The 68,356-nt window shown below is 41.5% G+C and overlaps 4 protein-coding genes across 11 annotated transcripts; 2 read left to right on the top strand and 2 right to left on the bottom strand.

The window, feature by feature from the left end:
* Positions 1-8,981: 8,981 nt before the first annotated feature.
* LOC119884499 lies at positions 8,982-16,049 on the top strand. The gene is made up of 11 exons (XM_038694899.1): positions 8,982-9,071; positions 9,534-9,632; positions 9,825-10,057; positions 10,175-10,353; positions 10,471-10,539; positions 10,829-10,954; positions 11,076-11,188; positions 11,493-11,555; positions 11,898-11,915; positions 12,564-12,715; positions 12,978-16,049. Exons 3-11 carry the CDS (start codon positions 9,980-9,982, stop codon positions 12,990-12,992), a joined length of 813 nt encoding a protein of 270 aa, XP_038550827.1. The 5' UTR covers positions 8,982-9,071; positions 9,534-9,632; positions 9,825-9,979; the 3' UTR covers positions 12,993-16,049.
* A 4,761-nt stretch (positions 16,050-20,810) lies between these two features.
* Positions 20,811-49,934, top strand: LOC119884497. Its single transcript, XM_038694897.1, has 5 exons — positions 20,811-21,004; positions 35,660-36,001; positions 36,083-36,193; positions 42,783-43,109; positions 49,823-49,934. Exons 1-5 carry the CDS (start codon positions 20,968-20,970, stop codon positions 49,921-49,923), a joined length of 918 nt encoding a protein of 305 aa, XP_038550825.1. The 5' UTR covers positions 20,811-20,967; the 3' UTR covers positions 49,924-49,934.
* LOC119884498 (cilia- and flagella-associated protein 251-like) lies at positions 25,247-27,768 on the bottom strand. Its single transcript, XM_038694898.1, has 2 exons — positions 27,295-27,768; positions 25,247-27,153 (listed from the first exon to the last, which is right to left on the bottom strand). The coding sequence occupies exon 2, from the start codon at positions 27,074-27,076 to the stop codon at positions 26,312-26,314; it is 765 nt and encodes a 254-aa protein (XP_038550826.1). The 5' UTR covers positions 27,077-27,153; positions 27,295-27,768; the 3' UTR covers positions 25,247-26,311.
* A 5,283-nt stretch (positions 49,935-55,217) lies between the features above and the next one.
* On the bottom strand, positions 55,218-60,709 carry LOC119884505 (E3 ubiquitin-protein ligase RNF115-like). Of its 8 annotated transcripts, XR_005441031.1 has the most exons (8): positions 59,580-60,709; positions 58,271-58,546; positions 57,504-57,572; positions 57,337-57,412; positions 57,095-57,243; positions 56,686-56,762; positions 56,215-56,330; positions 55,218-55,452 (listed from the first exon to the last, which is right to left on the bottom strand). XR_005441031.1 is itself a non-coding variant. In XM_038694901.1 (5 exons), the coding sequence occupies exons 2-5, from the start codon at positions 58,527-58,529 to the stop codon at positions 55,432-55,434; spliced, it is 465 nt and encodes a 154-aa protein (XP_038550829.1). In that variant the 5' UTR covers positions 58,530-58,546; positions 59,580-60,709; the 3' UTR covers positions 55,218-55,431. The 8 variants fall into 8 exon arrangements, 3 of the variants coding, with proteins under 3 accessions (XP_038550829.1, XP_038550828.1, XP_038550830.1); XR_005441028.1 differs by lacking the exon at positions 56,686-56,762; XR_005441029.1 differs by lacking the exon at positions 56,686-56,762 and having other exon boundaries at positions 57,095-57,248.
* Positions 60,710-68,356: the final 7,647 nt, after the last annotated feature.

Consider the following 68,356-nt stretch of genomic DNA (forward strand, 5'->3'; position numbering starts at 1 on the left):
ATGTTGATCTCTGGCAGACATCAGCAAGACTTGTTTGCTTTTTGACTGTTGACTATTTGACTGATTTATTGGTGGCCAGTTCAAGAAAAACACCCGACATTCTCAAGTTTAAGCCAGTAGCCTGTACTTGCCCATTCAGAAATTCGCTGCAAGGCAATATTGCTTATGTTATTTTTAAGTTACTAAGTTCAATGTTTTGCTGTAAACCTTTGTTGTATTGTTATTGTCTTTATCATGAATCTTGACATCTGTAAGTTGAAAAATTTGAGCATTAAACACTTAATTTTCTGCATTCTGGTGAATTTCTTTGCACCAATTTCTGGTGAAAATGTTTTTATTTATGCAAATGGAAACACAAAATTCAGATGGCAGGTGACGACTCCAAATTTTAAGCCCAACAGAATTTGAAGGCATCATGTTGCTTTATGTTAACTTTCTGTGTCCTGTAAGGTAAGCAGTGTTAATAGCGGTCTGAATGATCATAAATATCAGCACTAAACCTCATCCACTTAAATTGTGCATTGATACTGTTTATTTACAATCTAAACTACTTTGCGCCATGAGTTTGAACAAATACTACGTGTGTTTTATGGCAACATCTACATGTGTACTTAATGTTTATGTAACCCACAGCATCTGAGTCAATATAGGCTGTCATGGCCTCCTCCAAGGGTCACCAACAGTAAGAAAAGCATGTCGAGTTAAGTGTATGCTGGCAGCATTTACCAAGTCTCACAAACGGCATAAACACACGTAGTATTTGTTCAAACTCGTGGCGCAAAGTAGTTTAGATTGTAAATAAACAGTATCAATGCACAATTTAAGTGGATGAGGTTTAGTGCTGATATTTATGATCATTCAGACCGCTATTAACACTGCTTACCTTACAGGACACAGAAAGTTAACATAAAGCAACATGATGGCCCTGCCCAAATGTACATTAAAACTACTGTGTCCTGCAATGTACAAACTGCTGGATGTACTGAGGAATTGACGGCGCAACAGGGACACCGAGGGACTTATACAGGCAGCTGCCTTACATCCACCCCTTCTTTGATTGATGGCAACACAGCCATCAGAAAAAATTAAATTCAACTAAAGCTACCCAACACCCATAAGTCCAGGACAAACAAAAGAAAAGGCAAATGAAAAAGATTTCTACTGAATGTTAGAGGTTTTGGAAGAACGGTTCTAAAAATGTTCTGGCTTTCTAAGGGTCCCTGAGTTTTTATATCATCAGTTAAGTCTTTGAAGGTTTCTCTAAAAACAGTTTTGAGGTTTTAGTTATTGACAGACTGAGTTCTGCAGGAACGGTGGAACCATGTTCTCTCTAAAGCCCCATTTTCACCACATGGTACTACTTTCTACTTGCCTTTTTTCCCATTGGGGAAAATGGGACCTGGTGCCTTTTTTGGAATCCCCTCCGTCGAAGTTCCAAGCGAGCTGATGCGATACCGAAAAATGAGCTGCTTGTTTTTGGTTTAGGATTCCTTCGGTGTTGAGTCCAGAAGGTTTTACCTGGTGCAGAATTACCACCTCGGCTGTCTCCTCTCCAAACAAACAGATCCGGTCATTAAAAACACTGAATAAAGCAGTTTCATTCTCTTCAGTGGACACCAGGTGTCAGCGAGCCGACCTCCTGACAGGGTACGAGCTGTCGACTGGAAATCAGTCAGAGCTTATGCAAAGCAGGTAGAACGCCACAGGTTTTTTTTTTTATCTTTTATTTAACGGGCCATGCTGTTGGACTGCCCCTGACTGCTGTTTTTGTTCTTTTCTCTGTGCTGGAGTTCTTTTAGGAAGCTGGGCCCCGTTTCAGAAAGCAGGATTAGTGAAACCTTTCAGTATGTTGAGCCTGAGGTGAGGGAAACTCTGGGTTTCAGAGACAAGATCACATGAACTCTAGATCAGTAACCATGATCGTGAACATGACCGCCTTTGTGATAAATCTGTCGTATGGACAGAGAGTTATCTTTGGACGTTGTGGACAGAATGAAATTTAAGCTACACTGTCCTTTATAACACCCTGTGGACATTAAGACAACAGTTGCATTGAAACACTAACCGTGGGCTACATTACTGCAGTAAGCACTGTTAAAATCAAACTAATCTGTAGTCACACCGATGGAACGTTTCTATTATTGGCTAGTTATTATGTTGAAGATGATGTGAATATTTCTGTGTGAGGATGATTGTGATGCAGCTGAAAGAAATCAATGCATAGTCCTGAAGTTTGTTGACAGCATTTCAATAAAAGATTAGAAAATTAGCAAGATTTCTTTATTTAAAGTAGATGTCCTCAACTTTACAGTCAACATAGACCAACTTTCCACTGCAAAAAAAAAAGATTAATAATAGACTACGGGTCGGGCTGTGACTTTACAACCAGGTCCATGAGTAAATTCTGTCTTATCTGTTTGTCCCGTCAGGTTACAGCTGTATCCTGTAAATATAGCCTACAGACAGAGAGTCAGACAGGCTACTGAGCTTGATTGCCAGCTGCCAGTATAGATAGTGAGCACCCTTGAACATATCACACCTGTGAGATTCTAAAGATAATTCAAAGTAATTCATTTATTGATTAAACATGCAAAGTAAAAATGTCAACATCTTGCTCATTAATGATATCAAACCTTTTTTGTTCAAATGTTTTTATTAAAAGCGTGTATGTTGAAGGTCATGAAGTTATTGTTTTGTTTATGCTTTTGTTTATATATTGGTATGACAATTGTGGATTTTTACTGGTATCAGTATAGAATACTACATTTCTGGTGTTGAGAAGTCCCTACTGGCCACATTTCATTTTGTAGGGGTTTAACGTTAATGTGCTGAAGTCTCTTTGATTTATCACATTTATGAAGCCAAACTTGTTTGACTCCATCCAGAAACATTTTCCAGATAAAAGGACTAATGCAAAGGCGTCGCTAGACACTTTTTACTGGGGCATGTGCTCCAGTATCCATGTTCTGTGCATCAGTGAAATTGTCAAGACCGATCGGCGTCGTTTTTTGCCATGTATGGCTCTGCAAACCAAGTTAGCAATAACTGGCAACATCTGCAACGTCCAGTCAAGTTAGCAATAACTGGCAACATCTGCAACGTCCAGTCAAGTTAGCAATAAAAAACTAGTGATTGATGTGAAAAAGCATGTTGTTACGATTTGAAACGTTGCAAAAAGCGAGTCAATGTTGAAAGCGAGTGTTTATAACGGTGATAAGAGGACCAAGAGGGACTATCCTTCCGTGCACAAGAAGAGAAAATAACTCCATAAGAGTGACTGTGGGGAACAGCACTCTGGTAAACTTGTGTTCTCTCCTCTGACAGTCTGATGTGAGCAGAGCTCATGTGTAGCTGCAGTGAATCTCTGGGTCTGTCTTGCTAACCCAGCTGAGCAGCGCAACTAGGTGTGTTTTGGTCTTGGTTTCTTGCCAGACTGTCTGAACAATATCAGAGGGAAATACAACTATTTATTACATTTGATAAACACTGACATGCAACGATGTTAATAAACTGCAGCACTGAAAAGAAAACCACGCTGCGCATGAACATGACTCATACACGTGTGCATGAAATAAAACGCGCATCCGTGAAGGTTTAGTTACAACTCTGGACTAATGCACGATGGAAAGCAGTGGATTCACATTGACTAAAAGATTAAAATGTTGATTAGCAGGGCTGACTGGGCAATATGGATGTACATCTTTCAGTAAATTATAAACATAACATACTCAGTCATGTCATTGTATAAATAGAATTTTTGTTTTGAAAATGTAATGAAGGAAACCCGGTGAGCCAGTTTGAATGGGCCTGAAGCGGCTGGTAAAATTAATATCTTCCAAGTATTGATATTATTTTATTATTAATCGGAAGGTCGGCGGTTCGATCACTGGCTCCCCCTGGTTGCGTGTCGAAGTGTCCTTGGGCAAGATACTGAACCCGATTTGCCCCTGGCGGCTGTTCCTCCAGTGTATGAGTGAGTGTGAATGTTAGTTTCCGTTTGAGCACTTAGGCTCAGTGTATGAATGTGTGTGACTGGTGAATGCAGATGTAGTGTAAAAAGCGCTTTGAGTGTTCGAAAAGACTAGAAAGGCGCTATACAAGTACGGAGCATTTACATTACATATTTATAATTTACAGGGGCTAGGCTGAAGTAATGCTGGATCATAAGCCAGTAGAAGCACAACTGATCCAAATCCAGTACTATCAAAGACCCAGTCCAGATGTCACACAGACCCAGGTGAAGGCAGCCCCAGCCAGTACGAGCACAGCCAGAGGTCTGCAGGCAGCATCAGATACAAGCAGCTAGACTTAGACTGAGTTAGTGCACAGAGGTCCATTCAAATCAGCAGATCTGTACCACATTTTACACGTTTAATAAGTGAGCCCCGCTCTGAACACATGTACATCGTGTGTAAATCATCCATTTTTGGATGATTTACACACTCCGTACTTTAATGAACTCCTCCTAGGGTTTTTGTCCGATCGACTTCAAATTTTCGCTGTTCACTCTGAAACCATTGACGTTTTAAAGTTGTACAAACAGTGAGTTTTCATGCAACTGTGTGCCCGTGGCGTCCAAAATCGATAATTCGTCATAAAACAGCAAGTTGTTGTAACTTCAGTCTACATGCTCAAATCTGCACCAAATTTGGAATTTACTATAAGAGTCCCGCCCTGAACACACCCACATGCCAATATTCACTTAAAGTCACAGCGCCACCTGCTGGCAACAGGAAATGACACGTTTTGTGCTGTAATGTACTACTTCTAGCAGGTCATGGACATATCAACTTCAAAACTGTCACAGAAAACCCATAACGCATTGATGAAGCCATGTTTTAAAACTTGCTTTGCCCTGACACAGGAAGTTGTTGTAACTTGACTGTACATGTTCAGATCTGTACCAAATTTTACATGTTTAATAAGACTCCTGCCCTGAACACATGTACATGCCGACATTCACCCACAGTCATAGTGCCACCTGCTGGGAACAGGAAGTGACCTTCAACAAAGCAGCCCCCGCGGACAAGTCTAACTACCCGCCCTGCTGCAGGCATCCTCACTACTGTCTTCAGGCTGAGTAACAGCAGCACAAAAGAAAAGTCTGCATGTCTGGCCTTAAAAGTGATCAGAAGGATTTTAAAGTGCGTCCTAAAAGAAACAGGAAGCAGGACGCTCACACTGGGCTGATGTTCTCACATTTTCTGCAGCGAGCGGCAGCATTTTGGACCAACTGTAGGTGATGAACTGATTTCTGACTCAGACAGGTATATAGGGAGGATATCGGTCTGCGGCTGAAATGAAAGACTTCACCTCGGCCGGATTTCTCAAATGATAAAAACAGAACAAGCTTACATGAGGTTCAAAACACAAGTCCTAGTTTCTGGCCGAGCTTCTTGTTCGCTTGGGTTTGTCCTGATTTCAGAAAGGAACGAACATCACAGAGGAAGACGCAGAGATGTTGATCCTCACAGGTACGTGAATCTAAACTATAACGTGGTTCATGCTGAACTTGAGCGCTCACTCTTTCTACACATCCTGGCAGAGAACGCTGGTGAGCTCCCAGCATCCTCTCCTGTACCTACTGAACGTGAGCGTTAAAGCGACGACCGCCAAGAAATGTCCCCTTTACACAGCGCCTGGATTCACTTTCTTCTCGTCTCTGTTCATTCAGGATAAAGGAGGATTTTTTATTGAAGCTGAAACATTAAAACTTGAGCTGACATGTCTTCACCTCAGCTGGAGCCAATGTGACAGATGGAAATAATGTGTTTTACCAGTAAGTCACAGCAAGCATTTGAGTAAGCAAAATAGAAAAACAGTTAACGGGTTCATATTTAGTCATTTTAAAGCCATCCTCATATTTTAATGGTTTATCATATGTTATGGTTAAAGTTGTTATTGTAAGTTGCAGCAGTCACAGAACAATATTTTACTGTTATTTCTTATTTTTCATGTGTAAAATGTCATTCTACCCAGGTAACAAAATTGCTGTGGCCCGGATCCGGCCCACACCTGTCACTTTAATCCGGCCCACACCTGTCACTTTAATCCGGCCCACACCTGTCACTTTAATCCGGCCCACACCTGTCACTTTAATCCAGCCCACACCTGTCACTTTAATCCGGCCCACACCTGTCACTTTAATCCGGCCCACACCTGTCACTTTAATCCGGCCCACACCTGTCACTTTAATCCAGCCCACACCTGTCACTTTAATCCAGCCCACACCTGTCACTTTAATCCGGCCCACACCTGTCACTTTAATCCGGCCCACACCTGTCACTTTAATCCAGCCCACACCTGTCACTTTAATCCGGCCCACACCTGTCACTTTAATCCGGCCCACATACCGCATGGAATGATGGCACTTGGGCGGTCCACTCCTGATGCCAGATCTGTGCCACAAGTGGGCCGTAACCTGGGCACCTTCCTGGAAAATATGCCCAAAAATTTACATTTACAACTTTGATTAAATTACACACACACACACACACACACACACACACACACACACACACACACACACCTCACTACATCTCAGAACATTGTGCAAACTCCTCATAGAAGACCACAGTTGAATCCAATTTATATGAGACTACAGTATCACTTAATCATGACTGGACCAAAAAAGTAACTAGACACACAGCTGGAAGACATTAAAATTTAAATAGTTCCCCACATATTTAGGCTACTTGAGCCGCCCGGGAATATTTTTCACCGCAAAACACATTTTACTGCCCTCCAGCTCTCTGTAGCTCAGACAATCCCTGCTACCTGCTGTGCTAATCCATCCTTTTACCCATTTTTTGAATTTGCATCTGGGGTGAATGTAAACTGCAGCAACCAGATGATAATATGAAAGTTTCATCTTCACAATAAACAGAGTCCACCTCCTCTCATCTTGCCGGAGTCTTGCGCTCGCAACTCGGAACATGGACCACCTGCTGAGTGCTTGAACCGGGATGTTGATGGGGCAGGTCTCTGTAACGATGTGGCCACAACAGTCTCTGGTTTCCGTTGCTTGGTCAACAATGAGTTGGTAACGTTGGTATGAGTTACCCAGACCAGATCTCTAGGAGCAGAATTAAGTCCAAGCTGGGCCAGAATGGCTCCTCTCCTGGCTCATTCCTCTCCTCTGAGCGATCACAACTATCAACTTTTTGATGATATTCTAATTATATAACCAGCACCTGTAATTAATGCATAATTAAATAAAGAGATGACCCACCACTAACTTATAGATAGAATATCCTGTAACACCATGGTGCCATACTTCTGTAAGACTTTGCCATTTTAGAAGACACTGAAATCATCATGAGATAAGAGGGTTATTGTTACTTTAGTTATTTGTGACATTGGGAAGAGACAGCAGTGGATATAAGAAGCACTTTACGCAGTAGGACAGAAGAAGACCACTGTTTTCCATTATTTGTAGGCCTAAATAAAATTAGATTTGTGTAGGTACTTGTTTGTGTCAAGTGAATGTGGCACAAATCTGATATTTGTACAGTAAGGATTGATTTGTATTGTATGTTGTGTTTGTGATTGATCAATATTTAATTAATAATTACAATTACTCTGTCCTAACAATTAAGAAATGCTCATTTACTACAAAGGCTATTCTAATAATCTTTGGCTTTTTCCTGTTTTACAGCTTTATTGCAACACTTCGACTTCACCAACACACACATATACACACACACAAATCAAAACAACGGCACTTTTAAGAGCCTCTCTCTCTCTCTCTCTCTCTCTCTCTCTCTCTCTCTCTCTCTCTCTCTTTAGATCACTCTATTTCTTTTCATTTTGTGTATTGTTTTTATATTGCGTCTGTATTGTTTGTATTTGTATGTGATGTCCCTCAATTCTGACGTGAGGGTCTTTGATGATCCCAATGACGCCAGGATCCACATGGCAGCATTAATTAGTGATGCTCATCTCCATGATGCCAGGGTAAGGCTTGTCATGATAAGCAAATACCTAAGTACTAATTGCTATTGCTGTTTATAGATGTGATGTAAAGGGTTAGTTAGACCCTTTTATGCAACTACTGAATAATGCTCAATTATAAGTGCTGCTGATATAAGTGCTCTGCAAGCAGGCTGCCAAAAAACGAGGAAGAGCAGGAAGAGATCCCTCACTAATCCACTGGTCACAGGCAGATGTGAGAAACGCCGGGAAACACACTGCCCTGGATCAGGTTTGTTCTTTACTATAACATTATTGTATCTAAGATAATTTATTAAACAGTGTTTTGGTGCTTACACGTATTATAAGATGAGAGTCAGATACCACTTTGAATGTTCTAACTAATATATATACAAATATAATTTAAGAGCATGCGACTGATAATCATTACTTGTGTTGTGTTTTAATCATTTTTGCTTAGTTTCCCTGCCTCCAGTCCTTATGGAATATTTTCAATTTGAAATGAATTGGTTTCATGTTATATTGATCAAAGGGTTAAGCAAAAATGATTGTCTCTGCAGCTGCTTCTCAATCCAGAAGAAGGGATCCTGTGCATGAGGAAGGCCTTCAGATAGAAGATCAAGAGTTGGCAAGTCCTGGTGAGAATACTGAGCGTTACAGTAGTAACACTACACTACAGTTTTTCCAATTTCCACCATTTATTTACTCATTTAATTAATCATAATCAAGCATTATGTTTTGTGAGTTCCACTACAGACTCAGAGTATCACTGATATATACTTGTGTGTGATCATCATGAGTTCAGACCTTTTAAGGACAAGTGAATGTATATTTTTGTTTTTTAGAAACAAGACTCCAAGAGTAAAGGGACACCATAACTGCAGTCCAGGTTCCGGAGGGAACAGACAGAATGGTTTCTGCTTGGGAACAACAGATGCCGTGCTGTAGGAGCTGTGATTAGGTGCCTGGACTGTGTACCGCTGGACATGGAGTTCCTCTGTGCTGCCTGTGACATGGAGGCCCACAAGAGAAACGTCTTCCATGACAGAGAGGCTGTGTTCCATGGATTCCTGGAGCCCATCCCCCTACAAGTGCTGTGGTGGTGAATGAAAATGGCCCGGCTCAGTTTTGTGAACAAAGTATGTTAAAATTAGCATTATATCAAATCGTCTTGCACTGATAGTGTAATTCCTCAAATGTTGTTGTAGAGAGCGCATGTGTTTATATTTAACAGTGTTTCTAAATGGCTTAGATGTTTTTTCTAAAATGCTAATCTCATTCTAAGCTTATTCTCTAACCTCTAATGTGCAATTGTGAAATTTAATAGCTGAATAACAAAAGTCTGATTGGTTTTGACAGTTCTGACCAGCATAACTTTGACCAGTTAAGGCAATTGCGTCTTAATATTTTTCAAAATGTGCTTCAGCATTTACATGTTGTTTCAACATAGTGACAGTTACAGTTGGAATAGTGCTGTGGCCAGTTTGGATTAATTGTTGGGTTTTAAAGCTCTATTTTGAATACGAGGTTTTGGGAAATGCATCTAAGGGACCGAAGAGAAGCTGCAGATACACCCTTCATAACTTCTTTCTGTTTTGCAGTATGTCAGCTGCCTGTTCCTGCACCAAGGTCAATTAGTGAATGCACTCGTGACCTCACAATCACTCCAGGGAAGCATATTTCTGTGGTCACCATCAATGGTATGTTGTTCTGAAAGCCCTCCTTTTTGTGCAAGTACTATTGTACAATAGAACTTTCCCACTGTGTGCAACGCAAAGCTTTTTATCACCTGTCATTTTCAGGCAAATAGCTAATATATCATATATTTGAATCTCTGTTTAGAAGGCAGTCTGTTGCAATTTGATTACTACAGTATATTCACTTGTTCACAGGACGATACGATCTCTGCTTGCCTCGGAAATCTTGTCCCTCCCGCTCTGCAGAACGGACCCCCGAGGTGAAGGACCTGCTTGTTTATCGGTACTGGCCAGCTAGCAGCAGCTGCCAGACCCTGTACAAGTTTGATGTCTTCACCTCATTCGAACATATGAAGGTGACGGCACCGGCCATGTCCAGGCAGGCCTTCCTGAAAATGTTGGAGCACAGATCTGTTCAAGCTGGAAGGGTAAGTCTGCCTGAATACCACTGAAACATATAAACAAAATCATATTACTGTATACCTAATATTTAACTGTGGGCATTGCTTCAAAAAAAACCTACCCAAACATCTCTTAATATGCAGGCAGGCAGTATCTGTGCTGATACATTTCAGCAAAGCTTTTTTGAGTTTACCTTCTGTCAGTACAAAGGAGAGGAAACGTGCCAGGTCCATCATTTTGAGTGTCCAGCATGTTCTCCAGACATGTTGGCTGTCTGCTCTGATGGAAACCCAAAACATTACCGCTTCAGCAAGTCAAAAGGGTAGGTATAGGTATTTTTCAGAAGTTTATTTTAGACTTGTCTTTCAGTGATCATAACATACATTTTAACAAATAGTAAATGTAGTACTACTGACGCATGTTATCTTATCATGGACAGGACTGAGGAGCCACCCATATATGAGGACGGTACTGCCAAGTTCACCGCTGGCAGAGAGATATCCAAAAGGTCTGGTGCTCAGATAGACGAGGAGGGCGTTCAAGTGTGTGTGTGTGTGTGTGTGATTCTTGAGGTTGATATTTGAGTTTTAATGCCCGTCCAAGTCTTATTCTGAGTAAAAATTTAAAGCATTTCACACGTTTGCTTGCAGAGTGGTATTTATCCATCCTTAGTAGTAGTGGCCAAGTATTTATCATATATTTTGTTATAGGCACTCAGGTGACAGAGATGTGTGCTTAAGCCAGGCCTTACTGGGTTAATTGATTCTTAACCACTAGATTTTCTTCTGATTTATCAGACATGGGTTTCTCTTACGAGGACTAAACCATTACCGTGGAGAAATATTTGCTTACCCAATGTTTCTTCTCAGAGAGATGTCAAAGAAGGCAAATGTTACCTTCTTCTGTGTAGATGTTACATGCAGGTAATCCTTATTGTCCACTCAACTCCATGATTAAAATGTCTTGTTTCTCAGCTTTACAGTGATGTTAGTTAGAGAAAAAGGATCTTTGTTACGCTCACACGATGCCGCTCCTGCTTTTTAGGTACTGGCCCTACCTCAACAACGTAGCAGAGGGGTTACCAGAGCTTCTGCCATTGACAGAAATGAGGCCATTCCTGAGCGTCATGCAAGCCAAAGCCCATACAGCAAAATGCAGTAACGTTAAGTCTGGTGTGGCTGTAGCTATAGGGAAATAATGGGTCGGATAATAGAACGTGCTGTGTGTTATCTTTCACCAACTGCTTTTCAGCTGCTTGTTCAAATTTGTAGGACAGGGATAAAAAGCTTGTGTCATGAGATGTTTTAGAGATAATTGTTTGTGCTAATGTAGATATGACATTCAAGCAATCTTCAATGCAAAGGATTATCTTTACATTTGTGCATGTTATGCCTGATTAGATGATGTTATATCAATACTTCTGAAGTACTGCTACATAGCACTTCTCACTCTGTGTGGCAGGTGAGATGGGGCGGCAGAAGCCAGGATGGAGCAGGAAACACAGTGGGACAGGAAGTGGAGCAGGTATGTAACTGTAACTGTGGCTACAAAGAGCCTTAATAGAAACCATAACACCAAAAAGTTTTTGTCATCTTAGTAACACGCCTGGTGTGACGGATAAAGTACATCCTTTATGTATGAGTTCAAATAAAGAATAGGCAGTTCAGTTGTTTTCAGCTATTCTAAATGCACGCGTGCGTAAGGGTTCCCAAATTCCTAGGATAATACAGTACACATGTTTTCTCTTAAACTACAAGTTTAACGTCTATGATGACTGTACCTTTATACAAATAATAGAAGGTGGCTATATTTTGAAAATGCCACTAATTGTGTCTCTTGTCCAATTGTTTTGTTTAATCTATTTAGAGAGAGTCTACACTCCAGGTTGTACTGAGTTAAAGAAGAAGCTTCGCGAAAAGGTCTCGCAATACAACACGTAGTGGAAGCAGATCCGATTGACGAGGAGTTGGCTTGCAGTCTGACAGAGGGATACATCCTACCATGGCAGAGACATGAAGATGCTATGATATGGATGAATTGCTAGTTTAGCTTGTTCTTTTAGTTGATTTCCATAGTATAAGCCTATGGCATCACTCTACATTGGCTTTACAAATTTTAATCCCTTTTCGATCCTCACATGTAGCAATGGTTCCAAGCACATCTCCATATTTACCACTGTCCTTTTTGTTACTTCTCATGCAACAACACAGGAATGGGATGATGCATTGAAATAAAAAATATCATGAATACCAAAATATGGAAATATTTATCATGGAGCATAAACATTGAATAGTGAGATCAACACCATGTTATTCTGCTGTAGTAATCACAAATAAAATGCTTGACCATCACAATTTCACAAGATGTCCATCCAAATGATATTATTGTGACTTGTATTCATATTTAGAAATTGTTTGTATTCTACAGAACCAATGCTGTCGCTAAAAAGATGTCTCAGAAATAACATCATTCTGTTATAATATAATAAAAAACATTCCTTGTCCACTATTCCGTTCCTTTCCACAACCAAAGGCAACACCTTCAGGTTGGAGAGATCTATCTTCGACCAGGTAATGCTGCTGAAACGCTTGGAGGAGGAGCAGAGCATCCTGGTAAAGGAGATGTCTCAGCACATCAAGTGGAGTCACTCAGAGGACAGACTTTGGAGCGCATCAAAACCAGCAGTATGTACAAGATCTGTTAATTTTAGTATTTATTTATAATATATATATATATATATATATATATATATATATATATATAAATCTCCAGTTGTGATCAGGCACTGTGCCGACCAGCTATTTAGCACCAGTGTGCACAATGTATAAGTTGTAAATACACTAAATATAATAATGACTAAAAGGTTATGTGGAAGTTGCAAACTCAGCATAACAAATTAGAAATGTCATGTTTCTCTTTCTATTTTTTTCCACAATTCCTCTACAGGTTTCGGTGACCTGACAGAGGACGCGACACATGGACTCAACAGTGTCCTCAATCGGAGGGGTCAGTCACTTAGAAGTCAACACAAACAGGCGGTTAATGCAAACAGCAGTACAGCCACTATGGAATGTGATTTTCTTTCCATACAGGAGGACATTGAGCAGTGGGATGACAATAGCTTCACCAGCCCCGAGTCTGAGGAAGAAGACACCTAAAGACCACTACCAAACAACACAGAGGAACTGATTTGTACAGAAAAACTTGCCTTGCCTCTGTTTTAATTAGCTGTACCAAAGTATCAACAGGAAAGTTTTGCTAGAATGTCAAGATTCTGTAGGTGTTTTATTTTATTTAAAAAAATAGAAGAGATAAATAAATCAATGTTTTTCTAACAGTTGAACTTGCTGGTTGCAGACCAAAACTGCTTATTGCTGCTTTAAATTATTAATTGTCGTCATCGAATTGTCGTGAAAATCTAATGAAGATTCAATGGTAATTTAGATTATATAGTATAATTCTAATGTACTTTGGTATTTCCATAATATATGTGGATTTATATTTGTATGCAATATGCATATACTACCCATATTATTTTGTAGTTATTAGTAGTGAAAGCATACTGAATACCGTCAAATAGCACTGAAACCCTAAATGTTTTTCTTTTATGTTTTCCACATGACATCATCTAAATGTACATACATACATACAGACAGACAAATCCAATCATTTTTCACTTACATCCTGTAAAACTGTATAAAGAAATGTCTTTGTTGTGATGCTGAAACAAGCAGTGTGAAGTAAAATCCTGCTTTTACATCAACACATGAGGAATAATAATATCATGATAATAGAACGATTTTCTTTCTGCTTTGAATACTTTTACTATCAATACTTTACATTTTCCTGATTATACTTTCATAATTTTACTTAAGTAACATTATCAATGCGTTATTTTACTTTTACTTGTAACAGAGTATTTGTCCAGTAAATTATTAGTACTTTTACTTAAGTAAATGATCTGAAAACATCATCCACCACTGACATCATTTGAAAGTACTATTTGGACACCTAATTGCATCTTTTATACTAATGCTGATGCTCATAAGTTCATGACTCTGGCCAAAACACTCAAATAGTCTGTTTGTTGCTTGGCTGCGGTATATACATGTGTGCAGTATTGTTATAATATTATATTTCTAAAACAATCTATACAAGTTGAGGTCGCAGTCTCAAAGTTCTCAATGAAACTAGCCAAGGCTGTGTCTGTGAAGTGTTAAAATTGAAACTTTGTCGTAGGACTAAACCAAATATATTGTTGGAAAGGGCTCGACCTGGAGAGGAACATATGTCAGTCTGAAGGTTGTAAATGGCTCCTGCTTTGAAACATTGACCTCTGAACCTTCACCTTGGTGCATGTTGGAAAGCTTGTCATTCAGGAACAGAAGGGGCCACAGACATGAAACCAACTGTTATAAATAGCTCTTGACTTCAGCTATATGGCTGTACCCATATGGATAGAGTCACCAAGAGGGGGTGCTGTCAAAAATGGTTCAAACTTGACTTCACCTATTTAACAGTAAGGTATTTATTATGTGATTCCCAACCCCTTAAACCCATCAATGTATTCTTACTTCATTACTTACAAATTCCAATTCCAGTATCTTGAGTCATATTTTTTTAAACTACAATTCCCTCTAGCCGCGCCTCTTGATACTAATTAGTATCATATTTGTAGTTTTTCCGGTTTGCAAAGTAAGGCTGTGAATAGGGTCGTAAAAAGATGTATGCACTGAATATATTAAATATCTAGTACAGCCGAACTAGTACTTACACTGTATTTAGGTGTTGTATGGTATGCAAAAGTAAAGTATTTTGATTTATTTTAGATATTTTCAGAGCTTAAAAACAAAACAAATCAGCAGTAAGTAGTTCTTCCGGTTTGCAAAATAGGGTTTTCATAGAAACACATAACAGGAGAATATCTAAATGTTTAACTGCAGACGAAGCATATATTACACTGAATTTATGTGGTTTATTTGAAAAAACAGGTGGTGATTTATTAAGGCGATTTTAGCAAGTAGGCCTATATACACGCGTTTCGGGTTGTGTTCAATCTCGGCCGGAGTTGCGTAACGTAGCTCCTAATGAAGGCGCTACGTTAAGTGTAATTAAGGAGCTTTAGGCATTTGTATATTCTTTTATTAGAATTAGTTTGTTTGGCCGCCATGAAAATAAAAAATAAAATTTCTCCTGAGTGCTTAGTAATGTTAGCATTTGCAGTTATCAGTACCTACGCAATACTGCATTTTGTTAGTAAGGATTAAGGTGCTATGTAAGTTAGGTGGTCAGTGATATGAACAGTGTATGGTATTGTTTGGTCAATGATATATGAAAAACACCCATAGTAAATTAAAACATTTACAGTGCGTAGTCACGTTGTTTGTAAAAGGCTAAACTTACTAATATAAGGCTACAAATTACTCCTAAACATCCCCTAAATAAAAACCATCCATAAAAAACTAGTTATGTCACAGATTGCCAAACTTCATAATAAATCAAATCTGAAAATGTCACATAGTACACTTCATTTATTTTGTTAGGTATAGTTAAATTGTCATAGCTTAAACTAAATTTTGTTATGAATAACAAAAATGGAAAATGAACAAATGTAGTACCAAAAACAACACTGTATTTAAGATTATCTAAGTGTGTGCGTGTGGTTGCATGTAGTCCCATTTGTAAAATGCACATTTTTATTCCCATCAAATATTTTACATTGTCAACACACAATCAGCTTCAAGATGAGTAACTGCTACATAAGGTTAGTCCAAATAGTATGCTATGCAAATTAGGATATGGCATGATTTCATAGTTAATCATGGTACTGTAATTTAGCACAAGAGGTAGAAAGATTACTAATACAAATGAAGGCATTTCGCAGCCTGTGAATAAAATGGGAAGTTGCTCATTTAGTTTAAATTTATTTTAATAAGAAATCATAAATGATTCTTCAATATTGAGCTATGTCCCCTAATAAAGCACTCCAACTTCAAATTAAAGAAATGTTAAGTCTGTTGACTGTTGCACTTTATTGAATCCATACAGATAAAAGAGGCTGCAACAAGCTTGAAGAAAAACCATGAAGAATATAAAGTTCAAATTACATTAGAAACTGCTTAGCTGATGTAACATGACAATGTTATGGAACAATACAAGAAATATGTAAAGAAAATACACTTAACAAGAACAAGGGAAATGCATGTTTGCAATGTATGTTGCATATCTGCAGGCTGGCTGCCAGGATGGAGGCCAGGTCTTTGCACTGAAAAAAACATATAAACAAATAAAGAGAGGGAAGGTGAAGGAGAATTAGTAAGTAACACATTGAATTGATTGTCATGATTGTAAAATTTACTGTTTTATAATACTTGGCAGAGTAGTGCAGTGAGGCTGTTGCATCAAGAATCTGATGACGAGGTGATAAAATGATGTAACTGTTAACCTGGTCTTGCTTCCCAAATTCAGATGGGTAATTTTGTGTAGCCTGACCTAAGCCAAAAGACAACAGCCCATGTACGTTGGCCTGAAAAATGCTTGGAATGAAGTCTAGCTATATGCTGAATTATTGGAAAAATGTTGTGTAAATAATGCATTCCTACTTTGTGGCCTTTCCATAATTACATTGAAATAGCGAATTTCACTTTTGGTTTCATATGGCTGTGGATGCACAGTACAACATTTCAGTATCCTCACAATTGCTAACGGCATCCAAAAACCATTTTTCTTTAATAATCTCTTCTCAAGACAATGGCTTGTCAACAATCCCCACAAATGAAAACAGTACATTACATTCCATTTATTCATTTAGCTGAGGCTTTTATCCAAACCGACAGAAAGCAGACCTGCCCCAGACGACCTGAGAGGTCTGGATGGTTCGTAACGAAGCAGAAGATCAGAAATGTATTTTGGCCCTAAACCATTCAGTGCTTTATAAACTAACAGCAGGATTTTGAAATCAATTCTTTGATATACAGGGAGCCAATGTAAAGACCTCAGAACTGGAGTGATGTGATCCACCTTTTTGGTCTTAGTGAGGACTCGAGCAGCAGTGTTCTGAATCAGCTGCAGCTGTCTGATGGATTTCTTAAGGAGCCCTGTAAGGACACTGTTACAGTAGTCAAGTCGACTGAAGATAAATGCATGGATAAGCCTTTCCAGGTCCTGCTGAGACACAAGTCCTTTAATCCTTGATATATTCTTCAGGTGATAGTAGGCTGACTTTGTAATTGTCTTAATATGGCTCCTCAAATTCAGTCCATGACTACACCAAGATTTCTGGCTTGATTTGTGGTTCTTAACATTACAGACTGAAGTCGAGCACTGACTTTCAATCATTCCTCCCTGGCTCCAAAAACAATAACTTCAGTTTTATCCTTGTTTAATTGAAGAAAATTCTGGGACAGTGGCAGAATTTCAGTCTTAGTATTATTGGATCTCAGTGCTGCATTCGACACGGTCGACCACAACATATTACTGGACAGACTTGAAAACTGGGTTGGACTTTCTGGCACAGTACTAAACTGCTTTGAATCCTACTTAAAGGACAGGGACTACTTTGTGGCTATAGGTAATCACAAATCTGAGCTGACCAAAATGAGTGTTTAAATGGATGTCATTGAAGACCTTAACAAGAGCCGTCTCAGTGCTGTGGTGTGGTCGAAAACCTGACTGGAAGACATCAAAACAGTTATTTAGTGCCAAGAAAGCACTAAGCTGTTGAGAAACAGCTTTTTCAATGATTTTACTTAAAAATGGGAGTTTTAATATGGGCCTATAATTAATCATTATTGAACTGTCCAGATTGCTCTTTTTTAAGAGTGGCTTAATGACTGCAGTTTTCAGGGCCTGTGGGAAAAAACCTGAGAGGAGAGACATGTTGACAATTTGTAGTAGATCTGAGGCCATGCATTTAGACACATTTAAAAAAAAAAAAACTGTTGGCAGAATATCAAGGCAGCATGAGGAGGATTTCAGATGTTGTATTATGTCCTCCAGGTTTTTATGGTTAATAGAATCAAATTGTCTCATGCTATATGAATTGTTTTCAAGTGGACACAGGGACAAGACATATCCTGTTACTGACATGGAGGCACTGACTGCTTGTCTAATTGTTTGAATTTTGTCTGTGAAGAAGGAGGTAAATTCATTGCAGGCCCTGGTGGATAGAAGGTCAGAGGCTACAGACACAGGAGGGTTGGTTATCCTGTCGACAGTAGAAAACAGGGCACGTGCATTATTAGTGTTTTTGGTGATGATGTCAGAGAAGAAGGACCGCCTTGCATTTCTCAGTTCTAAATTATAAATGTGAAGTCTCTCTTTATAGATGTCATAATGAACCTGGAGATTTGTTTTCCGCCACCTGCGTTCAGCTTTTCAACACTCTCTTTTTTGAGTTCTAACCAGCGTGGCATTTCTCCATGGAGATCTTACCAGAGACCACCTTCACCTTGGCTGGTGCAATGGCATCAAGAACATTTGTAATTTTAGAACTGAAATTATCTACAAGCTCATTGACTGAGACCCGTGAGAGGGCGGGTGTTGAGGAGAAAGCCTCAATAAATTTTTCACTAGTGTTTTCAGTGATATGCCGTTTTGTGATCACCTCTGTTTGTACATTTGTGTGCACGCAGATAGCACTCTCAAAGAAAACACAGGAATGATCAGAGAGCAACATGAGTCACCACAACCTTGGAAATGTCCAGACCCTTGGAGATGACCAAGTCCAAAGTGTGCCCCTTATTGTGCGTGGGCCTCGTCACATGTTGAGTCAGTCCATAATTATCAACACAACACAGTTCTTTGGTCCCTCTGTCCTGGGGGTTGTCAACATGTTAAAATCACCAACAATAACAGCACAGTCAAAGTCAATACAGATTATAGACAGCAGTTCACCAAAGTCATCAAAAAAGGTGGCACAGTATTTAGGGGGCCTGTAGATATTTAGAAAAATAGCTCGAGAAGAGGAATTCAGCTGAAGAGCCACATATTCAAAAGAAGCAAAATTCCCATAAGACATCTTTTTGCATTGGAGGGAGTCGGCAACTCCACCTCCTCTCTTATGCACTCTAGCTTCACTCAAAGTGAAGTTGGGAGGGGTAGACTCGATAAGGACAGCTGCACTGTTATCTTGGTCCAACCAGGTTTCAGTTAAAAACATTATCTGGCCCACTTTTTTCGACAGGCTGTGGCTGACGAGGAATTAATACTAAATTTGCAGGATAGGTTGTGTGCTTCCTGCAGGCTTATACAAATAATGTAAAACACAAACATGAGAACATGGAAAACCTGAGACAACACATTGGTTTCTGATCAGAGTGACTGCTGACTGAACAGATAAGGGACCAGGAGTAACTAAGCCTGGCTGTTAGCCTGGTCTGGAGCAGGCTAGCTGCACAGAATAAATCTCCACAGTAACTTACGTGCTACTGCCTCAGTGACCCCGAGTCAGGGCTAAATTCAGCCAGGATATCTGGAAAATCCCGGTTTAATCCGCTATCTTGGTTTTGTGAAACAGCCCTCTGGAGACTTACTCTAATCTCACAGCTCTAACACATTAAACAAACACAAAGGGCTTGGTTTGCTGCTGTCAGACTGCTGGAAACCCAATATTTTAAAAGACAGGATGTTTGAATGGACCAATCAGCAGCAGGCACTCCCCAGGCTGAACCTCCAAATCCAGCCAATCAGAAAAAGACATAAAAAGATCCTCACAGGCGCAAAGCACCCACTCTAACACAAAATATATATAATTTTGTTATGTTTAGAGTTTTGCAAGAAGAACAGGAAAATATTCTTGCACGAGGTCCATTGTCTGTCAGGGTTTATGTGTGGTGAGCAAGTTGGAAGCAGGGTGGTGGACGCAAACGCAGGACACAGAGAGGAGCAGGTATAGTTCAAAGGTTTAATGAAACAAACCGAGGGCAAGCACACTTACAAACAGAGTGGCTGAGCAGAGGGAATCCAAAATAACAGTCCAAGAAAACAAAGCTGATCCAACAGAAAAATCCAGAAACGGGTGCATGGTCCAAAATCCAAAGAACTGATGGGGAACAGGCAGGAAACAAGCAAGACAAGACAGAGCAGGCTACAACCATACAACGAGGGACAGAGCGCAGACACGCGACAATGACCGGACAGGGAATGAACAGAAACACCGGACATTTCCACACAGGGACTAACGAGCAGGGCGGGAGCAACACAGGTGACTGGGATCAGGGTAACGAGGCAGAGAGACAGCAGGGGGGAACAGAGAGACGCAGATGCAAAACACCATTCATGAACAACAAGGAACACAGACTGAAGCAATGATAAAACAGAACTCACATAAGTACACAGAAGTACACATAAACTAAGGTACGGGACTAAGAACTAAGATACGAGACAAGACAGATACTAAGGAACTTAAAGATGTGGATAACCACAAAACCAGACACACAGACAGACCAACCAGCACAAACACACAGAGTAAACTAGACACCAGACATGACTGAAACCCAAAACACAGACAGACTACATAACAGATCAAAAACACAACACTGAAGTACAAGGACAAGGAGTAAATACTACGACATAAATACCAGACATGGAACCGAAACACAGACTAAATAGCTGCTACAAACCCAAACCTGAAAACACAGCACTCAGGAAAGGATCGTGACATTGTCTATTTCTCATGAACTGAAATGAAACAACATTTCTATCTGGTTGCTGTTGCTTGTCACATGACCTGACTTACTCCTTCCCCTAACTGCACCCCACAGTCCTTCTGTAAGTGTTACGGCACATTTTTCAAATCGAAAGTAAAGTTTTCAGCAGATTATCAGGAGGAGGAAAGGGACAGCTGGCTGTGAACTGATGTCCTCACTGTGTTTCTGAAGACTTCCTTTAGTGAGAAGCAGATTAACTTTGTGCTTGTTGGAGTTTCTACAGGAAGATGAAGATGTTTGTGGTGTTTGTGATCCTCGTGCACGGTAAGATAACCTTCCTCCCTCTGATCTGATCATCACCTCAGTCCAACGTCACCTCTTTAATCTGGGTTTCTTTCATCCTAACATCCTTAGTCTGTTTCAGCTCCCTCTACTTTCCTTTAGTTCACTTTGCTGTAGTACACTTAGTACACTAATACCTGTGTATTGCATGAATTTGCAGGGTCTCAGATCAAACATGGCTGTTGCGCTCTTACTGAAAATGCATATTGCACCATTTGATCACTTCTTATTCTTCTTTATGATGGAAAATTACAACCGTTAGTGGAACCAAATGATTGCAGACATATCCATGGTGAGCAAGCACTGATAAAGAAGTATCTTCTTTGCATTTTTGGTGGGTTGCAGTCTCAAATGATATTTGATCTACACTCTTAGAACAGATCCGTTAAAAACAACATTAACATTTTAACACATGTGCTGCAGCAGCTCAGGGACAACAGGTGTTGCATCAGATTTGACACAACTCATGTGTCCGTTTCTTTAATGAGCCGACAATTTAGGTGTCAACACTTTTGAAAAATCATTCATTTTATATTCTTCTGTCATGTATATAAGAAAAAGAGGTAATACACCATATACTAAATTGATTGGTCCAGCTCATCAAAGGTGCACTATTGATTAGATGTTTTATTTGTGATGTGCTATACTTGGTGCAACGTAGTTACAAATACTCAGGAACCTCAAAAAGTATATTTTAAAATATTTGTTGTTGTTGTTATTCATGTAATTAAATCTGATTCTGTAATCTGTAATACATTACATTTAAACCAATTAACTAATTACTAAATTCATATGTCAAGACAACTGTAGAGGTGCTCCGATCAGGATTATCTGGGCTGATCTGGGTCTACTTGAAGCCTTTTATTGAACATCTTATAGCTTAACAAATATAGAGTTTCTGTGGAATAAACTACAAAAACAGAACAAACAGCATCTTTATGAATTTATGAGAGAGGGGTAGAGAGAGAGAGGAGGAGAGAGAGAAGGAGAGAGAGGAGGAGAGAGAGGAGAGAGAGAGAGAGAGGAGAGAGAGAGAGAGGAGAGAGAGAAGGAGAGAGAGAGAGAGAGAGAGAGAGAGAGAGAGAGAGAGAGAGAGAGAGGAGAGAGAGAGAGAGAGAGAGAGAGAGAGAGAGAGAGGAGAGAGAAGGAGAGAGAGAGGAGAGAGAGGAGAAAGAGAGGAGTAGAGAGAGAGAGAGAGAGAGAGAGAGAGACTTTGACTTTTTAAAAACCACTTTAATAAAACATCACTGATTCACAAACATAGCAACACTCAATAAGTCAGAGAATCAAAACCGGTTGACATTTAGAAAAAAGAAAAACCTTCCACACGAATAAAAACATCAAATTAGCTGAAAACACGACTAAAACTTACTTCTTCATCCACCACAGAACAGATGACATCATCATAACACCACTGACGTACAAACACATCCAAGCTGTTCATCAGCTGATGGAACTTAAAATCCACTAACACTCTGGCTTTGACCAGAGAGGTGAACACAGGGACTACGTCCCACACAGCCGTCCTTCTACCTGCTTCTTCCTACTCAAGTATATGGACAGTTTGGCTTCTCCTAAAATAAAATTTAACAGTTGCCACTTTGTTGCATTGGTCTTCCTGTAACCTGCTCCAAAAACAAAAGCAGTGTTAGACCACACTTCATTAAAAGAAGAAAACAAGCACCCCAACACATTGAACAGTTCCCCCAGTCTGCTGCACTCTAAAAAACAATGAAAACAGTTTCCAGCAGCCCACAGAAAGGACAGCCGTCAGAGACAGAGGGATTAATCACAGAGATAAAAGAATTCACCGCAACAGCCCCATGTAATATTCTCCACTGTAAGTCACCTGTACGCTTCTTTAAAGGAAGTTTGTAAACGACTCTCCAGGTGGGCTTCACAGCGTTACTAACCCCCAGTTTCTCCCTCCACACTGTGTCACTTCTACCATTTAACTTGTTTTTACACAACACCTTCACACAACACCTGTAAATCATTTTACCCGTCACCGTGTGCAGATCTGGGACCTTCTGATGCCTGACATCCAACAATAGACTGGAACAACAGTCAAGATTGGGTACCAGTCCCAACTCTGGAAAAGGGTCCTCTTCGTCCGGAGCTTCCTCACCTTTCCAGTACATCCTCAACAGCTCATTATCCGCTGCTGTTAGTTTGTTAGTCCAACCATTCAGAATGTTCCTCACGTGACGCACAGATTTTAGTCCAATTAGTGCAGCCACAGCCTCAGTGTTCATAAAACCAGGTCCAGCTACATCCACTATCCGTCTGAGAGTTGTAACGCCAGCCGAACGGAGTGTGTGATGGAGGCCTGGTGTACCACTGTCCTGTATGTCCATTGTGGATCCACCGATCAGAGGCTCGTTCAGTAACCAGTACAGGGAGACTGACGGCTCCAACCGTCTCTTCTTAAAAAGGTGCCAGGCCTTAAAAACTCCCTTATAAAAATCAGGCAATACAGACAAATTTAAATAACCAACATCCATTAAAAACAAAGCAGTGTCAAGTCCTAACCTGTCTGCTCTCCTTAAAATGCTGCTTGCAAACTCTTTCCACACTGGGTATTTAAAACCAGTCAGATATCTCTGTGCAAATTGAAATCGAAAAGTTGCCACTCTGCTTGCTAGGTGTACCAGGCCTTGCCCCCCTTCTTCTTTTGGTAAAAAAAGCACACTCTGAGGTACCCAGTGTAACCTGTCCCAAAAAAAGTCCACTAAAACTGCTTGTAGTTTTGAGAGTAAGCCAGCAGGTGGCTCCATACAAGCTAAACGATGCCACAGTGCTGAAGCTACAAGGTTGTTGATTACTAGAGTTCTTCCTCTAAAGGACATCTGAGCAAGCAGCCATTTCCACTTTTTCAACCTTCCTTTCATCGTCTCTATCATGCCCTCCCAGTTTCTTTTCACCATTTCTTCTTTGCCAAGATAAACACCTAGATACTTTATACCATCATTTCTCCATCCCAACCCCCCGGCAGGACCGGAAGACCACCAAACCAGTTTCCAACTGCTAGAGCTTCACTTTTTGTCCAATTCACTTTTGCAGCAGAGATAAGACCAAACTCAGACACAATATTCCAACAATATTAATTTCAGCTTGATTTCTGACCAGGAGCATGACATCATCAGCATAAGCAGATAAAACGTGTGGTGTGTTAAAACCTGGTAAAACCAAACCATGAATACAGGACCGGATTCTGTGTAACAAGGGCTCAATGGACAATGTATACAGCATCCCAGACAGAGGACAGCCCTGTCTGACCCCCTGCCTACTGTGAAGGGAGCACTCAGACCCCCGTTAACCTTCAGCACACTCTGAATGTCTCTGTACAAAACTTTTATCATAGCAATGAGACGTGGGCTGAGACCAAAACGCTCCAGAACTTTCCAAAGATAAAGGTGCTCAACCCTGTCAAACGCTTTTTCTTGGTCTAACGAAATGAGACCAAGGTCAGTGCCCAAAGAACTAGAGACATCCAAAACATCCCTGATTAATGACACGTTGTCTGTGATGGACCTACCAGGCACACAGTACGACTGATCCAGGTGAATGATTTCCTCCATCACCTGCTTCAACCGGTTAGCCAGAGCCTTGGACAAGATCTTGTAGTCCGAACAGAGGAGGGAGACTGGGCGCCAGTTTCTGACGTCCTGGAGGTCTCCTTTCTTCGGCAGCAGAGTTATTACAGCTCTCCTGCAGCTCAGAGGCAGGGTCTGATTTTCAAAACTTTCATTGAACACATCTAACAAGTCCTGACCAAGCTCTTTCCAGAAGGTCTTGTAGAACTCGACAGGAAGACCGTCAATACCTGGGGCCTTCCCTCCATCCATCCCCTGCAGGGCAGCATGCAGCTCTTCCAAAACCAGAGGCTCCTCCAGCTCAGGATGGTCATCTCCAGAGATTCTGGGCAGGCCTTCACTGAAACACTCAAACAGTTGTTCATGCTCCACATGCTGCGCTTTATACAGCTCAGAGTAAAACTGCACCACCCGTCTCCGGATCTCATGAGGCTCCGTGAGTTCTTCCCCATCAGCTGACTGTAGTGTGTGGATGTACCTGCTCTGCCCATTTGTCTTTTCTAAGCCAAAGAAAAACTTGGACGGAGCGTCCATCTGGTTGATGCTCTGGAAACGTGAACGAACCAGTGCTCCCTGGGCTTTGGTGCCCAGCAGGTCTGCTAACAAAGCTTTTTTAGATTGAGGGCTTCAAAATGCTCTCGATTTCCTGTGGACTCAATCAAGCCTAAAAGTTCCACTATCTCAGTCTCTAGAGTCGTCATTGATCTAGTAATGTCCCTCATGACATTCAGAGTGTACTGTAGACAGAGCTGTTTGATTTTAACCTTCCCACAGTCCCACCATTGTCTTAAAGAAACAAAACTGTTCCTTTCAGCCCTATGCACCTTCCAGAAATAAACCACAACATCTTTGAAATTAGCATCACTGAGTAAATTGGTGTTAAAATGCCAGTATGCACTCCGTTTTTCAGTTTTTGCAATAAAAGCACTGCAGACCACTAAAAAATGATCACTAAAATGTACAGGTAAAATGCTACATGCCTTAAAAACACTAAAATGATGTTTAAAACAATAAAACCTGTCCAGTCGAGCCAAAGAAATAAAATTTTCTCTTGTATGCACCCAGGTGTACTGTCGGTCTTCAGTGTGCAACCTCCTCCAAACGTCCACCAAATCATGTGTTTTTATTACTTCATTAATTGCCTTTTTCGAAGCAGCATGAGGTTCAACATGATTCCTGTCCAAAGAATCATTCTGAGTACAATTAAAATCTCCCCCTAAAAACAAAAATCATCTGAACCAAAACTAGTCAGAGTGTCACTGAGAGTATTAATAAAACGGACTCTGTCTGAGCCGACATTTGGAGCATAAACATTAATGAATGTGAGAGTGAAACACTCAAACTTGGCTCTGACCATCATCAGCCTTCCTTCTATCACTTCTTTAAGTTCATAAGAAATCGGCAGAAACTTTTTAGAGAAAAGGATGGCTACCCCCCCGCTCACTGAGGTCAAGGAGCTTAACACGACCTCGCCGTCCCATTCTGATCTCCAGTCAGTTTCACTGGACCTGTCGCTGTGTGTTTCCTGGACAAACATCACATCAACACTTTTCAGCTTCATCAGCTCATATAGCTGCATCCTTTTCCTGATGTCCGCAGCGCCATTTAAATTCAATGAGCAACTTTAAAATCACTCATTGAAAAAATAAAAAAACAACCAGACAGCACACACAGACTGAGAAAAAGAAAACCTTTAGTTTGATTCCTCTCCATCTTCTTCATTAAGTTCATGTCTGATCTTCACCACTATTTTCCTCAACCTGTAAACCTCCTGCTCAGTTAAACCCTCTCTTCCTTTGGCCCTCAGCTGTGACTTGACTGAGTTAAGAAAAGCCTCTTTGTCTGGAAAGAAACTTTCAACTTTTACCCCTTTTACGTTCTTTGTTTTCTGTAGAAACAGTTTGATTTTCTCAACCCCATAAATCTGTTCATTCAGCTCTCCTGGTGTTATTTTGTTCAGTGAGACATCACTCTCACTGTCTGCATCAAAACGGCCTTCCACACTGGAGTCATACTCCGCCATCGACTCCTTCACACTCTGCTTCTGTTTGTCTTTGCTGACTGTAACCTTCTTTGCTTTTGAGCCTTTACTGTCGATTTCAGATTTTCTTTTCTGCCGAGTGATTGTCAGGCTGCTCTCCTCACCAACCATGTCTATATCTGCACTTCCTGCCAAAATCTCCTCTGGCCCAGCTGTCTTACTATTTTGCGTCTCATCCTCCTCCTCCTCCTCCTCCTCATCTTCATCCTCCCCATTTTCCTCCTCCTCATTATTTTCAATATCAGCACCCACAGTCTCACAGCTCTGTTGAGACTCACCTGCCTTGTTTCCCTCATCACTGATGCTTTGACAGTTTGATGTGTCCTTTTCTCTGCAGCTAACAGTTTGATTTCCTCCCTCCATCTGTTCACCATCACCACTGTTGTCTCCACCTGTTTCCTCCTCCCTGTTCTTCATTTCAGCTCTGCCTCTTTGCTCCTTGTCACTTATTCCTCCCTTTTTTCCAGCTTCCTTCTGCCCTGATGTTCCCTCTCCAGCAGTCTGACCAGATTCAGTACCAGCAGGTTTTTCTGGACACACTCGGATCACATGACCCTCCTTTCCACAGCCGAAACACTTCATAACGTCTGACGTGGCAAACAGAACATAATCAAACCCATCAATTTTCAGCCGAAAAGACAAGTTCAACTCTTCCTTGCTGTTATTCAGGATCATGAATAACTGTCTCCTGTGAGACACCACATGCTGGAGCAAAGGAGACTTACACCCAGACAGGGCTTTTTTAATAGGGGACACTATTTTCCCATGCCTGGAGAGTTCTCTCTCCAGCACTTCATCTCTGATGAACGGGGGGACGTTAGACAAAATCACCCTTCTGGCCGGTGAGGCCAGAGGCAGCACTGGTACGAACGTTTCATTCACCACAATACCGCTTGTGATGGCGGCGTTAGCTTTTTTACTTCGTCCACAAAGATCACCACCGCCCCGTTCATCCTGGCCGCAGATCTCACGCTGCCGGCCCCGACAACCTCCGCCACCGCTAACGCACACTCCTCTACGGAGCAGCGGAAACCCGGACAGATCTTAAGTCCGTGTTTCCTCGTCAGCCTGGAGAACTCCATGCTGCCGAGCAGCGAAACGCTGCCCGACACAAAAACACGACAACAAACAAACACACACACCTGACAACAACAACTAACCTTAGAACTACACACAGTAACACATTAAACCGACATGAAACAAGAAAAAGTTTAGAAAAACACTCACTCGCTCCGCGAACTCACACTCACTCCACACTCACGCATCCACTCAGAGAGAGAGAGAGAGAGAGAGAGAGAGAGAGAGAGAGAGGGAGAGAGAAGGAGAGAGAGAAGGAGAGAGAGGAGAAAGAGAGGAGTAGAGAGAGAGAGAGAGGAGAGAGAGAGAAGGAGAGAGAGAGGAGAGAGAGAAGGAGAGAGAGAGGAGTAGAGAGAGAGAGGAGGAGAGAGAGAGAGGAGGAGAGAGAAGGAGAGAGAGAGAGAGAGAGGAGAAAGAGAGGAGTAGAGAGAGAGAGAGAGGAGAGAGAGGAGTAGAGAGAGAGAGAGGAGGAGAGAGAGAAGGAGAGAGAGAGAGAGAGAGAGGAGGAGAGAGAGGAGTAGAGAGAGAGAGGAGGAGGAGAGAGAAGGAGAGAGAGAGAGAGGAGAAAGAGAGGAGTAGAGAGAGAGAGAGGAGTAGAGAGAGAGAGGAGAAAGAGAGAGAGAGAGAGAGAGAGGAGGAGAGAGAGGAGTAGAGAGAGAGAGGAGGAGAGAGAGAGAGGAGTAGAGAGAGAGAGAGGAGTAGAGAGAGAGAGGAGAAAGAGAGGAGTAGAGAGAGAGAGGAGAAAGAGAGGAGTAGAGAGAAGGAGAGAGAGAAGGAGAGAGAGAAGGAGAGAGAGAGAGAGGAGGAGAGAGAGAGAGAGAGAGGAGAAAGAGAGGAGTAGAGAGAGAGAGGAGGAGAGAGAAGGAGAGAGAGAAGGAGAGAGAGAGAGAGGAGGAGAGAGAGAGGAGAGAGAGAGGAGAGAGAGAGGAGAAAGAGAGGAGTAGAGAGAGAGAGAGAGGAGGAGAGAGAGGAGTAGAGAGAGAGGAGAAAGCCGCCTTTGTGTGGCTGTAAAGAGTAACATAGCTAGCTAGCTAGCTGGCAGTATCAAAGTAAACAACTGGAAATGCAGTTCCGGTCCTAGGATTGCAGTCCTGAAACTGCAGCCTCCGGTACTGCAGCTATGCTACTCCTTTTTTCTGGGATGCTTTTTTTTTGTAAATGAAGTGAGTGACAAATTTGACAAGTCACTGCAGGTGAATGGGATAAAGAAAATAAGCATATCACCACAAAACTTCCCCAGTTAATGACTTACATCAAGAATATTTCCCTCTGAAATGTGCTTTGTAATTTAGTTAGAAGAAATCTATAGATGCAAATAAGCAGAGGTTAGTAGGCTTAAAACCAACAGTTTATTCTTAAAGTTTTATTTCCATTAGAGTAAAAGAAGACATGAAGCAAAATAGACCAAAGTCTGAAAAGTGACCACTATGAAAAAGTGCCTTAAAGAGTAACTTCATAGTTTTGATGGTCGGCTCCTCATCTAATAACTCTCCATTCTATTAGTTTGTTGTATGCTGATAGATCTTGATACAGACAGCCATAGGCGTCGCCAGACCCTTTTTACTGGGGCACGTGTCCCTGTATCCATGAGCTGTGCCCCAGTAAGATTGTCAAGACCCCTTGGCGTCGTGTCTGGACGTTAAGGGCTCCGCGGTCAAGTTAGCAACAATTGGCTGCATCTGCAGCGTCCGGTGAAGTTAGCAATAGTATAGGTCTACATACAACGTTCGGTTACATTTTCAAAATAAAACTACTGGTTAATGTGAAAAGGCACGTAGTTAATGATATGAAATATCACAAAAAACAAGTCAATGTTGAAAGCAAGTGTTGATAAACACAGAGGGGCTTTCCTTCTGGGCACAAGAAGAGAAAATAACTCACTCACAGTGACTTTCGAGAACAGCAGTCAGGTAAACTCGTTTTCTCTCCTTTGAAAGTCCAATGTGAGCCTAGCTGCAGTGAGTCAGCCTCTGCGCTGCTAACCCAGCTATCGTGATAACATTTTTGTCCATATGGCCCAGCCCCTGTATAAACAGCATTTGAAAATGTTAAAGGAAACCTGGGAGCCAGTTTGTATGGGCCTGATGCAGCTGATAACATTAGTATCTAGCAAGTATCTATTATTTAAAGGGGCTATGCTTATATTTGTCAGTAGAGTAGATGCTGGATCATAAGCCAGTACGAGCACAGTTGATCCAAATCCAGTACCAGCACAGACCCAGTCCAGACGTCTTTAGCAGGTCACACAGACCCAGGTGAAATACAGGCAGCCTCAGCCAGTACGAGCACAGCCAGAGATGTCCAGCCAGCAGCAGTCTTAACAGACTTTATGAGTATTTTTATAGAAGAGGTTCCATTCATGCTTATTACAGAGACAGACCGTTTTAAAGGAGAGGTAGTAGTGAGAGCAATGCATGTCAGCTGTGACTGTGCAGCAATGGCAAATTGTTTGCATGGCTCACAGGTAACATACATAAAATAGGTGTGTGTGCTTATACTCCGGTCAAATCCCTTTCTGACATGACCAGTATTAATGCCGGTGAGATACATACTAATAGGTTTCATACACTTCAATCTAAAATAAATCAATCCATTACATGAGGCATGTGGGGCCTGTGCCCTCATGTAATTGATGTAATTGATTGATTTCATATTTTTGCCACTTGTTGGCAGAGTAGCAAGCTGAAAACATCTTTCATTAGGTACGTTTCACTTCATGCGGCGCTGCGCAGAGCCGACTTAACATGATGCGTGCTGGAATGCATGGTAGTTAAAATGCTCTGCTTTGTTGCTCGGTTTCTGGCCTACCCATCCACCGCAACCACCTTCTTACTTGGACTTTTCTGTTAAATACCCTGTTCCCACCTTCACCGTTCAGCAATGATGCAACAGGGCTTCCTCAGTGCATTACAAATTGACACCAAGAGGTTTTGACCATCTATGCCACTAACTTTTCAACATCTTTGCACCACCTGTTAAAGCTTTGTTTTCAAAGCATGACCTCTTTTTTTCTCACTGAGTCAGCAGTTTTCCTGTCATCTGCCCAGTTAATTTGGGTCTTGGTGGTGAACACCTTTGCCGACCCTGTACATCTACGGGATAGTGGCGACTCTAAACATCAATTAAATATGGTTAGGTGGCTGTTTGGCAAGTACAGAGGTCAGAGTCTTGCAATAAATTGGAGGTTACTGAGTTCCCAGCACCATTGTGCATTGCCTAATCTTCCTGCAGCCCTGACACTCTGTTCTGAAACACAGTTTACACACAAATCTGATCTAACCTAGCTAGGTTTAGGAGCAGTGAAGCTACAGCGGTCAGCAATCAGGTCATCCAGCCTGCTCATTATCTACCTAGAATTAGCTCGTTTGGATAACTGGGAAAATTCTTCCATTAAGAAGTACGGAGTCAAAGATGTAATCAATGAATTCTTTATATACGTGGCCACGGAGAGAAAGATGTCAGTTCTCTGGTTGGATGGTTGAGGCTCCCTTTGGAGGTCTCCCTCTCCTTAAATACACTCAAGTACAAAGACAACAGCAAACGGTACACTGAGAAACATCAGGAGTAGTAGCATACACTCAATGGCTCTCCTGGGCTGACAAAAGAAAATGAATATAGCACAAAGATGTCCCCCTACCCCCATCGTCTGTGTTGAAATGTCATCTACACGCTTGACATTTATTGTAGACCAGCAGCCTCTTGCACCAGCGATACGTAAGTTCTACCTTAAGTTAGGGTGCAAAGTCCACACTAAACAATACGTTGAAACTAGTTAGTTTGAGACTGAAGCTGTGTTGATGTTTGTTTGATTGCACCACAGAGATACAAGGTGCATCTTAGCTAATCTGGCATAAAGTCCATACTCATCAAAACAGTGTCGCAGAAAATGACGTTGACACATCCCATGGCCAATCAGTGAACAGCACTATTCTTAACAGAGTTTATTACGGTTTTGTCATCTGCTGGTCTCTCTCTCTTTAAACGTTTGCAATACTGAAGAGGCTAACGGCTAAAAACAAAACAAAACACCAACAAAAAGGTGCGTAGACAAGGACAAAGAATTATGATTAGGTGACAACTATGAAACCTTAACCTACAGCTAGTCTCACAGTGACATCGAGTGGTAAAACCGTTAACTACAACATAGACGTAATGTAACGGTGCCCGTAACGAACCTCAAAGTATAACGGGCAGATGAAATTGTAACATTATAACTTGTAGGAGCCATTATCCCCCTCATATTTCAAAATCTATGTTTTGTCCCCCCCCCCCACTTTTCTCCAGCGATTTCGGAGTTGACTAGGCAAGAAGGTTTACTATGAGTGGCTAGTCCATCAATCACTCCACATCAGACATAATTAAACGGTTTGGCCTAGAAAACATCCGACACAACGCAAAGGAGATGCTGAAAAGTTAAGGGAGAAAAAATACGAGTTTGCTGGGGGCAGGTTCAGTGCCTCAATATTACAGTACTTCCCAGCAAGCAATAGTCGTCATTTCACCGTCTAGGTTTACTATAGACCTGATTTAGTCCAGCTATGAGTAACCCACTACTAGCCGCAATAACTTTAAATGTGGTTACATGACATTTTTGCCAAAATAACTTGCAATGTGAATGATATTCCATCATTTAAACACGGTCTACAGTGATTACAAGGTTTTTTGTTTCATTTCTTACACATGATTTACGTGCAGCCTGTGCGTAGACACGATTTAGCTCGTAGACAGACCGGCTATTTGTAGCCCACTTTTAGTCAAAAAAGTCAAAAATGATTAAAAGTGGGGTTTTGCCCTGGCAGCACGTGAGATGGTTGATATCCCATTATTTTTGCAATGTCAGTAATATCTACAAGATATTAAGTGTCATTAAATTGACATGGTCTATCTGTAGCCACGATTTAGCTCTTATTTGGACAGGCTACGTGTAGTCTGCTTTTAGCCCACCCGGCGAAATAGAGGCAATCAGTGGTCTTATAGCAACGGCTTGGTTGTAGCCCTGTTTCAGACCAAATAGGTTACATGTAGTTTTCACCCATGCAGCTGCGTGATATCATATAATCAAATGCAAGTAAACATTTAAATTATCTTTATTTTCGCTGTAACGTTCACTACATTGACTTTCATTTTAATTTAAAACAAGATGCAATTACTATTTTCAACCGCTAGATGGCAGCTGTAGCCCTACTACACATGACTACTGGCAACGCGAGACTTGAAATTTAGACATCAGGGACGGCCCTGGTAGACATCAGAGTTGCCACATCTCGCAATAAAGACATCTGCCATTTTTAAACGAGGGAGACGTTACGACCTCGGCCTTTCAGCGAGCAACGGGCAAGAGTTTACTGCAAACACTGGAAGCAAAAAGACATTTACTTTGGTCTTGTAAGTATCTGTGTCTTTTTTGACATGTCTTCATTTTTTATCTACATTATATGTTAACGTGTAGGAACCGGGACAACAGTGTAGAGTAAGGCATGTTGTGGTTAGCTTAACATGCTGCATGCAAGTGTAACTTAACGTTACTCCATGATACCCACGGGTTTCCTCGTGCCCTTACAAACTCTTACATTATCTGAATTCAGAAGGGGTGAACATGAAACATGTGCAACCTTACCTATTATAATTTGTAATGAAAGCCACGCATATTTTACTCACTAGATCATTTTGATATGAAAATATGAGTTTTTGACTTTTGACACTAAATATTTATTGCAAATTCTCCAGCATACAGTCAGCAAAGTACAATAAATATCAGTACACATTACATTCACCGCACATTGCTCTCTCAAAAGAAAAGCAACTTTTCTATTTTGTTGTTCTAATGCAACATGGCTAAAACATGTGTCCTGTTCAAGTATCTTTATATTTTCCATAGATATAAATGGGTCAGTAATAAATACTTTTAAATTAAAAAGAAAAAAACGTTATAAATGATTTTTTTTTAACCTTCATGTTTTCATTTAAAATCATTTGATGATAGTAGTCATGTCTTATGGGAAAACAGTCAACATAGTCAAATTATAATGGTTACTTATATTCATATTCTTACATATTCAACAGTTATGGATCCCATTTACCCGAGAGACTGGCGCCAACCGAGAGACCCATCTGATGCTCTTCCTGTATCAAGTAGCAGCGTAGATGAAGATCTAGATTTGGATGTAGCCAAACAATTTATTTTATCATTATTTATGTTTTTATTGCCGCATGTTGTTAAAATTGTTTGTATTTTCATATATATGAGAGGTTTTGTATTTATAATATTTTAGCAATAATTCCTTTATATTTTCATCACGTTGTATTATCTTAAGTTGTCTACGTTGTAATCCTTTTTCTTAATAAAATCTTTATATTTAATTTGTTTGGACGGATTACCATTTGTGAGAACCTGTTTTGTTTGAGTAAAAACAATCCGTAAGCCACTATTCTGTTGTCTATTAGAGGTAGATATGTAGTCATTTAAAAGCTGTATATTTGGTCTATACTTGGGCTGTGGTTAAACGTCTATTAACTCTTCACTGACAGCCCAAATTCAACCTTGTTTTAGCCCAGACCCATTTTCAACATCTAATACACGTCTATGTGTCGCCGTTCAATGGTGGTCTAATTGATGACTAGACTATTCTTGGGCTATGGTTAGACGTCTACCAAACTTTCACTGACAGCCCAAATTCAGCCCTGTTTTAGCCTAGACGTCTGGGCTCTGTTTTTAAGCGTGAAATTGCTTGCTGGGTTTTCTTCTGTGCTGCTCTTATTACAGCCTACCTGAAGACAGCAGTGAGGGTGCCTGCAGCAGGGTGGGCAGTAACTTGTTACAAGACACGCAAATTTGCAAAATAAATAAATAAAAATAAGTCATTGCCTTTTCACGATCCTTTATTATTAATATCTTAATCTTTAATCCAATATTTTCTTTGGGCTAGTAATCTACTCTTAATTTCGTTACATTTTCAAATCATACCTTCATAACTTAACCAGTCTGTGATCTGCATTTTGCTTCATTAACCAAAATGAGATCATCCAGGCTGTGTGCGCTGGGTTATACAGAAGAGTCTGCATAATTTGCTCCTCCTGATCCCAGTCACCCCACCTTTCAAAATGATGCGCCATGACAACCACTTGACTATTTTATGGAGGACTGTACACCTTTGAAGGACTAGGTGTAAGATTAAAGTTGTAACTTATGTCTACGTTGGACGTATTTCAGCTGGTGCAACCTTTAAAACGTTGGTAGCACGTAAACTCCTACTTAAGTTAGAAATTACATTCAAGCTAGGCTAAGTTTGAACTTACACATAGTTGGTTAAATCCAGTGCAGGTGTGACCATAATTTACTAAATGAACATCATGCTGTGTTGAAGAAGACTTGAAACTAGCGACTGAGACCATAAACTCATCAGGAAAGTGTTTACTGAGGGAATAAATCAGCTGAGAATATAATAAAAGTATAGAGGGAAAATGAATTACGTTGAACATTTGACTTTGACTGTAACTGGTGTTGTGACGTACTAAAGCTCATATATAAGTAAGTGAGACTCTGAGTTGTTTAAAATGCATTGTGAGTCTATATGAATGCAGAAGGGCTGTTGACAGTATTACTATATTTATTTTACACTGAAACTGTAACAGAGCTGCAGCATTGTCACGGATACTTGTATTGCAGGAAGTTAATGTTCAGTATATCGGTGAATTATAATGTTTTGGTCTCTGACAAACTTTAAACTCATTGCACAGCGAACACCACAACAACAGACAGGAACTTTACTGGCAAACAAGTCTCAGGCATTCACTGTGAGACACACGTGTGTATATATATATATATATATAAACACAAATGTATCAAAATCGATTTAGCTCTATAGGGTAAATGATGAAATAAGGCTGCTGTGATTGAACCTCTCTGTCTGTGTGACCTCACAGTTTCCCAGCATGCCTCAGCTGTGGAGCTGTATGAGGGGGAGGAGTCTGTCCTGCTGCCCTGTGAGTTTCAAACATTTGACATAGACGACCCCACAGTGGTGTGGAGCCGCTATGATCTCGATCCTCCAACCGTCCACCAGCGTCAGCAGGAAGGTGATGAACTTAGAGACCAAAACCAGCTTTACAGCGGCCGAACATCCATGATGACTGATGCTCTGGAAACTGGAGACCTCAGCCTCAAGCTGACAAAACTCCAGCTCTCTGACAGCGGCAGCTACACCTGCACCGTCAGAGCGTTAGGAGGACAACAGAGAGTGGCAGAGATACAGCTGCAGGTCAAAGGTCAGCAACAAACCCTAACAGCTGCTGTAGATACAGGTCAGAGGTCAGAGGTCATGTTCTTTATGTTTCTGGTTCCCACAGAACGATTTCCACCCTGGGTCAAAGTTCTCCTGGTTCTCCTGGTTCTCCTGGTTGCTGGTCTTGTTGCTGCTGGGGTTCTTCTGGTACATTTCCGGCAGTATTTCATGTCAGGTATGTCACTACTGCTACACTTCCAGCATATGAAGGTGTTATTGAAGCAGAACAGCTGAACACCTGTGACAGTGGAACCTGTAGATGTAGAAAATAGTCCCACATGTGTTTTCAGTGATTTTGAAGTCACAAAGAAAAATGCTTCACGAGTACTAGAAGTTTTTCTCTGCCACAAACACATGTTCAGAGAATATTAATTCAGAAATCTCTCGTTTCGCGGGGCACCACTCGAGATTCCGTTCAGCCTGGGTCTCGGGATTCCCTAGGTAGGGTTAATAATTATACAATTATTCACTAGTGATCAGTTAGTTAATAATCGCTAAATTATCTTAAATCAATCAGTCAGTCTTATGTTGAAGGGGTAAATTCTCCTGGCAGGGACTTGGAGACAGGCAATACACACACACAATTCCTTTGATTACGGTGAAATTTATTAACTAACTAAGGTGACATAAAAAATGTGGTAAATATACATCAAAGGAATAAACAATGGCTAAACAACATGGGGCAAACAAAGAATGTTGAGTTCCATTGTGGGGAGAATTTGACTTATACGGGCAGCTAATGAAAGCAATTAGGTGATAACTCGGTTAAATTTGTGTAGGAGTTTCATGGATTAAATATACTGGAGTAAACGACTATTGGACATCACTGATCACAGAATGCCTTGTTTGCCATGCCTTGGCCGGTTGCACGGGTCCCCACGCTAGCTGCCTGATTTCTTGCTGTCTGCTAGGGAATTTTCCGGGGGTTCTCCGTGTCTGAATGAAGAAAAACACTCCAGTGTTGACCGTCCTCAGTCTGGCAATTAGGCTGTTCTGTCGGATGTCTTTTGTTACTACTGGCGGGGCCACGTGACTGGGTCCAGACGTCGGTGGGAGCAGTGCAAGTTAGCTCGACAAATAAAGCTAAAAAAATAACTTTGTCATTCTTGAATTAAAATTCTGTAAGTTAACGGTCTGATAACTTTTAACAAACAAACAAACAAAAAGCTAGTAAGATGCTGGGAACGAGGGAAAGCTGAGGTCGTGTCGCTTCACGTGTGTGGCTTGAAAATGAACAAAAGGCCTTCGCTGCGCCGGGTCGAACTTCTCAGGGCGTTGCCGGGAGACGGGCAGTTGAAGAGAACAAGGGAGCGAGGAACAACAGGGCGAGAGAGAGGAAAAATTACTCGAGTAGTATAGGATGACATTTCTTTCCTAAAGGAAGTGTCATAAAGTGTTAGGAACAAAGCATTGGTTACAACATAAAATGAGGCAAAGTCAGGTGACCTTGCTGAAAATTAAAACACTGCAAAATTAACTTATTTAGATTCTTTTCAACAACAATATCAACAACATGGTAACATAACTTCTAAAATGGAGTGGAGAGACCTAGTTAAGTAACTTAAATATTATTTAATTAAATAAGGTAATGCTTTGAGTTCTGAGGAGACAGAACTCTTTGTGTTTACACAAAGAGTTCAGGGCTTTGTCTGGTGTCCTGGAGTTTCTCACGAATTCACATCTGGCTGTGAAGAGGGGAATATCCTTTGATGTGAGGTAATTAAACAAAGAGGGAGGTCAGTTGCCATGGTTACATGTGTGGGGAGGCAGTTTAGGGTTCCCTGTCCTCTTTCCCAAAGAGCTTTGATACGCTGTTCGTAATCTCTGGTGTGTCTTTGTCATTTTAACAGTCAGGCACCGAGCCTTATCACGGCTGCTGCCAAAAGTGGCCAGTTTTACGATCAAACTACGCAGAAACAGCACTTAGGGCAAGCAAACCTTTCACCTCTTCCTTTGGGGTCTCTTCAGCCGTCTGTTGAGAGTTGATATCTCACCCCCCTCTTTCTCTCAGAGAGAGACAGAAGGAATTTTGAGTCTCCAAATTGTTTGATATAATGCGTCCAATAAGTCCACACTGTTTGTACACAACACCACATTTCTGCTCCAGCTGCTGCAGTGAACATGCTGCAAAACACATTCACACACCGAATTAAAACATAAGTCATGAACAAGTCCAGCATGGAGACTGGATTATGTGGAGCTCTGTAGGCCTCTTCCAGAAAACTCTGAGTTAGTTAACCTGCGATGAGGGAAACTGAGGAAACAAGAAGAAAGATCCTTAAATAGTGTTTTAAAGATATCCTCAATACAATATATATGATCGAGGGGTCAGGGGAGATCTACAGGCAGTGCCTCAGATCCTGGACTTCAGTTTCACTAAAGGTCAGCACATTATGCACCTCAATGTTCACAGTGTTCTTTCTAAATCAGATGAGATAAGATTAATGATGTGCAATAGTAAAGTTGGGATTGTGTGCTTTTCAGACTGGACGCCTCAATCAGCAATACAGAAATTGAAATTAAAAATGATCCTGACTTACGAAAAGATCGTAACCCTAATGGGGTTGTGTTTATATTAGGGCTGATATTTGTTTTAGTCGCAGAATGCATTTAAATCACGATCTTGTTGAAGCTGTGGGGTTTGATGTACAGTTAACTAAAAGCAAGCCTTTATTAATTGGGGCTCTGTATAGACATCCTGATCAAAGTCATTTTTATCAGTTGATGGAAGAATCTTCTGTCCCCTGCAGGGATTGTAGTTAATACAAGCGTCCAGACGAGTGTCTAATATGAGTCAAACTGTCATTAATCTCATCTTGGTATCTGATCACTCTATGATTTCTCAGAGTGAAGTTGTAAATTGTACAAGGAAAAAGCATAAAGTTGCATTTAAGAAACAAAATACAATTAAGATCAGGTCATTAAAATATAATAGTTGTGAGGTCTTTATTGAGTGTTTAAATCCAATGGATTGACTTCAGTGTTATGTTTGGATGTTGATGAAACATGGGAGCAGTTTATAAATTTGTTCTTAAAGGCAGTAGATAAAGTTGCTCCTATAAAAACTATTAGAGGTTTTAGGACGACTAAAGAGCAGGATGATTTGGATAATTATAAGAATCTAAGACATATGGAGCAAAAGATGATTAAAATGTGTAAAAGGTATTTTTTTGTGAGACAATTACTGAATATAAAGGTAACCCAAAGAAACTTTTGCAGTCATTGAAACAAATTGGTTACAGTAAAAGACTCAAGACAAAGAAAAAAAACATCGATGAGGAACTCTCCTCCGATTAATTAAGGGTTGCGGATAAATTTAACACCTTTTTTTTTTTTTACATCCGTAGCTGGAAATTTAGTTGATAAACTGCCTAGAAAACCTGGTTTATATGACGGTAATGTCATGTTTATTCTCAGCTTGGAGTGGTAGCTGACTCTTTTGGCCTTTCTATGATTACACAGGACAGGTCTTAAAGTTATTGAATGAACTTGAGTGTTTGAAAGCAACTGGTCTAGATGAAATATAAATAAGAAGAGGGCAATTATCGACCAGTTTTGATTTTGGGAGTTGTATCAAAGTCTTGGAGAAAATAATACAAGAGCAAATAATGACTATATTAGTAATTCTGATTTGTTTTATAAATTGCAATCTGGTTTCAGAGTGTCTTATTCAACAGATACGTGTTGTGTACACTATATAAGGAAAGAGATCGAATTGGGTAAACTCTGTGGCAGAATATTTTAGATTCCAGAAAGCATTTGACACCGTGGACCATGACATTCTGCCAATTAAACTAAAAGCCCTGGGTTTGTAGGCATGTGAATGGATTGGATCATACTTGACTGAGAAGCATAAAAGAGTTGAAATCAACAGCAGATGTGGTGTGCCGCAGGGTAGTGTCCTGGGTCCATTGCTCTTTCTCTTGTTTATGTAAGAAAAGAAATCCGCAATTGTAATCTTTTTCTCTACGTGGACGATTCAGCCTTGGTGTTCTCCCATAAGGATAAGAAAGTTATTGAGAACCATTTAAGTTGAAGAACATTAAAGGATGGCTTGTGGAGAACCAATTGTCTTGCATCTGGGGAAAAATTAATCTTTTTTATTTTGTTCAAAAATAAGGTTGGTGGTACCCAGATTGAAGCTAAAGACTTGTGTTAAATATGTAGGCTGTGATTTAGATATTTCCTTGAGTGGAGAAAGTATGGGTCAAAGGGTTATCACAAAAGTGAACTAAAGAATTAAATTTCTGGCACTTAAGGGTCAGTCTGTAAGGACTTGGCTGGAAACTAGAGGGTCGCTGGTTCGAGTCCAGCTCGGACCACAGATTCGGAGTGTGGACTGGTAACTGGAGAGGTGCCAGTTCACCTCCTGGGCACTGCCAAAGGTGGCCTTGAGCAAGCCCCTGAACCCCCAACTGCTCGGGGCGCCGTACCAAGCAGCAGCCCCCTCACTCTGACATCTCTCCATGTGTTGTGCCTATAGGTCCTGTTTGTGCATGTGTGTGTGTTTCAGACCTGTGTGTGTAAAAAAATACTAACAATTAACAACAGTGGAAACATTGAGTTTCCCCTTGTGGGATTAATAAAGTATATCTTCTTATTCTTTTTCTTAAGGCTCATTTTCAAAATAAAGAAACTTTGAATGTTAGCAAATGTTTTAATTCAGCCTCACTTTGAGTATGCCTGTACTACATGGTACAGCAGCACCTCCAAGAGGTTAAAAGTTCAACTTCAAACGGCACAGAATAAATTGGTCAGGTTGACCTCAATAATAGGACCCATGTCGGCTCTTCTGAATTTAAGAATGTAAAATGGCTGACAGTTGAAAACACAGTGAGGCAGTTGAAACTGAGATTAACACAAAGATTTTGCATAGGAACGAGCCATGGTATTTTAAAGACTATTTTAAGATCAGGAACTCTCATAGCTACTCAACTAGCGGCAGTGCCATGGACGTGGTACCTTGTAGATTTAAGAGCTATAAAACACCTTTTTGACACGTCAGCATTGGAATGGAACAAACTCCCTGTTGAGATTAAGTTAAGTCACTCAGATCGCTGTTTTAATTGAGCATGTGGTGAATGGTTGGTAAATGCTTTTTTTTAAAATCAATTTTCACTGTGTTGGCATCTATCAGGTGAATAGAGATAACAACATTAGCATTAAGTGATGAACAGTGTGTTGGCCTCAGCTAAGGAGAATCTGTTGGACAGCTCAGCTGGAGAGAATATAAACCGTCACGTAAAGTGTTTAATCACTCAGTGTTTTTTCTGGCTGGTGAAGCTGCTGGTTAATACTGAGCTACTGAAGCTGAAGCATGTTACCAGCTTATGTTATGGTGCAGGTTATGTGATCTCAGAGAAGAATCTTTGTGGAGGCACCCTGTGAAGAAACAGATGAAAGTCATTTAAAGTCTTTGGTATGCTGTTGTATAAAAAGTTGGGGAAGTTAAAGAGATAAACTGAACAGAACCGGAAGCAACAGCAATGATTATCCTGCAAGTCAGATTCTCATGGAGACACAATACATGACCTCTTGCTTTGTTCAACTTTAGAGACTAGTTTAGCTTCACAGCACAACACCTGGACATATATTTGTCCGACCACAGCAGACTGTGAGATCTTTGTCTAAGAACATCACATCCTCACATGGAGAACCAGATTTATAGGACTTTTTGAAGACAGTATTTGTTGTGGACCGATAATTCTCTCCACATCAATTCATCTTGTTTCCTCCTTTACATCCAACTGGTGACGACCCTTTGGGAATGCTGATGTCTTCTCTTTAGCATCAGTCTCACACTGTTCTTTATGTCAGAACCTCAATCTGCCAGTACTGTCACCTGGAAGTAGTTTGTCTAGGAAAAAACGATTGTATTTGAGTTACAGTGAAGAGGAATAATCATAGTGTACTCCTCATAATAATGAGCACTGGCCACTGGACCAGAACATAAAGGAAAGCTGACACATTCATTTACAGTGATCTTGATGAAACTACTGACAGTGTGGGACGTCTTCAAATATAGAGACTTTGATCAGTTTCTTAGATGATCAGGGCTGCAAATGGAAGATTATCTGTTGATGGAGCCATAAAAATGTGCCGTCGATCCACAAGTCGCTGGGAACAGTAACGTTAGCTGGGAAGATGATAGAGCATGTTAAATTAAAACAACATTTTTGGCCCATTTGACCTGAGGAAAAGAAGCTGCATAAAAAATATGCACACCTTCATATAGTGTGTTAAACAATCACCTGAAAATGATTAACTCCAATGAATCAAGTTTAAGTACTGTGGAGTTAGATAATGTGAATAGAAAAAAAAAAGATTAAATCAGACTCCTTCATAATAACAGTCAACTGGTGTTTCACCAGTTAGATGCTTTTAATGTGAAGCTGCAGCAGCAGGAAATGTTGCATTAGCAGCAACTTAATACTGCAGTTTTTCCCTTGGTAATACTGCAGATATGTAAATACTGCAGTACTTTGGGGGCCACAGGCTCAGTCACCACTGTGTTACCTCATTAGACGATAGACAGTGACTGAACAGACATTTATTTAATGAAAACCTTCAGATTCTAACTTTAATAAAGATTTGATTGAGTCCCTCTGACAATAATACTCAGTGATTTAATAAACAGTCAGTTGTGCTGTTGATTGTAGAGACACCAAAGACAAGACTGTCTCTGTTAGATGGAACAATGGGACATATTTCAGAGTTCCTGCTGCTGTCTGTACAGCTGATGTTGTGCTTTGTTGTCCTCTCAGTCTACAAGGTGGAGGTGGATTCAGAGGTGGAGTCTGTACTGCTGCCCTGCAAAGCCACAGTTCACCTGCCTGAAGACGGCACAGTGGAGTGGAGGGACGGAGACAACGATGTGCTCCACGTATATAAGAACGGCTCTGACCAGCCTGAAGAACAGCACAGTTTTTACAGAGACCGAACAGAGATGAAGAGAAATGCGCTGAGAACTGGAGACCTCAGTCTGACCCTGAAATACCCCACAGACAGAGACAGAGAAACCTACACCTGCACCGTCTACAGCAGGGAGAGAGACATCCTGATGAAGAAACAAGTCCTGCTGCAGGTCAAAGGTCAGTGCTGTAGCCTAAATAGTGAGCGTTGCGTCTCCTTCACTCTAGTGAAGAACTTTGTGTGTGGCTGTGACATGAGGTTACTGTCTGTGCAAACACATGAAACACGACACAGTGCAGCTGCTCGGCCCCAGTTACTGGTCAGGGAAGCGAAAACAAAATGGCCTGTTTCAGTCCCCAGCTGATCAATCTGCACATCTCTAGCTGTAGAAGGTGACTTACAGTCCAACAAGCTGGTAAACAAGCTAGGTGATAACATCAATTTCAATTCAATTCAATTTTATTTATATAGCGCCAAATCACAACAACAGTTATCTCACAGCGCTTTTCATGAAAGAGCAGGTCTAGACCGTACTCTGTGATGCTATTTACAGAAGCCCAACAGTTCCCACCAAGAGCAAGCACTACTTGCTCTTGGTGGGACTTCCTTTTAAAACTTCCTTTTAAGAGGCAGAAACCTCAAGCAGAACCATGGCTCAGGGTGGGCGGCCATCTGCCTCGACCGGTTGGGGTGAGAGAGAGAGAGAGAGAGAGAGAGAGAGAGAGCAGGAGAGGAACAGAGAGAAAAAGAGAGGGATGGAAGGAGAGAGAGGGGAGGGAGGCAGCCTACACAATATACACACAGAGGTACAGACAGTGAAGGTGATGTTGCTATAGACTAAATGAAAAATGGTACAGATATCTATAGTAGTGTTAATGATAACAATCGTAATGTTAATGATTATAATAATAATAATAATAATAATAATAATAGGACTATTAACAATAATTGTTGTAGCAGAGGGTGTCGAGCAGGAACACGGGAGCAGCAGGTGACCCGCAACCACAGATCCAGACTCCACAGCTCCAGAGCCAGAAACACCTGCAGGAAGTGATAGGAGGAGAGAGGAGAGGGACGAGAAAGCACAAGACTACCGGAAAGGGGAGAAGTTGTGTTAGTAACATGCAATAATGGGATGAGGTTGCATACAGAGGGAGAGAAAGTAGAGGAGAGAGGAGCTCAGTGCATCATGGGAAATCCCCCGGCAGTCTAGGCCTATAGTAGCATAACTAAGGGATGGTTCAGGACTCACCTGAGCCAGCCCTAACTATAAGCTTTATCAAAGAGGAAAGTCTTAAGCCTACTCTTAAATGTGGAGATGGTGGCTGCCTCCTGAACCCAAACTGGAACCTGGTTCCACAGGAGAGGAGCTTGATAGCTGAACGCTCTGGCTCCTAGTCTACTTTTGGAGACTCTAGGAACCACAAGTAACCCTGCATTCTGGGAGCGCAGTGCTCTGGTGGGGTAGTAAGGTACTATGAGCTCTTTAAGATAAGATGGTGCCTGACCATTAAGAGCTTTGTAGGTAAGAAGAATGATTTTAAATTCTATTCTGGATTTTACTGGAAGCCAATGCAGAGAAGCTAAAACAGGAGAAATGTGATCTCTTTTCCTGGTTCCTGTCAGAACACATGCTGCAGCATTCTGGATCAGCTGAAGAGTCTTAATGGACTTTTTCGAGCAGCCTGATAATAAGGAATTGCAGTAATCCAGCCTAGAAGTAACAAATGCATGGACTAGTTTTTCATCATATTTAGACAGGATGTTCCTGATTTTCGCAATATTACGTAGGTGGAAAAAGGCGGTCCTTGAAATTAGCTTAATGTGAGACTTAAACGACATGTCCTGATCAAAGATAACTCCAAGATTCCTCACAGTGGTGCTGGAGGCCAGGGCGATGCCATCAAGGGAAACTATATCTTTAGATAATGCGTCATGGAGGTGCTTAGGTCCCAGAACAATAACTTCAGTTTTATCTGAGTTTAACATTAGAAAGTTACAGGTGATCCAGGTTTTAACATCCTGAAGGCATATTTGAAGTTTAGCTAACTGGTGAGTTTCATCTGGCTTGATCGATAGATATAACTGAGTATCATCTGCATAACAATGAAAGTTTATGGAATATTTCCTGATAATATTGCCTAAAGGAAGCATATATAAAGTGAAGAGGATTGGTCCGAGGACAGATCCTTGTGCAACTCCATGACTAACTTTGGTGCGCATGGAGGACTCATCGTTAACATGTACAAACTGAAATCGATCTGATAAATAGGACTTAAACCAGCTTAGAGCGGTTCCTTTAATGCCAATGAAATGTTCCAGTCTCTGCAATAGGATCTGATGGTCAATGGTATCAAATGCAGCACTAAGATCTAATAAAACCAGTACAGAGACAAGTCCTTTGTCTGATGCAAGGAGGTCGTTAGTAATTTTCACCAGTGCTGTCTCTGTGCAATGATGAACTCATGAAATCCTGACTGAAAATCCTCAAATAAACTATTGCTCTGTAGAAAGTCACACAGCTTTTTAGCAACTGCTTTCTCCAGAACCTTAGATGGAAGAAATGGAAGGTTAGATATAGGTCTATAGTTGGCTAAAACATCTGGATCAAGGTTGGGCTTTTTCAGAAGAGGTTTAATTACAGCTACTTTAAAGTACTGTGGTACATAGCCTGTTGATAGAGATAGATTGATCATATCTAGCATAGAAGTGCTGACTAAGGGTAAAAAATCAAAGCAACCTAGTCGGGATGGGGTCTAAGAGGCAGGTTGATGGTTTAGATGAAGAAATTATTGTTAGTTGGTAAAGATTGAGGGAAGCAAAACAGTCTAAACATATATCTGGTTCTACAGCTGTTTCTAAGATTCCTGAGTTTAGAGATAAGTTGGTGCCAGTTGAGGGCAGGTCTTGGTGAATTTTGTCTCTAATAGCTACAATTTTATCATTAAAGAAGCTCATGAAGTCGTAACTACTGAGAGCTATGGGAATACTTGGCTCAATAGAGCTGTGACTCTCTGTCAGCCTGGCTACAGTGCTGAAAAGAAACTTTGGGTTGTTCCTATTTTCCTCTATTAATGACGAGTAGTATGCTGCTCTGGCATTACGGAGGGCCTTCCTATAAGTTTTAAGACTATCTTGCCAAATTAAATGAGAATTTTCCACTTTGGTGGAACGCCAATTCCTCTCAAGTTTCAAATATTCAGAATGAGTTTCAGTATTATACCATGGAGCTAACCGTCTTTGTTTTAGTATTTTCTTTTTTAGAGGGGCTACAGAGTCGAGTGTTATTCGCAGCGCGATTACAGCACTATCAGACAGACATCTTGTATAGAAATTTTTGCCCAATGGCGTGTAGTTCAGCAATACAAACTCAAAAGTTATCAAACAGTGGTCAGATAAAGAGGGATTCTGTGGGAACACCACTAAATGTTCAATTTCAATACCATACACCAAAACAAGGTCGAGGGTGTGGTTAAAACAGTGAGTCGGTTCATGAACACTCTGAGAGAAGCCAATGGAATCTAACAAAGAGATAAACGCAGTACTGAAGCTGTCATTCTCAACGTCCACATGAATATTAAAATCCCCTACAATAATAACTTTTTCCGTTTTAAGGCACCAGGTGCTCGGTACACTATAATGAAAAGAATTGGTTGCAGTGATTTCCAACTTGGTTGCGAAAGACTAAGAACAAGACTTTCAAATGAGTTATAATTTAGTTTAGGTTTAGAACTGATTAGTAGGCTAGAGTCGAAGATAGCTGCAACTCCACCTCCTCGGCCTGTGCCTCGAGGAATGTGAGTATTAATATGACTGGGAGGGGTGGATTCATTTAGGCTAACATATTCTCCATCACCCAGCCAGGTTTCAGTAAGACAAAATAAATCAATATCATAATCTGATATTAGTTCATTTACTAGTACAACTTTAGAAGAGAGAGATCTGATTGTGAGTCCACATTTAATTTTCCTATTAGTTTGCACTATTGCTCTTGTGGTTTTAATTTTTATGAGGTTTTTATGCACAGCTCCTCTTCTGTTTACCTTTGATTTAAATAATTTCGATGGTCGGGGGGCAGACACCGTCACTATAGGATTTTCATTAAGTAACTCCTGAAATGGAGGAGCAGAGAAGTGTGTTAGACTGCGACTCTGCGTAGGGTTTTGGGTGGGTAACTGCTGAAATGGAGGAGCAGAGAAGTGTGTTAGACTGCGACTCTGCCTCCTGGTCTCAACTCTGGGTTGTCATGGATTTGGTCCACTAATAAACTTGGCCAGATTTCTAGAAATGAGAGCTGCTCCTTCCCAAGTGGGATGGATGCCGTCTCTCCAAATCAGACCAGGTCTTCCCCAGAAAGTCTGCCAATGATCAACAAAGCCCACATCGTTTGCTGGACACCACCTCGACAACCAGCGGCGGAATGACGACATGCGGCTATACATGTCATCACTGGTCAGATTTGGCAGGGGTCCAGAGAAAACTACGGTGTCCGACATTGTTTTTGCATATGTACACACCGACTCAACATTAATCTAAGTGACCTCCGATTGGCGTAACCGGGAGTCCTTACCGCCGACGTGAATAACAATCTTACTGTATTTGCGTTTATCCTTAGCCAGCAGTTTCAAATAAGACTCAATGTCGCCCGCTCTGGCCCCAGGGATGCACTTAACTATGGCCGCTGGCTTCGCTAACTTCACGTTTCTCAAAATGGAGCTGCCAATGATCAGAGTTGGTTTCTCAGCGGGTGTGTCGCTGAGTGGGGAAAATCTGTTAGAAACGTGAACAGGTTGATGATGCCCCGTGGACTTTGAATGCTTACGACTATTCCTCCTTCGGACAGTCACCCAGCCCCCCCCCCCCCCCTTTCCTGGCTGCTCAGGGGATGCCAGGGAACGGCTACCACAGGCTAACTCAGGCCGTTCTGCACTACCTAGCTACAGGACTGGCTAGCTACAGTAGCTAAAGACTGATCTACCAAGGTGTGTATTGGTGGTAGAACATATAATTGGGTTATGAACTTTTTTTTCCTTCAGTGGAACGCCAGAAGCCTGATTGCAAATGGACAAGAATTTAAGAGAAATGTGCAACAGTTAAATGTAAAGCCTGACGTTATCTGTATTCAAGAAACATGGCTGAGAGAACAGAGAGCATAGAGAAGGCGCAGGAGGTCTTTTAATACAGCGAGATAAAATGGGTATTGGAGGTAAAATGTATAACTGGATCAAAGGTTTCTTATCTGGTAGCTACATAATAAGGAGCAAATATTACAATTACTTAGATATGTATACAGACGGATCTAAAGATGAAGAGGACGAGGGAGGAATAGGAATATATATATAGCAACAATGAATGTAAGCGTTGGGAAAAGATGACCTGATCAGGCTTCAGTGTACACGGCAGAGATGATGGTGATTATTGTAGGACTGCGGTGGGTTGAGGAAGTAAAACCAGACAGAGGGGTGTGTTGTGTTGATTCTCTAGCAGCCCTTTATAGTATTCAAAATATGAAATCTGATAGAGAAGATCTAATGCTAGAAATCCAACAGAGTTTATTTAGATTCCAGACACTACGGATAGATGTGAGATTCTGCTGGGTACCTGCCCACGTAGGTATAAAAGGGAATGAGAGAGCAGACAAAACAGCTAAAGAATCAACCGGGACGAACGATGTCATAAATACAGCCCTTGGAAAAGGAGAAGCTGAGGCGATAATCAGAAAAGAAACCATGAAGAAATGGCAGGACGGCTGGGATGTGGATAAAAGTGGAAGGAAATATTACAGCTTGTAAAAATCTATTAATGCTCAGGGAACAGAAGAGAGGAGAGCGTTTTAACCAGGCTGAGGTTTGATCATACAGGCTTAAATAAAACATTGTTTTAATGGGCAAAAGTCAATCAGACGTAGGAAATACAGGGATGAGAGGATGAGGCTGAATCAAAAGATGAGTCAGGCAGGAAGGAAGTGAACCTTGAAGGTTTATTAGGCCCAACAGGAGACGGAGTAAAGGACACACAGAAAGCTGTAGCACAATATCTGAAAAATATAGAGATATCAGAGATAGTGAGAGCAGCTGATGTTGGGGAGGACAGACAAATGTGTTGTAAATTATTACTGATGCAGTCAGAAACTCTCCAACCTCTTTGCAACCTGCAGCTTTGGCTTTTTTATCCAGCGCCCAGCAAAGTAACTTTAAAAAATAAAAGGACCAATATTTCAGTGTAAAAATGCTCAGCAGGTGATCAGAAATGACGTCATAACAGGAAACCAGAATAATCCAGGAGATCATTTCCATGGATGGAAAGAATGAGATCAATAAGTTATTGATTTCCAGTATTGATCAAGAAGAAAGCTGAAAGAAACCAAATGTGTTGATCACTCAGAACAAAGAAATGCAGCTTTAATAGTTTGGATCAATGAAAGATTGATGCTCAGTTCTCTTCACATCATGTTGAAGCCGTTTGGAAAGAAAAGTGGGCTCAGAGTCGGCAGAAGAAAAGGCCAAATATTGATGAAGCAGGAAGAGCAGTTTGGGATCAGATCCAGATCAGATGTTTGTGTGTCTCGGTGTTCTGGACTGATGTTGAACATGTGGAGCTGAGATTCATTTACAGAACAGAGATGAAAACATTTGAAAGCTTCTTCTCTTCAAAGTTCAGCTTTAGATCCAGAAATGTAAAAGTCCAGCAGCTCAACACTGACAGGAGACATTACTGTGAAGCAGCACATGGACAAAACAATCCCAGCAGCATCAAGACTCTGATCATCTCCAACAGCTTCCTGTGTTTCTGTCCCCTGTTAGCTGCTGCTCTCATCTGCTTCTGTCAATAAAGTTATTCAAACTGCTGCTGCTGTCTGTGCAGCTCATGTTCTGCTTTGTTGTCCTCTCAGTCTGTCAGGTGGAGGTGGAGGAGGGGGCGGAGTCTGTCCTGCTGCCCTGCAAGACCACAGACAACCTGCCTGAGGACGCTACAGTGTGGTGGACACTATGATCCCTATAAGAGGTCCACGTGTATCAGAACGGCTCTGACCAGCCTGACCAACAGGACCAGGTTTACAGAGACCGAACAGAGATGAAGGAAGACCTGCTGAGAACTGGAGACCTCAGTCTGACCCTGAAATCCCCCACAGTCAGAGACGGAGGACGATACGGCTGCGGTCTTAAACAAGAAGGGAGTCCTCATGAGAGAGAAAAGAGTTAATCTCAGGGTCAAAGGTCAGTATGCAGACTGAGGTCAGAGTCTCTGTGTTTGTCTCTGTCTGACTGTCCTCTGTCTCCTCTGCAGAGAGAAGCAGGCTCCACTGATCCAACTCCTCTGATGGCCGATCAATCTGTTTGATCTTTGATCATTGATCCGATCTGACTCTGGATCAGAGAGAAAATGGAGGTGAAGCAGCTGATGGAGGACGGATGAAGACAGGAGGACGCTTTGTCAGCTTCTCTTCACTCTGACTCCTCCTACTGACTCTCACACACAGTCTACACACTCACTATTGATTCCTGCTGATCAGTGATGTCAGAGTGAGGTCAGCGTGATGTCACATGGCTTGAACGGGCGTGTTTCCTGTGAACCTCCCAGCGGCTGGATAACAGCTGCGGCTCTCTGGATATTTGTGGCTCGTTCTAATGCGTGCAGTCAAACAAACTTTATTTCTACAGACACAGAGAAGTCAGCAGCTGCAGGAAATCAGAACCACTGACAGGAAGTTAAGAGTCAAGTTAAACCACATGTCAGAACTTTCTACAGCAGCAGGATTTAGAAGATGCTGGAAGCTGCTGTCTTTAGATTTTGGACCCGTCACAATTTGTCACATTTTCTGAAGCCACAACAAATCTTGTTGAAAGGAAACAGTTGATTGAAGGTCCAGTTTCAAACGAAGAGTCAAAGCTTCTCTTTGTGTCGACTCCTTTAATGAGAACATTGAAAAGGACTCGAGTCCAAGTCTCAAGTGTCCAGCTCAGATTATTCCAGCACCAACCCTGGCAGGATGCAAGTTAAACAGAAAGCAACACATTTAGTGACAGAACAGAAAGCAGCCAGCTGTTAAAATGGACTCAGAGAATGAAGACACAATAAGATTTGATTCAGTCAGACTTTCACAAGAACAAAGGTTTGTTCAGCCTGAACACAAATGTGGTCTGTAGTGTTTTTGTAGTCCCTGTTTATTCAGCGCCTCTTCCTCCTCACTACACACTGGATCAAAGCACAGCAGTTAAACCCAGAGGCCTCCAGTGGACCTGGTTCAGGCCTCTGAAACATCTGGACTCTGTGATCTTTGTCTTCCAGCGTTGACATTTGGAGCAGGTATAAACAGACGTCACGTGATCTAGTTTGTTTGAAGCGTACCGAGTCCTTCAGACGTTGATCTCAGAACTCAGCAGAAACTCCACTTCTTTAGTCTCTTTCCTCCAGGTTCTGGTTTTTCTCGTCTCTCTGTTCATTCCTCAAAGATAAAGCTGGATTTTTCATTGAAGCTGAAACATTTCAGTAAATATGCCAGATTTAGCCAGAAGGCTGTTTTTCATCTGTAGTCAGTACAAGTCAACACAAAACAGACAACATAGTAAAACCAACCCAGGGACCAGTAGACTCCAGCACAATATACTAGCAGTCATTATGTTCCAGTACACAGGTCATGAACTGTTACCAGAGGAAATCAGAAGCTTACAGTAATCTGTTGGACTCAAAGATGTTATGTTATTAAAGTGCTGTTTATGCACTCAGATCTAATTCAATAATCTGGTTTCCTGCAGCGGTTTGAAGCCAAAATAAACATTTTGCTGTGATTTCATTTCAATAAACTGATCAAAATGATGCTGATTTGTTGAACATATGAATTCCTGCTCTGTCAGGTCTGTCTTCAAGATGACAAGCAAACATCTTTTAAAACGCTTGTTTTCTAAATGGAGTTCTGCTCAGTCAGGGCGATGCTATGCTAACTTGTTTCAAGTACGACGACGGCTGGAATCATCTATCAGACACAGATTCATTTTCAGACCTCACCAGGTAGTTCAGCTTCCCGCCTCTCTTTTCTCCCAGCATCCTCCTGTCTCGTCTGTAGAAATATGAACTAGTGGTCCACGCGGTCCTTGTGGTCCGGACCGGTTGCCGAGGGGTCCGTTGCTGGTCCGTTGCTGGTCCGTTGCTGGTCCAAAGCCACTGCACACCTGCTCTGTATAATAAAAGCTTTATTTGTAGAGCACTTTTCAACACGGGGAACAAAGAGCTTTAAAACAATCCATCTGTCAATAAAGGAAAATAAATGAGGCGTCACACAGTGAAAGCTTTTTGTAGAAATGTGTCTAAGAAGTGAGATGAAACCAGGAGCAGACTCTGAGCCTGTAGGGGCCCTGACAGCAGAGACCCTGTCCCCTTTGGCTTTGAGCCTAGACTTTGGAGCAGTTAGCAGAGCCCTACTAGAGGATCTCAGTCTGCGTCCTGGCTCATATGGGGATAAAAGCTCAGAGAAGGTGCGTGCCCATGTCTGGCCTTAAAAGTGATCAGAAGGATTTTAAAGTACGTCCTAAAAGAAACAGGAAGCAGGACGCTCACACTGGGCTGATGTGCTCACATTTTCTGCAGCGAGCGGCAGCATTTTGGACCAACTGTAGGTGATGAACTGATTTCTGACTCAGACAGGTATATAGGGAGGATATCGGTCTGCGGCTGAAATGAAAGACTTCACCTCGGCCGCATTTCTCAAATGATAAAAACAGAACAAGCTTACATGAGGTTCAAAACACAAGTCCTAGTTTCTGGCCGAGCTTCTTGTTCGCTTGGGTTTGTCCTGATTTCAGAAAGGAACGAACATCACAGAGGAAGACGCAGAGATGTTGATCCTCACAGGTACGTGAATCTAAACTATAACGTGGTTCATGCTGAACTTGAGCGCTCACTCTTTCTACACATCCTGGCAGAGAACGCTGGTGAGCTCCCAGCATCCTCTCCTGTACCTACTGAACGTGAGCGTTAAAGCGACGACCGCCAAGAAATGTCCCCTTTACACAGCGACTTTACGCAGCGCCTGGATTCACTTTCTTCTCGTCTCTGTTCATTCAGGATAAAGGAGGATTTTTTGGACAACATGTGGACAAAGTGCAAACAACGTGTGGTTGACTTGTTGTCAAGCTGTTAATTTTTCACGCGTTATCAACATGTTAACAACACGTTAACAACACATTGACTACGTGTTAACATGTTGATAACTTGTTGATAACGTGTTGATAACTTGTTGATAACGTGTTGATAACGTGTTGATAACATGTTGATAACTTGTTGATAACGTGTTGATAACATGTTGATAACTTGTTGATAACGTGTTGATAACGTGTTGATAACATGTTGATAACGTGTTGATAACGTGTTGATAACTTGTTGATAACTTGTTGATAACGTGTTGATAACGTGTTGATAACATGTTGATAACTTGTTGATAACGTGTTGATAACGTGTTGATAACATGTTGATAACATGTTGATAACGTATTGATAACGTGTTGATAACGTGTTGATAACGTGTTGATAACTTGTTGATAACGTGTTGATAACGTGTTGATAACATGTTGATAACTTGTTGATAACGTATTGATAACGTATTGATAACGTGTTGATAACATGTTGATAACGTGCTGTCAACATGTTGATAACATGTTGATAACTTGTTGATAACGTGTTGATAACGTGTTGATAACATGTTGATAACTTGTTGATAACGTGTTGATAACGTGTTGATAACATGTTGATAACATGTTGATAACGTATTGATAACATGTTGATAACATGTTGATAACTTGTTGATAACGTGTTGATAACATGTTGATAACATGTTAACATGTTGATAACTTGTTGATAACGTATTGATAACGTGTTGATAACATGCTGATAACATGTTGATAACGAATTGATAACATGTTGATAACATGTTAACATGTTGATAACTTGTTGATAACGTATTGATAACGTGTTGATAACAAGTTATCAACATGTTGATAACTTGTTGATAACGTGTTGATAACATGTTGATAACATGTTGATAACGTATTGATAACGTGTTGATAACATGTTGATAACTTGTTGATAACGTGTTGATAACATGTTGATAACATGTTGATAACGTATTGATAACGTGTTGATAACATGTTGATAACATGTTAACATGTTGATAACTTGTTGATAACGTATTGATAACGTGTTGATAACATGTTGATAACAAGTTATCAACATGTTGATAACGTGTTGATAACTTGTTGATAACGTGCTGTCAACATGTTGATAACTTGTTGATAACGTGTTGATAACGTGTTGATAACATGTTGATAACGTGTTGATAACGTGTTGATAACGTGTTGATAACGTGCTGTCAACGTGTTGATTTCCTGCGATTCTGAGCCATTTGGCCAGTTACCCAGTTTGAAGGGGTGAGTGTTGTACTTTTCCATTGGCTGCAGAGTAGTAGGGTTAAACCATTTCTGTAAGCCTGGGGGGTTTGCCTGCCACTATTTAACATACCTATTATTTCTTGGTCCTTTTCTTCCTTTTGTGTGTAACCTATAAAATGTAATAGCTGGATTGCGGTTTTATGACATTAAATTATAACGTTATAAATCATTTAAGATAAATGGCCTCCTTTTGCTCCACTACTGCCTCTTTCAATAAAAACAATCTTTAGTTTTATATCATTACATCAACAATTGTGTGGCTGCACAGTTACAACAGTGGTACTCACTAAATGTTGGTTTAGGATACAGACCATTGGAATAACATGAAACTTTCCTCTTTCATTGAATGTAGAGTTATGACCAGCAGGGGGCATAATAGACTAGCCTATACCCTTAATCCTGATGAAATGGTAAAATAATGACAATGTCCTGATTTTAACCAGGTGCTCGGGGTGGGAAACTAACATCATTTAAGATTAATTATCGACCAAGTCTTAATTGATATAGCTGGATATATCATACAGCAACAAGAAAGCAGTGTGAATACCATTTAAACTGCCTACTGAAGTCATTTCATTAACAGAAACGTTACAATGTTTCCATCTGCATCTGACTCTACATCAAAACACCCACAGAGCTAGACAACCACGAGAAAGGTTTTTATTTCAAAGATACCCCATCAATTGCCCGTCATTGGCCCATGGGTTTATAATGCAATCCAATAAAACACCAGCAGAATAACCAGAGATCAATATCTTCCTGCCTAATCTCAACAAAAAAATATCATTATATCCTTCAAAAACACAACATTTATTGCAGGGCTACATTAGGTCCAAAGCCTGTAAATGCCAAGAGTGAAAGTAACCCCTACAGCCATCCCATATGCCACTGAGGGCTCAGCTGCAGGATTTAGCACATTTTCTGATGTGTAAAGAGGACACGGTATCATATCAAGTCTGGCATTTCCCCACAATAGCGTATTGCAGCGGTGCATTTCAAGGCAGATGGAGTTGCTTGAGAGGTGCAAGTAGAGAAGACACGGGGTTGAACTCAATCGACTGTTAGGACGTCTGTACGGGTTTCTGTTTACATGGTGCAGAAAGGCATTAAATAAATTAAACAAAAATACAAAGAAATATCAGACTGAGATGATTATAACTGCCACAGATAGCAAAGAGAACGTGACAAGCGCTGTGTCTTGGCGAGGAGAACGAGGGATGAGAAAGGTAGGTGTCTCAGAAGGACCATCTCTCCTGTTTGCGGCGTCCATGTAGAGGGTGGATACTCTGATGGGGAGTTATAACTAGTGGACTCCTTATTTAAGTCCTATTGCACACGATGCTCAGGCTGTTCTGTGACCTTTGTCTGGTAAGTCAAATATACCTCAGCAAAATCCCACACTGCTAATGTTAAATGACTGGTATAGTAGGGCAACTTCAACATGGGTGAACTAATTCTGCATTTAGCATCTAATAATGTTTAGTTGATTGTAATTTTACATTCCTTTAAGGCAATTCTAAAGGTAAAGCTGGCAAAATGATATATATACGTGCTTATTGTTTGTTACTGTAAGTGCCATTAACCTCCATTCCTCTCCTAGAACACATTAATTCGTCACGTATTTGCACTGGGAAACACTGTTCCTTCATTACAATAAACAATAGGAAATGTTTATTTTTAGTCGACCCCACATAAATGTTTCTACCAGGTAGCATGTTCTAAATTCCTTTAGGTCCTAATGCCTGAATGAGCACTGTGAATATCATCTCAACTATTAAATGCTATTAAGGATCTGTTTTGTGAGTTTATTTTACAAAAGCTCAACTCTCTTTGTTATGACTCACCAGTTCCAGCCATGGTACTATCCATTCTGAATGAAAGAAGTGGTTACAGGGCAGCTGTCTGAATGGCTCTCCCACTGCGAAGTTCTCTCTGTGCACTGGACACTGCACACAGCAGTCTACAGGAGAAAAGAAATGTTTATCAAGACCCCTGTGGTTACTAGGGGTGGGGAAAATAAGTACATAAATCGATACTTCACAGGGTTATTATTATCAATGTGCAACTAACAGACTGTATATAAAAAAGCAACTAATGATTTTCACTCGCACAGTGTGAGCACGGTAACATTTAACAATTGGCTCCCTCTCCTCATTCTGCAAAGGACACCTACGTGACAGGCAGCAGAAAATGACAAGCGAATGTGAAAGCAAGAGGAGCAGAGGAAAATACGAGCAATAAGCTGTCAGTGTGGCAGTAAATGTACAGTGTAGGTCAGAGTGTGTCCGCTAATAATAAGTCTGTTGTTTCCCTACTTGCTGGAAAGTGAAGGCAGTAAGCGCCAGCAAACATCTCCCCTGGGCTGCAGACTTCTGAACACTGAAATGGAAAGCTAACAGTACATTAATACACTAATAATAATCAATACACCGAGTACATAAATTAACGAAATGATCCATGGTACTAAAAACAAGATCACAATAATCAACTTACAAGACTCCACACAACACAATAACTACAGTAGACGAGACAAAAAAAAGAGCAGATCTATTTCCGTAAGGCGGAGTGAACATGGTGTGGTTGGAGCATTGTAAAGTGCGTAGTTCAACATGTATCTGCATCTATACTAATAGCAGCAGCATCAGAAATAAAAATAGCAGCAACAGGAGTCACTAATAATGCTATGTAGCTACATTTATAGGACGTAAAGTTAGCTCCACTCACTTTTGTCTCTAAACCTGCAATCAGACACACGTGCTGTCAGTTTATCCATTTTGTCTTGCAGCCATTCACATTTCATACTGACAGATGGGAGAGGAGAGATCTTCTCTATCAGCTGGAGGAGGGCCTGTGTTCTGCAACTGACCCAGTAACTACACTGACAAAAACACATCTGTGAGCTGCAAAGAAATGAAAAGGTGGCAGGGACATAAAGTTTGAGTTAAGTTCTATTAAGTTTGGTTTACCTGTGTTATCACGGCATCTAACCCTCTCATTCCTCAGGGATTCATTATCCCCTTGATTAGAGTGCAGGATACCGTCCTGAGAGAGACACACACCACATGTTAATTAGAAACAATGCTTACACTGCCACTAGACCTTACACTGTGAAGCTATTATAATGTAATCTTACCTTGAGAGGGGAGGTAAGCTAGGGAATCCAGAGTTGGCAAAGAGACTGGCAAGAAACTGTTGTATAATCCTGAGACACAGAGAGAAATATACTGTCATCAAAAAGAAGAACAGTTGGGATTGTAAGAGCATAAATGCCACTGTTATTATAAATGGGTGTATGCAAGGCGGAGAAGAGAGCCAAGAGGAGGGTAAAGAAGACTGAAGCTGAACTGGTCAATTACTCCCCCCTCCACAGCAGGTGAGCGGTCTGGTCTACCGGTATCTCCTCTAGCTGACACGGAGAGACTAACTGGTCCTCCGGCAGGAGAGGGAAACAACAAGCGAACAGTACAGAGGCATGGCCAAAACATTATCTATGGCTAGACTACCAATCGGTCCCGCCAGAGTGTCCACATCCTGGACTTGTCGCGTCTGTGCACGGCTTGGACCGAATCGGTTAGCAGGAACTTTTACTCTTTCTTGCCAATTCAGAACAGGAACTGCAGCCGCAGCCCCTTGTTGAGCAGTGTCGGATCCAAAAATCTCTGCCATGGCTGTGAGCGGTTGTGTTTGCCTCTGAAGACGTCCTTGGACAAATATCTGATATGGCGAGGCCAACAGGGCGCGAGCCACGGTTGTTCCGTTGTTGCCTGAAAACCTCCAGGTCCCGGTTAATCCGTGGCAGGTAAACATAATGCAGCGGCCACAAGTGCAGCTCATTGGTACAGTCAATGATTCTTTCATTTTCAAGGAAGGTGAAAAGCTGGTGGTCCACATTAGTCATACCTCTCCAGAGATCTCCCCAAAGCCTCTCCATCCGCTGGTTATGGACACTTCTGCCCCGGATGGCACTTCCTCTTTCTAATCCACGGTAAATGTTCATGAACAAGCAGACAGCATTGTTTTCTCCCCCATGGTCACACCTTATTCGAGACTCCATACCTAGCAGTGGCTTGAACAAACTGGTCAAACACTGTGCAACTTCTGTTATTATCTGAAGCCTGCAAAAACACAACCGGCCTGCTGAAGCCACAGATTCCGCCATGGATCACTATTCTCCATCTACAAACGAAACAAAAAGCTGTTATTCTGTGTTAAGATTACATTAATAAATTCAGGATACTATGCTTACCCCTGCCAAAAATATAGGGGTGCAGTCAAAGTGCAATTTTGTACATAATGCAGTGTTTCCCACAGGATGACAGCGTAACTGTGGCCGGGGGGGGGCAGTGGACATTGACTAGTAGCCATGTACAGTGTCCTAACCTCGGCCACCCAGCTGTAGGCTATTCTTAACATAACTAGGCTCCATACATGCTTACTAATAACTTATTTGAAGGTGGGTCTCAGAAATTGACAGCGTCGTGTTGGACAGATTTGTGCAGCCGTGTTTATGATACTAACGTCGACCATTCAGCTTCAGATGGATTCAGTGATCTTCTCTGCGCGGAAAAGCTGGCAACAAGCCTTCCTGCAGCGCATGATCATGTTTTGATTCAGGCTGCACAAAGAGGAGCAGCTGTTTACAGACGGTTCAGTTGTCAATGTGTTTGTGAGAGAGGGGGGGAGGTAGCGAGGTGCTGAGCGAATACATGCACTGCACGCAACTCTACAGTCAAATACCACGGATCCATTTCAAATAGTACAAATAATTAAATAATCGTCAATTTGTGGCAGTCAGCGTTGATATTGTGGCGGACCACCACAAATACATTATGTATGGGAAACACTGTCATGTAACGTCAGTGCATCAATAATACAAAACAGACACGCAGAAAACATCTCATAATTACAAGTAACATAACAGAGGACACCTCAATTTATAAAAACCTGATGACAGTTCAATAAACTAGGAAAGAAACCTGAATATTAACTTGTGTCCTAACAACATGCATCTGTGCAGGATCTGTGCTTGTTTATTCTGATGTCATCATAGTTCATCAGAAGTAACGCACACCAGTACGGCAAAAACAAATTCATATTTGCATGCAGAATATTCACTCTTAAAGTGAAAGCTTGCACTGAAGAGCCCTGTAAATGATTCTGTTAGTTGAGTGTTTAGTCTCACTGTAACTAATTTATCATCCGCATGTACCTGATGAGTTTGTGGTTCCCATCTATGTGCCACAGCGAGTTGGGTCCTGCAGCACTGTAGGTTCTCCGGTGCAGTCGGTGAGACAACGCTCTGGATTCACTCCAATCAAACTCTCTCTCACTCTTCTCCTCTGCACTCAAACAGCCATAGCAGCCAGTCTGGCCAAAACAGCATTTGCTCCCATCTCTTCATTTTCTCCAACCGACTGCAGCTTGACTTGACTTCATCAATGTAGGAGCCATACACTGGGTTTGTTTGAGTTTTTATTGGGTTTCCTCTCTTTTCTTTGCACTGTAGTGTACATGCACGCGCATCGTCACGTCATCAGTTACTGTGGGTGTGACCGGGGGCGTGGTGTCTGTATTAATGTGTGTGTGTGTGTGTGTGTTCACCTGTGAGGAAGCTTGGGTTGATCATGGCTGCAGGGTGAGCACGGGGAAGAACTTTCTGTTGACCGTTACCATCGTCGTCAACATCTTTCACTGATGTCTCTGAGGTACCTTTTGCACTACTTACAACATGCATCACTCAAAGTAAGTGATTGGTTTTCTATGTATGTGAAATAGCGTAATAAAGAGACTCAATATGTACGATGGTTCAGCGTGACGCGTCTTCAGTGTAAATCCTCATGTTTCAGCCTGCTGTGGCGTTTTAGTTGTTTTGGTGGGTCTGGTCTGTTTGTTTAGTGGTATACGCCGCAATATTGTGTCAACAGAAAGTTGTTGTTGCGCTGATTCAAACGTATTGTCGGGACTACACTGGATGTTTGCAATCGCTTTCCATGTTGTAAGCGATAGACAGCCAGCGCTTTAGGACTCACGTAAGCCCATTCATTCACAAATTGGCTGATTACTATGCTCATTTTGTCAAGCAGTCGTCTTTATCACAAGGTATAAAACATTGAACTTTGTGGATTGTCTGTTAAGGACCAATTGTATTCCCTGCTAGGCTCAGCGGTACTTTCGCATAAGGTGATTGTACTGTTTGTTTGTTTTGGGACTTTTTGTAGTATTTTGGTTCGTGCGTCAAGCGGGTGAAGCATTGCGCTTGGGAGTGCCGCCGTGGTTCTGGTTCTAAGACGGTCAGTCTGGTTCAAGACTATCGGTATTTAGGTACATAAATACCCACCGCTAGTATGCACAGAAGACTAGGGTTGAGTTAGTTTAGCTTCAGTGAATAAGTTAGAGGGAATCAAAGACAACACATTGTACCTTGTTCACATGGTATGTGTCATGAAATATGATATAAGTCATTAGGGCGCTGTTTAGCATGTCATTAGCAGATACTTTGCAGTTTTAGCATTAGCAGATTATTGGATTATTTTGTAAACGAAAATGGAGTTGAATGGTTCCAGGTCAATTGAGAAAAGACAAACAAAACTTACACCCAAGGCTTTTGAATATAAATTGGAGCAGCTCCAAGAAGAACGTCAAGTAAAAGTAAGAAAAATTAAAGATGCAATAAGAGAAATTAAAGACCTAATGAAAAGTGTTGGAAATGCAAAAAAATACGGTCTTGTCTTGAAAGTTTGTCGAGTTTGTTAACAGAAGCAAGTCATCTCCATGGCGTTGTTGTTCCTATGCTTCTACCTGAGGAACAAGAAAAACAAAATGCTTGGTTTTATAGTGTTGAAGAACATAAAACTGCTTTTGTGGAGGAGACTAATAAATGGCTGCTGGAGGCGCCAGAGGCACCAGCAGAGGGCGTTGTTGCACCATGTTTAGGATCTGCTGTTTTCAGCGATAATGAGCCATGCATAGTCAAAACTGTGGAAAATGCAGAAGATGACGTTAGGCCAAGTGATAGTGTTTCCAATGTGTCATTGAGGTCAAAGAGATTCAGTACAGTAGTGAGTAAACCTCTGTCTACTACATCATCAGCCAGAATAAGAGCTGAGGCTGAGACTGCTGCCCTTATGGTTCGTCAAAAGCTGCTGAGTAAAAAGCATGCCCTGGAGGAACAGCAGGAACTGTTGAGGAGAAAGCAGGAGGTGCTGGAGATGGACATGGAGCTGGCAGCGTCTATGGCTAAAGTGAGTGTGTTCAAGGCTTCAGAAGGATCTTGCGTGTCTCATGTTTCTGTGAAATCAGATGGGATGAACTCTTATTTGAAAAGAGGGAAAAGTACACAGTTGAGCCATGAAGCTCCAATATTTGTGCTGGAATTCAACACTCAACCATTGGCTGCAGAGGCGATAGGGGAAGTTTCGCTTCTGTGAGGTCCAAGACATACAACAAAAGCCAGTTGCCTGCTGTTGTGACCTCGGCCGGTCAGTCCACTTTGCATAGTCTGCCTGCTGCTGTGACTGGGGTTGATCAGCATACTTTGCCAGAAGGTGTTTCTCATCCATCTATTACTAACTTTCTGTATGGAGATGCACCTGTAACCGTGAATAATTCTGATCAGCGTTTTCTCACAGTTTTAGAAAGGCAAAATCAAATCACGTCTTTATTGGTTGGACAACAGTCACTTTTTCTCTTACCTAAGCGAGATCTACAAGTTTTTGATGGAGATCCACTGCAGTATCAAACCTTCATAAGAGGATTTGAACACAACATTGAGGCGAGAACGCAAAGTCAGACGGATTGTTTGTATTACCTCGAACAGTATACGAGAGGTCAGCCCAGGGATTTGATCCGAAGTTGTCAACATCTGCCTCCGTCCCATGGTTATAGTAAGGCAAAATCACTACTTCAGGAGCATTTTGGTGATCCATTTAAGGTAGCTTCTGCCTATATGGACAAGGTGCTTTCCTGGCCGATGCTTAAGGCCGAAGATGTCAAGGCTTTACGGGCCTACAGTTTATTGTTGCGGGAATGCTGCAACTCTATGGGAGTTTCTGCAAGTGATCTGAACGTACCTACGAATATGCAAATCATTGTGAAAAAACTGCCTTATAAGCTGAGAGATTATTGGAGAAGTGTGGCCTGCGATATTCATGAGAAGTCTCATCGCAGAGCTATGTTCTCAGATATTGTGAAGTTTGTTGAGAGGCAAGTCAAGATGGCGAGTGACCCTCTTTTTGGAAATATACAAGAGACCTCTGCGAGTGGAAGAAATGAAGTAAAAATGGTCCAGTCTCAACCTCGTTCAAAAGCCAGAGGCAGTAGTTTCGCTACTACTGTAGCACCTGCTGAGAATAAGGTGGAGCCTGGGTTTAAAAAGGAGAAGAACTCACTAGTGAAAGTTTGTTTGTTTTGTGGGGCTGGGCATTTGTTAGATGTTTGTTTTAGTTTGGATAAAAGAACACAAGATGAGAAAATTTCCTTTTTGAAGGAGAACCGTATGTGTTTTGGATGTCTGTGCGTCGGACACATGAGTAAAGACTGCCGAAAACGTATGACATGTAAAGTATGCAATAATAAGCATCCCACGTTGTTGCATATCTACCCCACAGCAAAACCAACGAGTCCGACTCAGGCCAATGGTGGCTTGAATATGGCCAGAGACGGTGCTGTGGTGTCTGTTCAGTCTAGTGGCTTGACTGGGGCCGGTAAGCAGGACTGTACGCTCTCTATCTTGCCTGTTCAAGTGAAATCTAAGAGGGGTCAGGAGATCTTGGTCACATATGCGTTTTTGGACCCAGGGAGTACCGCCTCGTTTTGTACAGAGCGACTCATGACTCGGCTCAATCTTACAGGGAAGAAGTTGGGAATTCTCCTTAGGACTATGGGACAAGAGAAAGTGGTAGACAGTTACAAGTTGTCAGACTTGGAAGTCGCCGGGCTGGACTCGAACAACTTCTGTGGCCTGTCTGAGATTTTTACTCAGCAGAACATGCCGGTTCATCGAGGTAACATTCCAAGCTCAAAAGACCTTCAAAGATGGCCGCACCTAAGACACATAAAAATACCAGAGATCAATTCTGATGTGGATCTTCTGATTGGCACTAACGTTCCTCAAGCTTTGGAGCCGTGGGAGGTGATTCGTGCAGAGAACGGGGGCCCTTATGCGATTAAGACCATCTTGGGTTGGACGGTGAATGGCCCGCTCCATGGAGATTGTCATATCAGTGAACAATGTTTGCAGCCTGACATCACAGTCAATCGGATCTCGGTGGCGAGGCTTGATGAGCTTTGGGAGAAGCAGTTGAAGGTAGATTTCCCTGAAACTCTGCAGGATGAACAACCTGGTCTGTCAGTGGAGGATAAGCGCTTCATTGAGTTGGTCTCAGAGTCTACTAAGCTCATTGATGGTCATTATAGTATTGGTTTGCCGGTGAAGCAAAGACACCTCAAAATGCCAAACAATAAGACAGTGGCACAACAGCGTGCATTGAGTCTTAAAAGACGTTTGAATAAGGATCCATCTTTTCGCTCTGATTACATCGCATTCATGTCTAAGATGTTGGTTAACGGCTATGCAGAGAGAGTTCCAACCGAGCAGTTGACCCGTTGTGATGGAAGGGTATGGTATATACCTCATCATGGGGTGTATCATTCTAAGAAGAAGAAACTGCGGGTAGTCTTTGATTGTGGAGTTACGTTTCAGGGGACATCGTTGAACTCACAGCTTCTTCAGGGACCAGATCTCACGAACTTGTTAGTGGGAGTGCTTACACGATTCCGTAAAGAACCTGTAGTGCTCATGGGAGATATTGAGGCCATGTATCATCAGGTCAGAGTGCCGGCTGAAGACTCTGATCTGTTAAGATTCTTGTGGTGGCCTGATGGAGATTGCAGTCGGGAGCTGGTGGAGTATAGAATGACGGTACACCTGTTTGGTGCTACTTCCTCTCCCAGTTGTGCCTGTTTTGCCCTGAGGAAGTGTGCTGAAGACAATCAAAAGTGCTTCAGTTCTAATGCAGTTAACACGGTCTTGCACCATTTCTACGTTGATGATTGTCTGGTGTCTGTTGGCTCTGAAGAGGAAGCAGTTTCTTTATGTCGAGAGCTTAGTGCCTTGTGTGCGGAAGGTGGTTTTAAGCTCACAAAATGGGTTAGTAACCGACGCTCTGTTCTCGCTACTATTCCTCAGGATGAGCTCGCCAAGGAGGTGAAAGATCTGGATTTAAATAGTGACGCTCTGCCTGTAGAGTATGTTTTGGGTGTACAGTGGTGTGTCCAATCTGACTCATTCAAGTTTAAAATTACGCTTAAAACTCACCCACTCACAAGAAGAGGAATCTTGTCTGTGACTAGTTCGATCTATGACCCTCTTGGTTTCTTGGCACCTGTTGTTTTGTCTGCCAAGAAAATCCTTCAAGACCTCTGTAGGAGACGTTTGGGATGGGACGAACCTTTGCCCTCTTCAGTGATTAGAGAATGGACGGCTTGGTTGGAAGAGCTTCATGAGCTTGAAAGTTGGGAAGTTAGTAGATGTTTAAAACCTGTGGACTTTGGTTTTCTTGTCTCTGCTCAACTTCATCACTTTGCAGACGCAAGTGAGGAAGGGTTTGGGACTGTGACTTACCTGTTGCTCCATGATGATAGCGGGCGAACTCACAGTGTATTCATAATGGGAAAGGCACGAGTAGCTCCTTTAAAACTTGTCACCATTCCTCGGATGGAGCTGACTGCCGCGGTGATGGCTAGCAGAATGGACAAGTTGTGGAGGAAGGAGTTGCAAATGGACCTTCAAGAGTCTGTCTTTTGGACAGACAGCACTTCTGTTTTGAAATATATAAACAACGAGACGTCCAGATTTAAAATCTTCGTATCAAACAGAGTGTCTGAAATATTGAAAATATCTAATGTATCCCAATGGAGGTACGTGAATACGTTAGCCAACCCTGCAGATCTAGCCTCCAGAGGCGTTAAAGTTCAGTTATTTCTAAAGACTGGTGCATGGCTCCGTGGTCCTGACTTCCTTCATGAGCCTGAGAGCAGTTGGCCCCAAAATCCTGAGACCTTGGAAAATACTCTGATTGGAGACCCGGAGGTCAAGGCTGTGATGGTGATGCGGCTCAGGTTGAGCAGGTCAGTCCAGTGGAGAGGCTCATTGATTACTTTTCCTCCTGGTTCCGTCTTAAAAGGGCTGTTGGTTGGCTTCTCAAGTTTAAGACCTTACTTCTGTCTCTGGTGCGACATCGAAAGCTGCTGAGAGGACCCTTTCTGAATCGGAACAAAGTGCTGAGCAGTGGAAAAAGAGCTACAGGTCCAGATGAAAGGCTTTAAGGCTCAAGTGCCAAAGGATTTTCTGTCTATGGAGGATATGGTTGTAGCGGAGTCAAATATTATCTGTTTTTGTCAAAAAACAATGTTTCCGGAGGAACTGGCCAACTTGAAGAAAGGAGAGTGTGTAAGGAGGACGAGCCACCTCTACAAGCTCAACCCGATCCTGGATGGTGATCTCATTAGGGTCGGAGGACGGCTTAGTAGAGCAGCTATGCCAGTTGAAGCAAAACATCCAGTTATACTGGCTAAAGATAAACACATCTCCAATCTTATTCTCTGTCATGTACACAAAGTAACAGGCCATGGTGGACGAAACCACATGCTTTCTCACCTACGTCAGAAATATTGGATTCCTGGTGCTTGCGCCGCCATCAGAAGGGTTTTGGCCAAGTGTGTCATCTGTTGTAGATTGTCCGCTTCACCTGGACATCAGAAAATGGCTGACCTTCCTTACAACAGAATAACTCCTGATGAGCCTCCTTTCAGTCGAGTTGGTTTGGACTGTTTTGGACCATTTGAAGTTAAACGTGGAAGAGCTGTGGTCAAGAGGTATGGGCTAATTTTTACGTGCTTAGCGATGCGAGCCATACATCTTGAAGTTCTGTCTTCTTTGGACACAGACTCCTTCATTAATGGTTTCAGAAGGTTTTTGGCGAGACGTGGTCAAGTTTTGGAAATCCATTCAGATAATGGCACTAACTTTGTGGGCGCTGAGCGTGAATGAGGAACGCCATTGAGAATCTGAATCAGAACCTCATCAATGACGTGCTGTTACAAAAGAATGTGAAATGGGTTTTTAATCCCCCAACAGCATCCCACCATGGAGGTGCTTGGGAAAGGCTAATTCGGTCAGTCCGTAAGGTGCTAAACTCTATTTTGAAGACTCAGACCCTGGATGAAGAAGGCTTGGTGACAGTGTTCTGTGAGGCTGAAGCTATTGTTATAGCCGCCCTTTAACAAAGGCATCAACAGATCCTCAAGACTTGGAGGCATTAACTCCTAACCATCTTTTCTGCTTAAGTTGCAACCTTCGTTCCACCAGGATTGTTCGAGAAGGAGGATGTTTACAGTCGTCGTCGCTGGAAACAAGTGCAGTATATGTCGGATTTGTTCTGGAAGCGCTGGGTGAAGGAATATCTTCCTGGACTTCAGGAGCGCCAGAAGTGGAATACTGCCAAAAGAAACTTTGTCCCAGGAGATCTTGTGGTGCTAGTGGATGAGATGGCACCTCGTAATGCTTGGATTATAGGAAGAATTGTGGATACTGTTCCGGACAAAAATGGACTGGTGCGAAGTGTACGGATTAAAACTAAAACCAGCTATTTGACAAGGCCAATAACCAAAGTCTGCCTTCTGCAGGAAGCAGAGGAGCAGTGAAGATCCTTGGATATAGCAGACTTGAACTTTGGAATTAACAGGACCTTTTAAGGGAACAATTCACTTTGCATTTCTAACTGGTGTTTGTCTCCCACAAGAGGGTTGTAGTGGTGGTCAATTATTGCTATAAAATAATTGGGGGCCGGAATGTAGGAGCCATACACTGGGTTTGTTTGAGTTTTTATTGGGTTTCCTCTCTTTTCTTTGCACTGTATTGTACATGCACGCGCATCGTCACGTCATCAGTTACTGTGGGTGTGACCGGGGGCGTGGTGTCTGTATTAATGTGTGTGTGTGTGTGTGTGTGTTCACCTGTGAGGAAGCTTGGGTTGATCATGGCTGCAGGGTGAGCACGGGGAAGAACTTTCTGTTGACCGTTACCATCGTCGTCAACATCTTTCACTGATGTCTCTGAGGTACCTTTTGCACTACTTACAACATGCATCACTCAAAGTAAGTGATTGGTTTTCTATGTATGTGAAATAGCGTAATAAAGAGACTCAATATGTACGATGGTTCAGCGTGACGCGTCTTCAGTGTAAATCCTCATGTTTCAGCCTGCTGTGGCGTTTTAGTTGTTTTGGTGGGTCTGGTCTGTTTGTTTAGTGGTATACGCCGCAATAATCAAGTTCTGCATTAGAAAGACGTGCAGACCTCATCAGGTAGGGCAAGTTGAAGCGCCTGGGAGAGAACAGAACTCAATTTCAATCTGAGTGTATCTGCATTTTACTGAACGTGACCATCTTACACAAACTTCTGATAAAGATAACAGCATCAATAATAATAGCAGCTTCAGTGATAACTACACCTTGAAGAAAAAAATAAACACATGTTTAAAAGTTATCCTCAAGAACGTTTTTCCTCAATAATATAAACTAAACCAAACTATTGGTTTGGAGTGTAAAGAACATGGTCATTGGTTTTCATGCTCAGAATGACCAAGTGTGTCACCCAAATTTAATGTCTGACCTATATGCATTACATTACGATACTGAACTTTAGCTTATTCCACTTTACTGTGACCTACAGACACCCACTGCCAGCTTGAGAAGTCTACCCATTTCACTGAACATATAGTAAGATAGAAAACAAAAATCTAGTGAATAAATTGACAAAAGAACACAATATTTTGTGTATGCCTTGTAACTGTTGTTCATACCTCAATCTTGGTTTAACTGTACTGACTGATACATCCAGGATTTCAGCAATTTGCGTAGCTACAAATCCACATGAAAGCAGGAATCTCAGGTGTTCTTCAGTGATTAGGTAGCTGGATCGTCCAAA

Source organism: Micropterus salmoides, unplaced genomic scaffold, assembly GCF_014851395.1.
Source record: "Micropterus salmoides isolate LMB-PRFRI ecotype aquatic unplaced genomic scaffold, ASM1485139v1 Ms_hic_scaffold_35, whole genome shotgun sequence".
Classification (NCBI taxonomy): Eukaryota; Metazoa; Chordata; class Actinopteri; order Centrarchiformes; family Centrarchidae; genus Micropterus; species Micropterus salmoides.

Excerpts from the sequence above, each read along its gene's own strand:
- LOC119884499 (XM_038694899.1), top strand. The coding sequence starts at position 9,980 with ATGAAGGTGACGGCACCGGCCATGTCCAGGCAGGCCTTCCTGAAAATG. Across the intron at positions 10,354-10,470 it reads CGCTTCAGCAAGTCAAAAGG|GACTGAGGAGCCACCCATAT; the intron begins GTAGGTATAGGT and ends TATCATGGACAG. Across the intron at positions 10,955-11,075 it reads TGTGTAGATGTTACATGCAG|GTACTGGCCCTACCTCAACA; the intron begins GTAATCCTTATT and ends CCTGCTTTTTAG.
- LOC119884497 (XM_038694897.1), top strand. The coding sequence starts at position 20,968 with ATGAAGATGTTTGTGGTGTTTGTGATCCTCGTGCACG. Across the intron at positions 36,002-36,082 it reads GATACAGCTGCAGGTCAAAG|AACGATTTCCACCCTGGGTC; the intron begins GTCAGCAACAAA and ends TGGTTCCCACAG. Across the intron at positions 36,194-42,782 it reads CCGGCAGTATTTCATGTCAG|TCTACAAGGTGGAGGTGGAT; the intron begins GTATGTCACTAC and ends TTGTCCTCTCAG.
- LOC119884505 (XM_038694900.1), bottom strand. The coding sequence starts at position 58,261 with ATGTGGACCACCAGCTTTTCACCTTCCTTGAAAATGAAAGAATCATTG. Across the intron at positions 57,573-57,873 it reads CACTCTGGCGGGACCGATTG|GATTATACAACAGTTTCTTG; the intron begins GTAGTCTAGCCA and ends TCTGTGTCTCAG. Across the intron at positions 56,331-57,503 it reads AGCTTACCTCCCCTCTCAAG|ACTGCTGTGTGCAGTGTCCA; the intron begins GTAAGATTACAT and ends TTTCTCCTGTAG.
- LOC119884498 (XM_038694898.1), bottom strand. The coding sequence starts at position 27,076 with ATGAAGAACAGGGAGGAGGAAACAGGTGGAGACAACAGTGGTGATGGT.